The sequence below is a fragment of the Triticum dicoccoides genome, chromosome 2A, assembly GCF_002162155.2.
Source record: "Triticum dicoccoides isolate Atlit2015 ecotype Zavitan chromosome 2A, WEW_v2.0, whole genome shotgun sequence".
Lineage (NCBI taxonomy): Eukaryota > Viridiplantae > Streptophyta > Magnoliopsida > Poales > Poaceae > Triticum > Triticum dicoccoides.
Genome location: NC_041382.1, coordinates 99,452,059 through 99,515,950, shown reverse-complemented (window position 1 = coordinate 99,515,950; position 63,892 = coordinate 99,452,059). Strand labels below are relative to the sequence as shown.

The 63,892-nt window shown below is 48.2% G+C and overlaps 4 protein-coding genes across 4 annotated transcripts in view; 3 read left to right on the top strand and 1 right to left on the bottom strand.

The window, feature by feature from the left end:
* Positions 1-12,299: 12,299 nt before the first annotated feature.
* On the top strand, positions 12,300-15,239 carry LOC119353606 (probable 4-coumarate--CoA ligase 5). Its single transcript, XM_037620228.1, has 3 exons — positions 12,300-13,380; positions 13,482-13,894; positions 14,006-15,239. The coding sequence occupies exons 1-3, from the start codon at positions 12,388-12,390 to the stop codon at positions 14,226-14,228; spliced, it is 1,629 nt and encodes a 542-aa protein (XP_037476125.1). The 5' UTR covers positions 12,300-12,387; the 3' UTR covers positions 14,229-15,239.
* Positions 15,240-15,655: 416 nt separating this feature from the next.
* On the bottom strand, positions 15,656-20,120 carry LOC119353605. The gene is made up of 6 exons (XM_037620227.1): positions 19,921-20,120; positions 18,837-18,890; positions 18,729-18,762; positions 16,539-16,579; positions 16,041-16,100; positions 15,656-15,947 (listed from the first exon to the last, which is right to left on the bottom strand). The coding sequence occupies exons 1-6, from the start codon at positions 19,984-19,986 to the stop codon at positions 15,888-15,890; spliced, it is 315 nt and encodes a 104-aa protein (XP_037476124.1). The 5' UTR covers positions 19,987-20,120; the 3' UTR covers positions 15,656-15,887.
* Positions 20,121-21,982: 1,862 nt separating this feature from the next.
* Positions 21,983-33,345, top strand: LOC119357705 (pentatricopeptide repeat-containing protein At4g20740-like). Its single transcript, XM_037624567.1, has 3 exons — positions 21,983-23,032; positions 23,426-23,667; positions 31,392-33,345. Exons 1-3 carry the CDS (start codon positions 21,983-21,985, stop codon positions 33,325-33,327), a joined length of 3,228 nt encoding a protein of 1,075 aa, XP_037480464.1. The 3' UTR covers positions 33,328-33,345.
* A 27,842-nt stretch (positions 33,346-61,187) lies between these two features.
* Positions 61,188-63,892, top strand: part of LOC119357704 (trafficking protein particle complex subunit 3-like) — an 18,630-nt gene continuing 15,925 nt past the window's right edge. Inside the window, exon 1 of the mRNA XM_037624566.1 lies at positions 61,188-61,457. Coding sequence (XP_037480463.1) covers positions 61,188-61,457 — 270 coding nt within the window. The remainder of the gene's footprint in view (positions 61,458-63,892) is intronic.

The window sequence follows — 63,892 nt, the reverse complement described above, 5'->3', positions numbered from 1 at the left end:
TACAATACAGACGCTAAAGCCAGGCGCTAGGGTCAGGATCCTGGCCGTTTCCTCCTAATCCCGTCCAAATCCCGAAATTTGGTTAGCGTCGATGCCATAAGAGTCACCGGCGCTAAACGAGCTGCCCATTCAAAATTTTGCGCGTAGCGCCCGTATACTAGCTCTGAGCGTTGCATGCCTGGACTCCAAGCCGAGGCGCTAGGAGAAAAATCCTTTTTTACTCCTAGTCAAGCGCCTGATTAGGCGCCTTGCGATGGAGATGCCCTTAGTACAAAGTTGTACCAAGTGTGTACCGATTAATTTGGATCGGAAAGCACCTTTCTAAAAAAGAGACAGAAAGCAACATGTCTGTTTTCTACGGACAGGATTGGCGATGTTTGTAATCCGACAGCTACCATCGCCCCAAACGGAGGAGCTACCATGTAACCAAGTCCTAGCGTTGACGTCACTGGAGTGATCCGTTGCGGCACGCCGGTTCCACCACCTCTCAACGCACGCACGGTTGGTGAGCACTGACTTGGCTGACCAAATGTTTGGTCCTGCTGCTCCAGTCAAACTCACAACAACCATCTACCCAAAAAAGACTGCCACCAACCATCTCCAATAAGACGGCTCCGTTGCGTGTTAGGCCCACAAGGCAGTGGCACAGCAGGTGCACAGCAAAATTCAGAAACGGGCAACAAGGAACAACAAAGGGTTGCTTAAATTACCATGACTTTAGGTGATTGCTTAGCGCTATTGTAATCATTTTTAACCCTGGCATCTATAATATACTTACATATCTTAGCTTCGATGCTAGATAATCTTTCCTACCCGCAAAAACAAAGATAATCTTTCCTATCTTAACATCAAAGTATTCTCCTAGCACTTACTACAAATGTAGTTCCCCCATCTCATATTAAATGGCGCTCAAACGAATGTATCTAGTTTGTTTGGGCGAAGCTATTGTATCGAGGGGGCACAAAGCTATAATGATGTCAATTGACTAGAAAGAAGAGAAGGGAAGTGGCTCTTACATCGACAGTAAGAGCATCTCCAGCCGCGCCCCCAACAGGCCCTTTCTATGCGTTTTTGCCTCGCTGACACCGAAAAAACGGCTCAGTCGCGTCCTCAGAAGCCCGTTTTTCGCCGGCTCGGACCGAAACTGGTGCCGGCGGACCCAGACCGAACCCGGCGCCCTACGGGGCGTCTAGGGGCGCCGGCACAAGCGAAAAGGGTGCGTGGGTCCGCCCTGTCGGCGAGTCGAGCGCCTCTTCCCGCCGTTTCATCCCGCTTTCCCCCCACTTCCCTCCCATTCTCTCCATTCCTCCCGCCAATCTCCCGCTCGCCTCCGCCGCCATGCCACCGAAGAAGTACGTCGCCCCCCGCGCCGCGGCAACTGCGACCGCCTCTGTCGCCCAGCCGAAGCAGAGGAAGCCGAGGGCGCCGCCGTCCAAGCCACCGGGCATGACAAACACCGAGTGGAGGGCGGAAGTTCAGCGACGGGAGGCTGTCACCGCCGACCGGCGAAACAGGGCGATCGCCAAGAAGGCCCGTGACAACACGGCGCGTGCGGCTGCGGCTTCGGCGGACCAAGCCGAGGCCGAGGCGACTCGCGCGGGGATGATGAATCCACCCGGCAGCCACGCCCAGTACGCGCCCTGGGCCAGCAAGGCGTCGGTTCTCCGTCACCGCAGCCATGGGGATGCACGCCCTCACCGGGCTACGTCGACGGGGACGCGCACGGTGGGTTCAACCCCAACGTCACCTTCCCCATGGACACCCGGCCCAGCGGACGCCCTCGCCCGCCTTCACCGGCGTGCAGTACCCTCCATACAACTACTCGCTGCCCGCCTACGCGTCCTCCCCGACGCCCCCTCTCCGCCATGGCGCGTTGCCCTTCTCGCACCTCGGCGACACCGACGAGACCGAGACAGACATGGACGACATCATCGCGACAGGCTCGGCCGCGGCCGCCGCGTCTCCCGGGTTCGTCACCCCAGATGACACGGTGGATCTGAGCGGCGGCATGGACGGCGAGCTCGGCTACGTCTACGGCGAGGAGGAGCAGGAGGAGGAGGAGGAGCCGGCGACTGTTCCGGCGAGGAGGAGCAAGAAGAAGAAGCGGGCGGCCAGGTCCGGCGAACCGCGCATCAAGTGGGCGTCCAAGGAGGAGGAATGCATCGCCGGAGCATGAAAAGTCATCTGCCTCGACCCGACCACCAGCACGAACCAGAGCATCGAGACGTACTGGGAGCGGATCAAGGCCGAGTTCGACGAGCGGAAACTCGTCGACCCCTACTTTAAAGGCGTCTACATGCAGCGCGGGGCGAAGGCGATGCCGAACCATTGGGGGCGTATCTAGGGGGCGTGCAACAAATGGCATGGGATCGTCGAGGAGGTCGCGGCTCGCCCAGAGAGCGGCGCCAGTGTTGAGGATCAGGTATGGCACGCCGGTCTCCCGCCTCTCTTCGCCGTGTGCGCCCGCCAACTGTTTGTTCCTCCGCGAAGTTGTTGCGCATGTTCGCCATGTATCGGCAGGGCAACAACGACGCCGAATTCAAGTACCTCCATGTTTACAAGCGCATTGACAAATGCGATAAGTGGGTGGAAGTCTGGCGCACCCTCGACAAGGCCAAGGAGACCTACAAGCCGGACGCGCCGACTCCAGGCGCGTCAGAAGAGCGGCCAGACGGCAACAAATCTGCCAAGAAGGGGAAACACGCCGACGCGGCCACCGCTCGAGTGCAGGAGTCCATCGAGCACTGCATCACCGACGCACAGGCCCGGGCCGCCCTTCGTGAAGAGAAGACCGAGGCGCGGTGGTCGGCGTTGATGTCGAGCAGCGCCGTCAAGCTCGACCTACTCCGGACCAACGTTGTCGTGAAGAAGAGAAACACCGACCTGGCTTTCTGCTGGGCGGGGCGTGTTGGGGAACGTAGTAATTTCAAAAATTTCCTACGCACACGCAAGATCATGGTGATGCATAGCAACGAGAGGGGAGAGTGTTGTCCATGTACCCTCATAGACCGAAAGCGAAAGCGTTATGACAACGCGGTTGATGTAGTCGTACGTCTTCACGGCCCGACCGATCAAGCACCGAAACTACGGCACCTCTGAGTTCTAGCACACGTTCAGCTCGATGATGATCCCCGGACTCTGATCCAGCAGAATGTCGGGGAAGAGTTCCGTCAGCACGACGGCGTGGTGACAATCTTGATGTTCTACCGTCGCAGGGCTTCGCCTAAGCACTACTACAATATTATCGAGGATTATGGTGGAGGGAGGCACCGCACACGGCTAAGAGATCAATGATCAATTATTGTGTCTATGGGGTGCCCCCCTGCCCCCGTATATAAAGGAGCAAGGGGGGAGGTGGCCGGCCTAGGAGGAGGGCGCGCCAACGGGGAGTCCTACTCCCACCGGGAGTAGGACTCCTCCTTCCCTTGTTGGAGTAGGAGAGAAGGAAAGAGGGGGAGAGGAACAAGGAAAAGTGGGCTGCACCCCTTGTCCAATTCGGACTAGAGGGGGGGCGCACGCCTCCTTTCTTTTGGCCTCTCTCCTCTATTCCCGTATGGCCCAACAAGGCCCATATACTCCCCGACGAATTCCCGTAACTCTCCGGTACTCCGAAAAATACCCGAATCACTCGGAACCTTTCCGATATCCGAATATAGTCGTCCAATATATCGATCTTTACGTCTCGACCATTTAGAGACTCCTCGTCATGTCCTCGATCTCACCCGGGACTCCGAACTCCTTCGGTACATCAAAACTCATAAACTCATAATATAACTATCATCGAAACCTTAAGCGTGCAGACCCTACGGGTTCGAGAACAATGTAGACATGATCGAGACACGTCTCCGGTCAATAACCAATAGCGGAACCTGGATGCTCATATTGGCTCCCACATATTCTACGAAGATCTTTATCGGTCAGACCGCATAACAACATACGTTGTTCCCTTTGTCATCGGTATGTTACTTGCCCGAGATTCGATTGTCGGTATCTCAATACCTAGTTCAATCTCGTTATCGGCAAGTCTCTTTACTCGTTCCGTAATACATCATCCCGCAACTAACTCATTAGTTGCAATGCTTGCAAGGCTTAAGTGATGTGCATTACCGAGAGGGCCCAGAGATACCTCTCCGACAATCGGAGTGACAAATCCTAATCTCAAAATACGCCAACCCAACAAGTACCTTTGAAGACACCTGTAGAGCACCTTTATAATCACCCAGTTACGTTGTGATGTTTGGTAGCACACAAAGTGTTCCTCTGGTAAACGGGAGTTGCATAATCTCATAGTCATAGGAACATGTATAAGTCATGAAGAAAGCAATAGCAACAAACTAAACGATCAAGTGCTATGCTAACGGAATGGGTCAAGTCAATCACATCATTCTCCTAATGATGTGATCCCGTTAATCAAATGACAAGTCATGTCTATGGTTAGGAAACATAACCATCTTTGATCAACGAGCTAGTCAAGTAGAGGCATACTAGTGACACTCTGTTTGTCTATGTATTCACACATGTATTATGTTTCCGGTTAATACAATTCTAGCATGAATAATAAACATTTATCATGATATAAGGAAATAAATAATAACTTTATTATTGCCTCTAGGGCATATTTCCTTCAGTCTCTCACTTGCACTAGAGTCAATAATCTAGTTCACATCACCATGTGATTTAACACCAATAGTTCACATCACCATGTGATTAACACCCATAGTTCACATCGACATGTGACCAACACCCAAAGGGTTTACTAGAGTCAATAATCTAGTTCACATCGCTATGTAATTAACACCCAAAGAGTACTAAGGTGTGATCATGTTTTGCTTGTGAGAGAAGTTTAGTCGACGGGTCTGCCACATTCAGATCTGTACGTATTTTGCAAATTTCTATGTCAACAATGCTCTACATGGAGCTACTCTAGCTAATTCCTCACACTTTCAATATGTATCCAGATTGAGACTTAGAGTCATCTGGATCAGTGTCAAAACTTGCATCGACGTAACCCTTTACGACGAACCTTTTGTCACCTCCATAATCAAGGAACATATCCTTATTCCACTAAGGATAATTTTGACCAATGTCCAGTGATCTACTCCTAGATCACTATTGTACTCCCTTGCCAAACTCAGGGCAGGGTATACAATAGGTCTGGTACACAGCATGGCATACTTTATAGAACCTATGGCCGAGGCATAGGGAATGACTTTCATTCTCTCTCTATCTTCTGCCGTGGTCGGGTTTTGAGTCTTCTTTAATAAATCCATTAAGGAATGCAGTTTTGTTTATCCATTTGCCAGATTTCATAAAATGCGGCAATTGCTAACATGATTCGGATAGACTTAAGCATAGATACGAGTGAGAAACTCTCATCGTAGTCAACACCTTGAATTTGTCGAAAACCTTTTGCGACAATTCTAGCTTTGTAGATAGTAACACTACTATCAGCGTCCGTCTTCCTCTTGAAGATCCATTTAATCTCAATGACTCGCCGATTATTGGGTAAGTCAATCAAAGTCCATACTTTGCTATCATACATGGATCTCATCTCAGATTTCATGGCCTCAAGCCATTTCGTGGAATCTGGGATCATCATCGCTTCCTCATAGTTCATAGGCTCGTCATGGTCAAGTAACATGACCTCCAGAACAGGATTACCGTACCACTCTGGTGCGGATCTCACTCTGATTTACTTACGAGGTTCGGTAGTAACTTGATCGGAAGTTACATGATCATCATCATTAGCTTCCTCACTAATTGGTGTAGTAGTCATAGGAACATATTTCTGTGATGAACTACTTTCCAATAAGGGAGCAGGTACAATTACCTCATCAAGTTTTACTTTCCTCCCACTCACTTCTTTCGAGAGAAACTCCTTCTCTAGAAAGGATCCATTCTCAGCAATGAATAACTTGCCTTTGGATCTATGATAGAAGGTGTACCCAACATTTTCTTTTGGGTATCCTATGAAGACGCACTTCTCCGATTTGGGTTTTAGCTTATCAAGTTGAAACTTTTTCACATAAGCATTGCAACCTCAAACTTTAAGAAACGACAACTTTGGTTTCTTGCCAAACCACAGTTCATACGGTGTCGTCTCAACGGATTTAGATGGTGCCCTTTTTAACGTGAATGTAGTTGTCTCTAATGCATAACCCCAAAACGATAGCGGTAAATCTGTAAGAGACATTATAGATTGCACCATATCAAGTAAAGTACGATTATGACGTTCGGACACACCATTACACTGTGGTGTTCCAGGTGGCGTGAGTAGTGAAACTATTTCACATTGTTTTAACTGAAGGCCAAACTCGTAGCTCAAATATTTTACTTTTGTGATCATATCGTAGAAACTTTTATTTTTGTTACGATGATTCTCCACTTCACTCTGAAATTCTTTGAACTTTTCAAATATTTCAGACTTGTGTTTCATCAAGTAGATATACTCATATCTGCTCAAATCATCTGTGAAGATCAGAAAATAATGATACCTGCCGTGAGCTTCAATATTCATTGGACCATATACATCAGTATGCATGATTTCCAACATATCTGTTGCTTGCTGCATTGTTCCGAAGAACGGAGTCTTAGTCATCTTGCCCATGAGGCATGGTTCGCAAGCATCAACTGATTCATAATCAAGTGATTCCAAAAGTCCATCAGCATGGAGTTTCTTCATGCACTTTACACCAATATGACCTAAACGGCAGTGCCACAAATAAGTTGCACTATCATTATTAACTTTGCATCTTTTGGTTTCAATATTATGAATATGTGTATCACTATGATCGAGATCCAACGAACCATTTTCATTGGGTGTGTAACCATATATGTAAACAGAACAACAATTTATTCTCTTACTTAAATGAATAACTGTATTGCAATAAACATGATCAAATCATATTCATGCTCAACGCAAACACTAAATAACACTTATTTAGGTTCAACACTAATCCCGAAAGTATAGGGAGTGTGCGATGATGATCATATCAATCTTGGAACCACTTCCAACACACATCGTCACTTCACCCTTAACTAGTCTCTGTTCATTCTGCAACTCCCGCTTCGAGTTACTACCCTTAGCAACTGAACCAGTATCAAATACCGATGGGTTGCTTATGAACACCAGTAAAATACACATCAATAATCTGTATATCAAATATACCTTTGTTCACTTTGTCATCCTTCTTATCCGCACTTGGGGTAGTTCCGCTTCCAGTGACCAATCCCTTTGCAGTAGAAGCACTCAGTTTCAGGCTTAGGTACAGACTTGGGTTTTTCACTTGAGCAGCAACTTGCTTGCCGTTCTTCTTGAAGTTCCCCTTTCTTCCCTTTGTCCCTTTACTTGAAACTAGTGGTTTTGTTTACCATCAACACTTGATGCTTTTCTTGATTTCTACCTTCGTCGATTTTTCAGCATCACAAAGAGCTTGGGAATCATTTCTGTTATCCCTTGCATATTATAGTTCATCACAAAGTTCTACTAACTTGGTGATGGTGACTAGAGAATTCTGTCAATCACTATTTTATCTGGAAGATTAACTCCCACTTGATTCAAGCGATTGTAGTATCCAGACAATTTGAGCACATGCTCACTGCTTGAGCTATTCTCCTCCATCTTTTAGCTATAGAACTTGTCGGAGACTTCATATCTCTCAACTCGGGTATTTGCTTGAAATATTAACTTCAACTCCTGGAACATCTCATATGGTCCATGACGTTCAAAACATCTTTGAAGTCTCGATTCTAAGCCATTTAATCATTGTGCACTAAACTATCAATTAGTCATCATATTGAGCTAGCCAAACGTTCATAACATCTGCATCTGCTCCTGCAATAGGTTTGTCACCTAGCGGTGCATCAAGGACATAATTGTTCTGTGCAGCAATGAGGATAAACCTCAGATCACGGATCCAATCCGCGTCATTGCTACTAACACCTTTCAACTTAGTTTTCTCTAGGAACATATCAAAAATAAAACAGAGGAGATAAACGCGAGCTATTGATCTACAACATAGATATGCTAATACTACCAGGACTAAGTTCATGATAAATTTAAGTTCAATTAATCATATTACTTAAGAACTCCCACTTAGAAAGACATCCCTCTAATCTTCTAAGTGATCACGTAATCCAAATCAACTAAACCATAACTGATCATCACGTGAAATGGAGTAGCTTTCAATGGTGAACATCAATATGTTGATCATATCTACTATATGATTCACGCTCGACACCTTTCGGTCTTAGTGTTCCGAGGCCATATCTGCATATGCTAGGCTCGTCAAGTTTAACCTGAGTATTCTGCGTGTGCAAAACTGGTTTGCACCCGTTGTAGATGGACGTAGAGCTTATCACACCCGATCATCACGTGGTGTCTGGGCACGACGAACTTTGGCAACGGTGCATACTCAGGGAGAACACTTTTATCTTGAAATTTAGTGAGAGATCATCTTATAATGCTACCGTCAATCAAAGCAAGATAAGATGCATAAAAGATAAACATCACATGCAATCAATATAAGTGATATGATATGCCCATCATCATCTTGTGCTTGTGATCTCCATCTCCGAAGCACCGTCATGATCACCATCGTCACCGGCGCGACACCTTGATCACCATAGTAGCATCGTTGTCGTCTCGCCGAGCTTGTGCTTCCATGACTATCGCTACCGCTTAGTGATAAAGTAAAGCATTACAGCGCGATTGCATTGCATACAATAAAGCGACAACCATATGGCTCCTGCCAGTTGCCGATAACTCGGTTACAAAACATGATCATCTCATACAATAAAATTTAGCATCATGTCTTGACCATATCACATCACAACATGCCCTGCAAAAACAAGTTAGACGTCCTCTACTTTGTTGTTGCAAGTTTTACGTGGCTGCTACGGGCTTAAGCAAGAACCAATCTTACCTACGCATCAAAACCACAACGATAGTTTGTCAAGTTGGTGTTGTTTTAACCTTCGCAAGGACCGGGCGTAGCCACACTCGATACAACTAAAGTTGGAGAAACTGTCACCCGCAAGCCACCTATGTGGAAAGCACGTCGGGAGAACCAGTCTCGCGTAAGCGTACGCGTAATGTCGGTCCGGGCCGCTTCGTCCAACAATAACGCCGAACCAAAGTATGACATGCTGGTAAGCAGTATAACTTATATCGCCCACAACTCACTTGTGTTCTACTCGTGCATATAACATCAACACATAAAACCTAGGCTCAGATGCCACTGTTGGGGAACGTAGTAATTTCAAAAAATTTCCTACGCACACGCAAGATCATGGTGATGCATAGCAACGAGAGGGGAGAGTGTTGTCCACGTACCCTCGTAGACCGAAAGCGGAAGCGTTATGACAACGCGGTTGATGTAGTCGTACGTCTTCACGGTCCGACCGATCAAGCACCGAAACTACGACACCTCCGAGTTCTAGCACACGTTCAGCTCGATGATGATCCCCGAATTCCAATCCAGTAGAATGTCGGGGAAGAGTTCCGTCAGCACTACGGCGTGGTGACGATCTTGATGTTCTACCATCGCAGGGCTTCACCTAAGCACTACTACAATATTATCGAGGATTATGGTGGAGGGGGGCACCGCACACGGCTAAGAGATCAATAATCAATTTTTGTGTCTATGGGGTGCCCCCTGCCCCCGTATATAAAGGAGTAAGGGGGTGGCCGGCCTAGGAGGAGGGCGCGCCAAGGGGGAGTCCTACTCCCACCGGGAGTAGGACTCCTCCTTCCCTTGTTGGAGTAGGAGAGAAGGAAAGAGGGGGAGAGGAACAAGGAAAAGTGGGCTGCACCCCTTGTCCAATTTGGACCAGAGGGGGGGCGCGCGCCTCCTTCCTTTTGGCCTCTCTCCTCTATTCCCGTATGGCCCAATAAGGCCCATATACTCCCCGTCGAATTCCCGTAACTCTCTGGTACTCTGAAAAATACCCGAATCACTCGAAACCTTTCCGATGTCCGAATATAGTCGTCCAATATATCGATCTTTACGTCTCGACCATTTTGAGACTCCTCGTCATGTTCCCGATCTCATCCGGGACTCTGAACTCCTTCGGTACATCAAAACTCATAAACTCATAATATAACTGTCATCGAAACCTTAAGCGTGCGGACCCTATGGGTTCGAGAACAATGTAGACATGACCGAGACACGTCTCCGGTCAATAACCAATAGCGGAACCTGGATGCTCATATTGGCTCCCACATATTCTACGAAGATCTTTATCGGTCAGACCGCATAACAACATACGTTGTTCCCTTTGTCATCGATATGTTACTTGCCCGAGATTCGATCATCGGTATCTCAATACCTAGTTCAATCTCGTTACCGGCAAGTCTCTTTACTCGTTCTGTAATACATCATCCCGCAACTAACTCATTAGTTGCAATGCTTGCAAGGCTTAAGTGATGTGCATTACCGAGAGGGCCAGAGATACCTCTCCGACAATCGGAGTGACAAATTCTAATCTCAAAATACGCCAACCCAACAAGTACCTTCGAGGACACCTGTAGAGCACCTTTATAATGATCCAGTTACGTTGTGACGTTTGGTAGCACACAAAGTGTTCCTCCGGTAAACGGGAGTTGCATAATCTCATAGTCATAGGAACATGTATAAGTCATGAAGAAAGCAATAGCAACAAACTAAACGATCAAGTGCTATGCTAACAAAATGGGTCAAGTCAATCACATCATTCTCCTAATGATGTGATCCCGTTAATCAAATGACAACTCATGTCTATGGTTAGGAAACACAACCGTCTTTGATCAACGAGCTAGCCAAGTAGAGGCATACTAGTGACACTCTGTTTGTCTATGTATTCACACATGTATTATGTTTTCGGTTAATACAATTCTAGCATGAATAATAAACATTTACCATGATATAAGGAAATAAATAATAACTTTATTATTGTCTCTAGGGTATATTTCCTTCAGGGCGGACATGCTCCAGAGTAACGACGAGGCGGTCAAGGCGTGGTACTTGGCGGAGCGTGGCATCATCCTGAACCAGCTTCCATTGACGACGACGCCCACGCCGACACCCACGTCGCCGCCGCCGCCAAGCCCGACTAATGATGCCGCCGAGACTACCCGCAGCACAGAAGCCATGCCGACGCCGCCCAGCGCAGAGACCCTGCCAAGCCCGCGCACGCCGACTCCGCCGACGCCGGAGGCCGACCTCGCCGTCTGATGCGGACGTGTGTCCTTTCTGCTTTTTGTACGTCGAACTTGTGGCCGCTTGATCGCCGGATTTGTGGCGTCTATTTTGTGAGCGGGAATGAGACTATGTTTGAATTTGCCGCGGCTGGGGGGCGGCGTCTGGGAGCGTGGCTGGGAACTAGATCGCCCCCAAGAACCAATCTAGCGCCGATTCGCCCCCAGACCGCTCTTTTTTGGCACCTTGGGAGGCTAAACGGCTAGAGATGTTCTAAGACTCGAAGCTCCGGCCTTTAGTGAGTTCGTCTGATGATGTTTTTGTAGCTGTAATTTTTCCAAAGCAAAACGACTTAAGAGACAATGTATGGCACATGCATTGACTCTAAATGTCGTCGTAGAATTTAAGAACTAATACCTTACTCTTTCTCTGCACATGCCCGGAAAATAGGGATAAAGCTAGATGGTGACATTAATCAAGTTTTTATTTATATCTTATATTATTACTTTCATCGTAAAAAAATATAAGAACATTTAAATCATTACTAGTGATCTAAACGCTCTTACATTTTTTTACGGAGGAGTAGTACTCACTCCGCTTTTATTTAGTCGACATATTAGATTCTACTGAAGTCAAACTTTATAAAATTCGACTAAGTTTATAAACAATATAGTACAAACATTTACAATAACAAACTTGTAAAAAAATGTTTTCTTCTACAAACTTTTTGTTGCAACTAATTTTTCTACAAACTTGATTAAAATGTACAAAGTTTGACTCTAGACAAAGCTAGTCCGCGCAGTAAATAAAAATGAAGGGAATACCTTATATACATCCCACCCAAGGAGAAAAACATTTTATATCTATCAAGTTTATTCATGTGCCGACGTCGGAGGTGTGGTTCCTTCGCACGTGTGAAATGCATGTCCTATGCTGCTCGGCTAGAGTTTAGAAATTCGCACCGAGCTTTCTTCCACGAAGCTGGACCAGGTCCAGTCATCCTCTCCCGGACAACAACCGCTCCGGCGAGCTCCCCACCAAACGCCACTGCCTCCCTTCGCTATCTATAAGTACCACCCCGCGAGCTCCTTCCACTCCTCAGGACAACTCGGTCGATCTCGCAACCAGTGCCCCCACTGTTCCACTGATCCCACAGCTCCACCAACCAATCCAGCCGTAAACGATCCAGTACAGACAGACGCGGCGAGAAATGGGCTCGTTGCCGGAGCAGCAGCAGCAGCAGGTCGTCTTCCGGTCGACGCTGCCGGACATCGTCATCCCGGACCACCTCCCGCTCCACGACTACGTCTTCGAGCGCCTGGCGGAGCGCCGCGACCGCGCGTGCCTCATCGACGGCGCCACGGGCGAGACGCTCACGGTCGGCGACGTGCACCGCCTCTCCCGGCGCGTGGCGGCGGGGCTGTATTCCCTCGGCGTCCGCAATGGCAGCACTGTGATGCTGCTCCTCCCCAACTGCGTCGAGTTCGCGCTGGCCTTCCTCGCCGCGTCCCGCCTCGGCGCCGCCACCACCACGGCGAACCCGCTCCACACCCCGCCCGAGATCGCCAAGCAGGCCGCGGCGTCGCGCGCCACCCTCGTGGTCACCGAGCCGGCGTTCGTCGCCAAGGTGCGGGGCCTCGCGGGAGTGGTCATCGTCGCCACGGGCGACGGCGCCGAGGGCTGCGCCTCGTTCTCCGATCTCGCGGCCGCCGACGACTCGGCTCTGCACGAGGCGCCCATCGACGTGGCCAGCGACGTGGTGGCGCTGCCCTACTCGTCGGGCACCACGGGGCTCCCCAAGGGCGTCATGCTGTCGCACCGCGGGCTGGTCACCAGCGTGGCGCAGCTCGTCGACGGCGACAACCCCAACCTCCACCTCCGGGAGGACGACGTGGTGCTCTGCGTGCTCCCCATGTTCCACGTCTACTCGCTGCACTCCATCCTGCTCTGCGGGCTGCGCGCCGGCGCCGCCCTCGTCGTCATGAAGCGCTTCGACACGGTCAAGATGATGCAGCTGGTGGAGCGCCACGGCATCACCATCGCGCCGCTCGTGCCGCCCATCGTCGTCGAGATGGCCAAGGGCGACGCCATGGACCGCCACGACCTCTCCTCCGTGCGCATGGTCATCTCCGGTGCCGCGCCCATGGGCAAGGAGCTGCAGGACATCATCCACGCCAAGCTCCCCAATGCCGTGCTCGGACAGGTATACATACCTAACCTTTCCTTCCTCGTGCTTTGACCATGACTAGTCTAGACGACGACCATGCCAGTTAAACTTATCTGTTTGTCATTTCGTTTGAGCAGGGCTATGGGATGACGGAGGCAGGTCCGGTGCTGTCGATGTGCATGGCGTTCGCCAAGGAGCCGTCGCCGGTGAAGTCCGGCGCCTGCGGCACGGTGGTGAGGAACGCGGAGCTCAAGATCGTCGACCCGGAGACCGGGGTGTGCCTCGGGCGCAACCAGCCCGGGGAGATCTGCATCAGGGGGAGGCAGATCATGAAAGGGTACCTCGACAACCCGGAGGCGACGGCGGAGACCGTGGACAAGGAAGGGTGGCTGCACACCGGCGACGTCGGGTTCGTGGACGCCGACGACGAGATCTTCATCGTGGACCGGCTCAAGGAGCTCATCAAGTACAAGGGGTTCCAGGTGGCGCCCGCGGAGCTCGAGGCCATGCTCATCGCCCACCCCGGCATCGCCGACGCCGCCGTCGTCCCGTAAGCACCAACTTCTTACTCCGGCACGAACTTGAATTCATATTAATGCATGGGTCCTCATTGAGCTGTAAGAGTTATGGTTTCTTAACAACGGCCGGCTACCTTGATCAGGATGAAGGATGACGCCAGCGGCGAGGTCCCTGTGGCGTTCGTGGTGCCGTCGTCGGACAGCGCCGACATGACCGAGGACGAGATCAAGCAGTACGTGGCGAAGCAGGTGGTGTTCTACAAGAGGCTGCAGAAGGTCTTCTTCGTGAGCACCATCCCCAAGGCGCCGTCGGGCAAGATTCTGAGGAAGGACCTCCGAGCAAAGCTGGCCGTCGGATCGTGCTGATGATGCTTGATATATTTGTACACGAAATATATAATCGGTTCGGTTTTTGTTCTCGTCATCATGCTATTTTTTTAATGAAATCATGCTAATTTAAAGGGAGAAGTATATTTTTCGTCCCTTAACTCTTTCAAAAGTATAGAAATGGTCCCTCAACTAGAAAACCATCAAAATTTGGTCTCTTAACTATTCAAACCGGATAAGTTTAGTTCCTCATACCACTTTGACTGTTTTTTTCTGACGTGGAGTGGTTTTGACTAAAACTAGATACATCCTATAGGCTGGGCCGTGACATCAGCGTGTACAAATGTGCAGGGTCCCACATGTCAGCCTCAGGAAGAAAGAATAATAGCTTAAAATAAAATGTATGCCACATGTTTCGAACTTAATATCGGAAGTAGGCCAGATCAGTAGGTAACCACCATACCACGGATACTATGTAGTATTACACAGACAAGTATAAAATCTTTTGTAGTTTTGCATATATTAAGCATGTTCGCTGTACAATGATATTAACTCATTTAAAAGTGATTTATTTTTTTCAGTTTCAGTCCTCTGCACATATGTTTTTTTTCTGTACTCATGTGCACAATGAAGTAGCTATATTTTTTGCGTGTCTTTTATTTTTTTACACCACATACTGTTCAAATTTCGACCACTAACAGGCTGGTCCCACAGTTCCAAACAACAACCAGTCCACGTCAGCAAAAAATCAACCAAAGTGGTATGAGGGACTAAACTTATCCGGTTTTAAAAATTGAGGGACTACAGTTTGCTGGTTTTGGAGTTGAGGGACCATTTCTATATTTTCGAAGAAATTGAGAGACAAAAAATATACTTATCCCTAATTTAAAATACCACAAAGAGAGTGTGAGCAAGGATCGATCAGTCGCCAATGTGCATGGCATACTGTGTTTCTGGGGTTCTGGATATACTCCAGATAATGTATTCGCACTTTTGTGAAAAATATCAGTGAACTGGAAGAAACAGTATAATATTTTTTTGGAAGTACCATTGCAGCGTGGCAAGTTCGGTAAAAATATTTTGCATTGTTGAAGAAATCGCTAACTGGTAGCTGCTCGGTTGGCTGGCGAGTAGGGGATTAATAAGCTAATCGGCAAATTAATCAGCAATTTAATCAATTAATTGGACGATAAAGTTTATCTGCTACTCGGTGACCCTACAAGTAGGGATGAATCGGCAAGTTAACGGGTTAATCATCGGATGAATTCTTGAACAGGGATATTTTGTTCCAAGATGTTGTTCATCCGTATATGGTGGCATCGGGTTCAACGTTGCGGCAATTTGAAAAAATCCCTAGTTTCCCGCCAAAAAAATCCCTAGTTAAAATTGTACCATCTGCGGTATTTTCTTTTTTTTGCCGATTCAGACTTTTTGTCATTGGAAACAGAAGAAACATGCTAGTTCTATCTCTGAAGAACAGGGCGAACAGATCGCAGCTGGAAGAAAAATACATGTGGTCTATGTTAAGGATAACACAGTACATCTGAATAATGTAGCTGGTTGACCAGGGCTGTCTACATGGTTTTGCAGAAGATGGGAACCACAAAGGAAATATCAGAAATCTTAACATCATCACATCTTCAGCAGTTTCTGATGAATGAAAACCAAATCTTCTAGGCATCTAGCAACAGCTCATCATCAGCTCTTGTAGGCATTCAGGAACCTTTGAGCAGCATCCAGATCCAGTTCTTTGTAAACCTGGTCAAACAGAACAATCCCATAAGACCGCCAGGAAGAAAGATGGTAGAGACGTTATCACGAAGTAGGTTCCGGGAAAAGAGAAGTCAATACAAGTTTCTCGTGAGCTTCTTCGAATGTCTTGCAGAATAGTTCTGCCTTTGTTGCTCCAACCTGAGACAGCGAATAATAACATTATTTAGTAACCAATCAGAAAGTAAGCACTAGAGTAACCGAATCAGCCAATTACACCCCCTTGTCCGAATATTTATTCCATCCAGATCTGCGGGAAAACGATAACTGTATTTTATATATTCTAGATAGCTGCTGTAGGGCTATTACTCAATTGAAAAGGTAAACTAAAATATATCCAACAAAGGCCAAGCATGCTAACCAAGCTCACAAGCATTTTGCCAGATTATCATCTACCATCCCAGCCAGAGAGTGACATGTTTATGATATCTTTGTTTGCATCCGTAAGTATATACTTCATGTATACGAACAATCTGTTAATAAATATAAATGACACAAAATGCCACGTAATGCTTTTAAAATATTTCAACTTTCTGCTGAGTTGCTAGCTTCCTGATATAAAAGCAAAAGAAAGGTTACCTTTTTCTCAGCAGCCATCTTCAATTTCCGCAGGAATAGAGCTGTCGAACATGCCACAGAATTCATCATTAATATACTGGTGTGTTATGGCATGTTAGCAGAGATAACTGAGTCTATTTTCGGCTATTTCTTGTTGGTTGAGAAGCACACCCTCTGTTATTCCTTGTTTGGTTTGAGCCCAGGGTTGCCCCACCAAACATTTGGCAAGCCAAAATTTTGGTCAAGCACACTCTCTGCTATTCCTTGCCCTGGCTTCCCTAAATCTCGGTTAACCTCTATGACCACGTGCCGAAGTGTGCATAAGCTTGAAAACTAGGGAAAAACCAACTAATTTGATATGGTATAAAGGACTGCGTATTCGTAACATAGTTTGGCTGGCAGTTTAGGAAAATACAGGTTTGTGCATGCAACCTTAATTAAACATAGTTTTTCTAGAAGTAAATAAACTTAGTTTTGATTTTATCGGAAATGAAATTGAATCTTACATTCTTAAGAAGTTGATCCCCACTACAACCAATTTTCTCAACATGCAGCCCCTCCACATCATTATCTAGCCACGTCAGCAATTCTCGTCGTGTATACATGCATTTTGTACACAGACCTCCACGTCACCTGTTAAAACTGAGCCGTTTGGTTGTATTATCAATCAAATCCCCGCGTCCAATTCCTAAGACAGTTGCTCGATTCTAATTAGTTTGTTTCCCCTTCTGCCTCTTCGGTTTCCTTTTTAGTCTGTGGCAATTAGTAACCAATCGGCATTATGTCCTCGTGGCTCCAGCTCCACACAGGATCACAAACGACATCCCCATCTTCTAGGTGCAGAACTCCCATCCTCTTCTCCTATTAACTTTTGGGATTCAATCTGATGTTTACAACAGAAGCATGCGACCAGGTAGGCATCGGAGCATAGCTCATCTTTCTCTCTAATCCGGTTATGCTCGTCTCATGAAGTCAGAAACTCTGTACAGTTTTCGTTTGCAAAATTTGTTTATTATTAATTTTATTTTGGCGGGTGTTCTTTCCTTTTGCTTAGTGTTTTATGGAAATCTTATGTCAGTGTTGATTAACAGATTCTGCATTGCCAACGAAGTTTCATCTCAAGTGCAGCCTGTGAAGACAACTGAGAGGGATGCATGCAGCGAAACACAATGAACTACACATTTACTATCGTTTTTGCATGTGTGTGCGCGCGCACTAATTTACCTAAGGTGGTCTGCCATGCTTACACAGGCAATTTGTTTATACCTTCCAATTTCTGAATCTAGGTTTAACATCAGAGTTCATTCTGTTTTCTGACACAAAATCTTGATCCATGTTGTGAGACATTTGCAATATTTATTTTCAGGAATGATGCACAATATAGCTTAGCTTTACACCTCAGAACTGTTTATAAAATTCTTTAAATAGTTTGCAATTTATCTCATACATTCAGGATTTCTCGTGGTTGAATACACCGTTGCCATGCCTTGGAGTGCACCGTTTCACTTTGCTTTATGTATCAGCCAAATTTTTATAAAATTTATCAGAAAATCCCACAGCAACGTGCGGGGTGTTCTAGTTCTTAATGTTTGAAAGCCTTAATGAACATTATGTTGCTCGAGAACACAATTCATAACAAATCAGATGAGTTCACTATTAAGTGTAGAAGTTGATAGGACCGAGATGTTCCTCAGTTAGCTGGTTTCTGCAGGCAGCAGTCAGCCCACCCAGCTTTGAATCCCACATGTGCCATATGGGGCGAAAATGTGGTCAAAAGTGCAAACAGCCCTATGTGAGAAGTCTTGTTCTAAAAGATTTAAAGATAGAAGAAAATAAGAAATTGATATAAGATTAAGAGTTATTAACCCTAAGAAGGAACAAAATTCCATGACGTAGACTAGTGAGAGGAAGAATTGAGACTAAAGACGAAAGCCAACAGCAACAGGGCACAGGCTTAAGACCTAGGACCAATTAGAGATTAGGGATGTGTGGTCACGAACAAATTCCCAAGGGTTCGGGGATGCATGTTATAGATCTAAGGCTAATTAGGGATAGGGGTGTGGGGTAATGAATAACTGTCCATGTGATTCACATGAACAAAGTGAAAGGCCGCTACAATGATAATGGCAGATGATGTGGTTCCGGAATAGTTATGAGATGTAACTCTGGTAAAAATTTATCAGAGAAACATAAAAATGCTGATCCATATACCTTCTGCAGCATTCTTTTTGGTTCCTTTTATCTCCTGCAAGAAATAGCCCCGTCGGAATTATTTTCAAGTATAATCAGGCAGCACACAGCTGATCACATCAACCATACCTGAGCTCGTGTTTGCTGTGTGGTGCCTTCGCTTGATGATTCCACTTCATCCTTCTACATTTTGGCAAGAAAAGTTGGCATCAGTTCATAACCACAAGGTCTTGTAACAACATAACAAGCACTTACCATGTTTCCTTCGGTTACTTCTGCAATGAAGCATTGACCATGAATGTTTAGGATTACATGTCAAGTTACTTACTACTGCAATCCTTGTTACCGTTCGACCCACGTCTCTATTTATATACACTTTCTGTTTATATACGTGAGCGCATTTAACCGTCTCTTAACCACAGGGCTATAACTCGACTAACATCAAATATCCATGGCAAACACACTATTTGAAAGAGATGCGGCACCTTGACGATGCTGTACTAACATTCTTAACTAATATTAGCCAGATGCTAATATTAGCATGTTTACTTAAATGACACAGGACAGGAGACATAATCACATGGATCACATGCTTTGAGGGGCTAGAAGTAGGAGTAACTGATGGAATCTGGGAAATTCAGAAATACAGACAATAGACCAGACAAAGAGTTGCCATTTATGTCTTGCTAGGACACAAATACATACACACTTTTATCGCGCTCACAAACGCTCTCATTGTTAACAAGGCCTTTATATTCTTATTTCAATTGAAGACTTTTAACGGGATTTTTCCTTCTTTTATTTGCTTTATTACTACAGAAGAAATATCGATCTGATAATTACTTGTGGATCTGATGTTCGCCTTGTCGATGGAAGATTTACATCTCGTGAACTCCATGGGTTGCTACAAGACCAACACTTCCAAGATCAGCGTAGTGATACCATAGGCTTCGCGTGATCTAACGGGTCGCCAGAACCAACTCTAAGGTTACCCAAATCCAGAGCCATATTCCAAGCGCACAAACCTAGGATAAGTCCAATCAACAGCCACCCGCACCAAAATCCCCTACCCCGGCAAAATCGCGGTTTCTCTAGCCTCCGATTCAAGACCCGCAAGGGCGAGGGCCACCACTACCGCGCCGCAAACACACGAAAAATTCCCCATGCTCAGGAAACAGGAGAGAATTAGAGGAGCGGGGATGAGATGGATTACGCAGTAGTCGCGGGATCGGACGACGGGGAAGAGGTCGAGCATGCGCCGGAACTCCTGCTCGTCCATGGCGGCGAGCACGCTGCCGCCGCTCGCCGGCGTTGGGCCCCGCCTTCGCCTAGCCGCTCCGACGCCGGTGCGTTTCGGTCGGTCTCGAGCTCAGAGGAGACGACGAGTCCACCTGAGACGACTGCGCCGCGCTTGTGCTCTTAATCAAGGGCCCAAGACAGTTTCGGCCTTTTTTTTTTTGAGCCGCATGCAGGGTTTGTGCAGATTAGGGCCTCTCTCGGCCCAAAGCAAATAACAGAAAAAAAAATTGCGTGACAGCGTACAAGAGAAATGACAACTTTTCTTTTAACATGCGAACCAACATGTGGTTGTATGGTTAAAGGGACTGTGATATCCCCAGCCCATCAAGGTTCAATCCTGGTGCTCGAACCTCCAGACCTAAGTTCGGACTTCTCACACCATACTAAAGCCCGAACCGTTTTCTAGGGTTTAGTGGCAGGACAGGCGACGGCGGCGGCGATCGCGATCTCCCACGCGCGCGCACCCATCCTGGACGATCTCCATGCTATACCCAAGCCCTGATCGGCGCTTCCCCTGCGGCTGCTCTCAGGGTGATCAAGGGGGGGGGGGGTCCTGGTACCCCTACCCACCTTTGGAACACGAAGGGAGAGGTGGCATCTAGGGTTTTGTGGGGCGGCGACATGGCGTCAGAGGAATCGAGGAAGTCGAGGGAGAAGGTGGAGCATATGATGGAGAAGATGAAGCTGACAGACAAGGAAAACAAGAAGTTGGTCGTAGATGATCAGGAGGTGGAAGGAGAGGCACCTCCAGTGGCGCTGGTGGGCCGGGTACTGCACCGTAAGTTCATCCATGTAAACTCTATCGCATATGCCCTCCGACCGGCCTGGGGTAACCCGAGGGGATTGAGCTTTAACCCGGTAGGGGAGAACACCTTTGTTGCAAACCTGGAGAATCAACGGGATCGAGATCACATCTATGGAGGCGGGCCGTGGATGGTGGGGAAACACGCAGTAATCTTGGAACTATTTGATTTCAGGGCCCGGCCATCTGATTGGAAGTTTGAGAAGCTGCAGATTTGGGCGAGGGTAATCAATCTGCCCTTTAATCTCCAATACCCGCCATGGCCTGAGCGCATAGCAGGGATGTTGGGAGAAGTAATCAAGTTGGATGTGGACTCAAAGGGTTTTGCCTTTGGTGAGTGCCTTAGAGCACGAATATGGATAAGGGTACAGGAACCCCTTATGAGGTGGGTGCAGCTAGAATCGGCTAGGACAAAAGAATCTGTACTGTATGATATTCAGTATGAGGGACTGACGTATTTCTGCTTCTCGTGTGGCCGGCTTGGACACGCTGACGCTTTTTGCCCGGATCCAGGGGAAAGGGATGAGGAGGGGTGCCTACCGTACGGGGAGAAACTTAGGTGGGTTGGACCTCGCAAGAACTGGGCGAATGCACCCCCAATGAGCAGCAACGGGGGAAGGCAGGGCGCCAGGAGAGAAGAGGAGTGGGATGCTGAAGAAGAGGAAGTAGAGAAGGGAGAGGAGGTTACTTCACCACTGAAAAACAAGCAAGGAATGGTCAGGAACGCAGTGTATCAGTTTAATGCCCGGGGCGGCGAGGGTGGCCGCACTGGGCCTGGAAGAGGCTATGACAGAGGTAGAGGTAGAGGCCGTGAGAGAGTGTACCGTCAAGTGGATATGGGGCCTGAAGGCCGCACCAACACATCAAACCAGCTTATGATCCTGGATCAGGACACTTGGAATAAGAAGAGGGCCATGGAAGGCGATGAGCCGAGTACATCCAAGGAAGATAGCAGGGATTCAAAAAAGAAAAAGCTCGTCGAAGGAGGAACTACTAGCGAGAAGGCGGTGGCTGATGCACAGCCCCGCCTGGAGAAATGAATTGCATAACGTGGAACTGTCGCGGGCTTGGGAACCCGGAGACAGTTCGTGAACTTCACCATTTGGTGAGGGTTGAAGCGCCCACCTTAGTATTCTTATCGGAGACGAAGATTGAGGGAAATAAGGTAGCAGATATGAAAGCAAGACTTGGTTTCGAAGGATGTATCACTGTCAGCAGTAACGGGCTGAGCGGAGGACTTGCCCTTTTCTGGTCTAGAGAGGTGGATGTTAAGCTCAACAATTTGTCAAACCAGCATATAGATGCTATGGTAAGGAATGTGGGCAGCGACCAGAAGGAGTGGCGTTTTACAGGCTTTTATGCCAAAGCAAAGAGGAGTGAAAGAAGTGAGAGCTGGACACTTTTAAAGTGGTTACGGTGTCAAAGTGACGTCCCTTGGTTGTGTGGCGGGGACTTTAATGAGATCACAGACAACATGGAATATTTCGGGGCCAATGAAAGAGCGGAATGGCAAATGCAAGGTTTTCGGGAGACCATTGATGAATGCAAGTTTCAGGACATGGGGTTTAACGGAATCCCGTACACGTGGGATAACCGTCAAGAAGGCGTGGCGAATGTAAAGGTGCGCTTGGACAGATACCTAGCCGACCCGGGCTTCATCCAGATGCATGGAGACACGGGAGTGAGGCACGTTCCATCCCCACAGTCGGATCATTGCATGCTAGTCATTAAGATCAAGAAGCTGGTGGAGTGGGAGGACATCGGACCTCGCCGTTTTGTTTATGAGGAAGCATGGAGACGGGAGGAGTCATATGAGCCCACGGTGGTGGCTGCATGGGAGAAGGGAGCTCTTACACTTGAGGACCTCAACTCCTCTTTAAATAACATGCAGGGCCAACTCACCGATTGGAAACAAAAGAAGTTTGGGGACATAAAACAAAAACTGAAGAAAGTGAGAAAGGAGTTTGAGAGGGAGAAGGCGAACTCGCTATACCGTGGTTCATCCAGAAGGGAGAAGGAGTTAGCAAGGCAACTGAATGGTCTTTTGTTAAAGGAGGAAATTATGGCGAGAGCACGGTCGAGAGCTGACTGGCTTAAGGCCGGCGACCAGAATACTGGATTTTTCCATGCTCAAGCATCAAGGAGGAAGCATCAAAATAAAATCCTGGTGCTCGAGAAACAAGATGGAACGATTGTGGATAGTAGGGATGAGGTGAGAGCTGAGGTACAAAGTTTTTATACACAGCTATACACAACTCAAGATGAGGTGGTCATGGACGAAGTGTTGCACCATGTACCACGTATGGTGACGGATGAGATGAATGGCCGGCTGGATAGACCCTTTTGTGCCGATGAAGTAGAGAAAGCACTATTCGCAATGGCACCGGCGAAGGCGCCGGGAGCGGATGGATTTCATGCGGGTTTCTATCAGCATCACTGGTCACTTATAAAGGAGGATGTAACCCGCTCAGTTTTAAATTTTTTAAACGGCAGGCACATGCCGGAAGCTATTAATAAAACTGTAATAGTGCTTATACCAAAGGTCAAGAACCCAAGGAATATTACACAGTATAGACCAATCTCCCTCTGTAATGTCATTTACAAAATCTGTTCCAAGGTGCTGGCTAACAGGTTGAGGGAGATCCTAGATGAGATCATCGCGGAGGAGCAAAGCGCCTTTGTTCTAGGGCGGTTGATTACGGACAACGCCATCACAGCTTTTGAATGCATCCATGCAATGAAGAGGAAGAGAACTAAGCAAGGGTGGTGCGCGGTGAAGTTGGATATGATGAAGGCGTACGATCGCGTGGAGTGGCCGTATCTCCAAGGAATCATGCTGCAGCTGGGTTTCTCGGAGGAGTGGGTGTCTCTATTAATGAGATGTGTAAACTCTGATACTTTTCAAGTGAAGATGAATGGAGAATTGTTGCCCTCTTTTCGCCCATCCAAAGGTATCCGGCAAGGTGATCCCGTTTCCCCGTATTTGTTTCTTCTATGTGGGGAAGGACTCTCATGTTTGTTGAAAAACTATGATGTTGGATGGATCGATAGAGGGATACGGCCTGGGTTGAGAGCCCCTTGGATTTTGCACCTCTTATTTGCGGATGACTATTTAGTTTTTATGAAGGCAGATTCAAGGAGTGCACAAAGGTTGAATGAAATCCTTCAAGCCTATCACTTGGGGTCGGGACAATGTATAAACAAAGCCAAGAGCTCGGTTTTTTTCAGCCCAAACACAAGGGCATCGGCGAAGGCAAGGGTCAGGAGTAACTTGCAGATATACAGAGAAACTCTTGCCGAGAAGTACCTAGGCTTGCCCATGTTGGGGAACGTAGTAATTTCAAAAAAATTCCTACGCACACGCAAGATCATGGTGATGCATAGCAATGAGGGGAGAGTGTGATCTACGTACCCTTTGTAGATCGACAACGGAAGCGTTTGGTTGATGTAGTCGTACGTCTTCACGGCCCGACCGATCAAGCACCGAAACTATGGCACCTCCGAGTTTTAGCACACGTTCAGCTCGATGACGATCCCCGGACTCCGATCCAGCAAAGTGTCGGGGAAGAGTTCCGTCAGCACGATGGCGTGGTGACGATCTTGATGTACTACAGTCGCAGGGCTTCGCCTAAGCACCGCTACAATGTTATCGAGGACTATGGTGGCAGGGGGCGCCGCACACGGCTAAGAATAAGATCACGTGGATCAACTTCTGTCTCTCTGGGGTGCCCCTGCCTCTGTATATAAAGGACCAAGAGGGGGAGGCCGTCCGGCCACATATGGCGCGCCAGGAGGAGTCCTACTCCCTCTGGGAGTAGGACTTCTCCCCCAATCCTAGTTGGAATAGGACTCGCGAGGTGGGAAAAGAGAGAGAGAGAGAAGGAAGAGGGCGCCGGCCCCCTCTCTCCTTGTCCTATTCGGACTAGGGGGGAGGGGCGCGCGGCCCAGCCCTGGCTGCCTCTCCTCTTCTTCCACTAAGGCCCATTAAGGCCCATGTACCTCCCGGGGGTTCCGGTAACCTCCCAGTACTCCGGTAAAATCCCGATTTCACCCGGAACACTTCCGATATCCAAACATAGGCTTCCAATATATCAATCTTTATGTCTCGACCATTTCGAGACTCCTCGTCATGTCCATGATCACATCCGGGACTCCGAACAAACTTTGGTACATCAAAATGCATAAACTCATAATATAACTGTCATCGTAACCTTAAGCGTGCGGACCCTACGGGTTCGAGAACAATGTAGACATGACCGAGACATGTCTCCGGTCAATAACCAATAGCGGAACCTGGATGCTCATATTGGCTCCTACATATTCTACGAAGATCTTTATCGGTCAGACCGCATAACAACATACGTTGTTCCCTTTGTCATCGGTATGTTACTTGCCCGAGATTCGATCGTCGGTATCCCATACCTAGTTCAATATCGTTACCAGCAAGTCTCTTTACTCGTTCCGTAATACATCATCTCACAACTAACTCATTAGTTGCAATGCTTGCAAGGCTTATGTGATGTGTATTACCGAGAGGGCCCAGAGATACCTCTCCGACAATCGGAGTGACAAATCCTAATCTCGAAATACGCCAACCCAACATGTACCTTTGGAGACACCTGTAGAGCACCTTTATAATCACCCATTTACGTTGTGACGTTTGGTAGCACACAAAGTGTTCCTCCGGCAAACGGGAGTTGCATAATCTCATAGTCATAGAAACATGTATAGGTCATGAAGAAAGCAATAGCAACATACTAAACGATCGGGTGCTAAGCTAATGGAATGGGTCATGTCAATCACATCATTCTCCTAATGATGTGATCCCGTTAATAAAATAACAACTCTTTTGTTTATGGTTATGAAACATAACCATCTTCGATTAACGAGCTAGTCAAGTAGAGGCATACTAGTGACACTTTGTTTGTCTATGTATTCACACAAGTATTATGTTTCTGGTTAATACAATTCTAGCATGAATAATAAACATTTATCATGATATAAGGAAATAAATAATAACTTTATTATTGCCTCTAGGGCATATTTCCTTCAGCCCATGGCGGCAGGTCGGGTAACAGAGGGAAGTTTTGTGCATGTGAAAGAACAAGCAAGGTCAAGAGTGCAAGGATATTGCGAGAGGCTCATGTCAATCACGGCTAGGATGGTTCTCCTCAAAGTGGTGATTCAAGCCCTACCGGCCTATTCTATGAGTTGTTTCAAACTCAATAAAGGCTTATGCCAGAAAGTCACGACAGTGATGTCAAAGTTTTGGTGGGATGAATCTCTTGATAAGAGGAGAATGCACTGGCAATCATGGGAGAAGATGGCTGTATCTAAGTCCAAAGGAGGCTTGGGCTTTCGGGATTTGGAGATGTTCAATGATGCGATGCTCGCCAAACAGGCGTGGCGATTGCTGGATAGACCGGACAGTCTATGCACGCGTGTTCTGAAGGGTAGGTACTACCCAGATGGAGATTTCTTGCAGGCAGGATGCCCTGCTAGCGCCTCCACTACGTGAAAGGCGATAATCACCGGCAGAGAAGTACTCAAGAGGGGGTTGATACGTAGAATTGGTGACGGAACTACTACGAAGGTATGGCATGACAATTGGATACAAGGGAGCAATACTTTCAAACCTGTGTGTAATATGGGAAGCGAGCCCATACATCTTGTGTCCGATTTGATGACGGAGGATGGTGACTGGAATGAGGAAATTATCGAGAGAACCTTCATCGCCCTGGATGTGAAAGCTATCATTAACATGCCGAGGCCGCGGGTAGCTCTACCTGATTTTTGGGCATGGGGCTATGAGAGGTCCGGGATTTTCACGGTTCGTTCAGCGTACAGAATGTTGATGGAAGCCCGGGAAAATGAGTTGAACCAGGTTGGCAGCTCCTCCCAAGGGGAGGAGGTGTGGAAATCACTATGGAGGCTGAAGGTGCAGCCCAAGATTTGAATTTTCTGGTGGCGGGTCCTTAAAGGATTCCTACCAGCGAAGGAAGAGTTATGCCGACGACATATAGGGGAAGATCACACTTGCCCAATGTGCGGCAATCAGGAGGAGTCGCTGTTTCACTCTCTGGTTACATGCAATCATGCCAAACTGTTTTGGACAGAGGCAGAAGATTTCTTCGAGTTCAAAATACCACGGCTACACCCAGCGACGTGGTCGAGGGATTTGCTTGATTCCAGTTTTATCGGGAGAGACCGGGCGGGTATCATTATCTCAGTCATGTGGGCAATCTGGTCAAGTAGGAACAAATACACCCATGAGGAAATCAAATATCAGCCCGGGAGATCGATGGTCCTAGTGAGGGAACTCATCCAAGCTCTGTACATCCAGCCCGATACTGCCGAAGGGAGGTGTACCACGAAGGAGAGATGGAAGCCACCGGAAGAAGGATGGTGTAAAATCAATACGGACGCTGCGGTGGACGTGAGCGGGTCTTCCTCAGCGATCGGACTAGTGGCTCGGGGCCACGACAGAGAATTGAAGCTAGCGGGAGGCCGCAAGCTGCCCGGGGTAACTGATCCGTATTGTGCTGAACTGCTAGCTGTCAGGGAGGCTGTGCGTCTGGCTATGGAGAAGGGCTGGACGCGGGTGATCGTCGAGACAGACTGCAAAACTGTTAGAAGCGAGTATATGGCAACGGATTGCAGGTCGACAGGAAGCCCGATCATCAGCGAGATCAAATCCTATCTCCAACACTTTCAGGGGTTGCAATTAAACTTTGTTAGAAGAGATGCCAATGAGGTAGCTCACTGGTGCGCCAGAGAGAGTCTGGCTAGTACTTCGATTGTAAAATTTCTTGATATTTTCCCTGCTTCATTGATTGCCCTAGCGCAATTGGATGTAAACTGTCTTAATAATGAATAAAGGCCTTTGAGGGCGGTTCTAAAAAAAGGGTTCAATCCTGGTGCTCGCATTTATTTCTAGATTTATTTCAGTATTTTCGGTGATTTGCTTTCAGTGGGAGGATAAATGCGAGCATCGTGACTTTTTTTTCTTTGAGATTTTTTTTCATTCATATCACGAATCAGTACAAAAAAGTTGACCCTTACAAGCACACTGAAACGCAAACACAAAGGACCATGAACACCTGGAGTACCCTAAGACAACCATATGCTCGCATTTATTTCTAGATTTATTTCAGTATTTTCGGTGATTTGCTTTCAGTGGGAGGATAAATGCGAGCATCATGACTTTTTTTTTTCTTTGAGATTTTTTTTCGTTCATATCACGAATCAGTACAAAAAAGTTGACCCTTACAAGCACACTGAAACGCAAACACAAAGGACCATGAACACCTGGAGTACCCTAAGACAACCATAACACAAGAAGATCTCCAGAGCCCTGTGTCATCATTCCTGAATCTTGAGAGAAGACCCCTGCAGCAGAAGGATCTGCAACCAGTCGCAAGCAGGTCATCATCTTCGACCACGGTGTAATTGTCGCCACGCTGTTTCCTCCTTTCTTGACACCAGCAGTGAAAGGGCATGGACATTAATCCAACACACCTGCAACAGCCGTCGCCATCTTTGGCTTTGAGCGAGCATCAGGACTTGAACCATGGCGGGCTGAGGATACTACTGTCCACCTAACCATTCAGTCACAAGTTGGTTCGCAAATGATAACTTTTTCTTAACACGGTGCAATAAAAGTTGTACATGCGCATACACTCACTCCTATAAACACAAGCACACACATCCTATCTTTATGAGCATCTTTGAAAGGCTAAGACGACACATCATATTGAGATATATGAATTTGTAAAAGACACATTCGTAGTCAATAAAAACGTCTCCTCTCAGTAAACACACATACAATGTGTCACCGGGCTCACAGCTGCCACTGTGATGCTCCGGCGACGCGGCAGCGGGCGTAGGTCGCTGGGCCCCACAGCAAGCCATGGGCAACGAACTCGTACGAAGGTGGAACCCGTCCCGCGACAACACCCTGCATGGGGCGCGACACATTGTGGCCGCCGCAGCGCACCATCAGGTCGGTGTTGTACGGGCCCCGCCGCCGCAACACGACACTGGCGACTGCCCGCCAAACCCGTGTCTGCGTGGGTTTGCAGTGAAGTGTCCATGGCCACGGCCGCGCCAGGGTGACGCCAACAGAACGTGAGCAGTCCACCCTGATCGTGCGGTTGTGCAGCCCAACAAAGTCGTTGAGTCACCTAAGGCAACCGAGCACGTCATGTCGTTGGTCTGAAACTTGGTCAGCTCCCCCGGGTTGCATCCTAGCGGCAGGGTCTTGGGGACGACCACCGCCTTGGCGCCAACTCGATCAGCAAGGTGCCGAAGGCGCTGATGCCGGTGACGACGTTGGGGATGTCGTAGGAGCTCACCTCGCGGACCGGCCTGCCTTGGAACAGGGACTAGTTGTAGCGGCCCCGCCGATCTGTCCTGCCAGGAACAATGAACTCATGATTGTTTCTCTTTGGGTCGCGCTAACTGCCACACGTGTGGCATATACGACATACGCCCACACACCATGTGTGGTGTACGCAGGAGGCAGCCCACACGGGTTGTGTGTGGGCGGACATTAGAATTGCCCACACGTGTGGGCGCGGCTATTTCGTGCCACACGTCCAACAAGTACTACTTATCTTCACCCCATGTGTGTGGCACGAAGCAAAAATGCCAACACGTCCTAGCGCAGCTACATTAAGTACTCCGCGGGATGACGGTTTAGTTGCCATCCTGGTTGGCAGATGTAGTTATCCGGTATGGCAATTGTAGTTATAAAAGCATGGCAACTCTATCTGTTTTGGTTAAATATAGTTGCCATGTCTAATTTATGATAGTTGCCGCGTGTAATCAAACCGTAGTTGCCGTGTGTGATTAGCTACTTGCCATATATGGTCAAAACAGTAGTTGCCATGTGTGTTTACCTAGTTGCCGCGTGTGGTCCAACCATAGTTGCCATGTATTGTTAATCACAGTTGCCATGTGTGTTTATCTGGTTGCCATGTGCGCGCAACTGCAGTTGCCATGTAGCAAAGAATCACAGTTGCCATGCGTGTGTACCGAGTTGCCACGTTCGCGTAACTGCAGTTCAGTTGCCATATGTGTACCGAGTTGCCACGTTCGCATAACTGCAGTTGCCATCCACAAGGTAGGAGTGTCGTGTGGGTGAAAAGCAGTTCGCCCACACGCGCATGACCTAGGTGGTGGCTGTGTGGGTGAAAAGCAGTTTGCCCACATAACTCAGCTGGCAAACAGCGTGGTGCGGGTGTGTGGGCAAACTCTCCAACGCCCACACACCAGCCCCGTCCTACGTGGCACATCAAATCTACCTTTTCGTGTCAAGATTCGTGCAAAAGACAGTGAACGATGATTCAGGCGTGTGGGCGAGTTGGACAGCGCCCACACGTGTGGGCGTTAACATTTCCGAAAAAAAAATCATCCCCGATCCACGTGCGTGTGAAGATTATGTGCGAGCTTTGCTTTCCAAGCTTCCTGGATCTTCCAACCATGGCGTGAATTAGCTTGCTCTTTGATTTCCTCGGTCCATGTGCTAAGCCAAAGTAGTAGTACTACTCATTTGATTCCGTCTAACCGAGTCAGCTAGGACTAGTATATCTCCTCGATCAACGATTTTCAGCAGCGATTCTGGCTTTCCTGCAGCTTGTCTCCTTCCCAGCAAAAACTGATCTGCTAGACGCCTTGGAACTTGTTTCCTTTGATTTGATCGGTGGGAAAAATAACGCCATGGACGTGGGCCAAATCTGCACCAGACTATAAGTGCCTTGATCTGCTTCGGTGCTGCCGTCGCGCGTGACTGTTGCGATTGAGAAATCGATCGCTGACGCGCCGCAGTTACCTGATTGAAAAAACATGTCGATCACACCGGCCAGCAGAGTTGGCAGCGGATTCAATCACGAGTGGCGACAAAACGACGACGAGGGAGTTGTCCAGCGGACTAGGATCCGAGCGGCGGCTAACATGCGGCAAAGTACGCAGCGGATTCTGAGTTCCAGGGACGGGCGGTCGAACATGGCTCTGATATTAATGTAAGAAAATTTAGGGTTTACGGTCTACCTCTATTCCTTTGCGTTTATCCGTGATGCCGTTCACAATTCGCATATGTGAGGCTAGGGGTAGGGACTTTTTTATACTGTCTTTTCGAAGAATCCACCTCATATGCAGATATAAGATTCCTAGTCTTTTTCACTAGTTTCCGGAATAGAGTCCATATCAAATTATCAACCACGATCATATTTGTCTGTTTAACGGATTCTATCCGTTTCGTCCTCGGAGCACGCGCTTGTGAGCAACGCGCCATAATAGAGTGTAAATTCCTCTAATTATGTAGATCAACATTAGGGCTGTAATCTAATTATACAATCTAGCTCCTTCCAATCATCGGTGTACTCGGATAGTCTTTCCAGTATAAATAGTATATTGTATTCCACCGATAATCGACCAGCTTCCTTAAGTATATAAAACTTAAGTACGTTCCAGCAAGTAACAATTCAATGCTAAACATGTAAAACAATTCTATGTATAAATACATGTATAATTCTATAATGAGGTATTCTGAATTTTAACAATTCCAAATAATTTGAATATAGTTGCAGGACACATAATTCCAACATCTTCCCGCTCGCGCGATTCTTACTCGACGCCCTCCGCCGACACCGGCGCTGGGGCCCTCCCGTCGTCGCCGACCTGTCCAAGCTCCGCCGCGTACCACCCATCCTCGTGGCTGAGGTCCTCAGCGCGCACCCGCCACCACCTCCCCCGCTCGCCCTCCCCTTCTTCCACTGGGCCGGCCGCCAGAAGGGCTTCCGACACTGCTTCCCTGCGTTCCACGCTCTCGCCTCCCTCCTCTCCGCTGCAGGCCTCCCTGCTGCCGCCGATCAGCTTCCCGACCTCATTCGCTCCCACGGCAAGCCCGTCTCTCACCCTCAGCTCACACTCCTCGTCCGGCTTCACACCGCTGCACGCCGCCCCCTCCGTGCGCTCTACACGCTCCGCCGGTTTCGACATGAGTTCTCTGTTCAGCCGCAGGTCCACGTCTGCAACCGTGTCCTCGGCGCTTTGACTGCGGCAGGCCATGTTGAGGATGCGCTCAAGCTGTTCGATGAAATGGCAGAAAGTGGCATCAGGCCTATGCCGGTCACATTTGCAATCATCGTGCGTGCGCTGGGCCAGGAAGGGATGGCGGAGAGGATCCTAGAGATGATTGGGAGGATGCGTGATGAGGTGTGCCGGCCGGACGTGTTTGTGTACACCGCTCTGGTCAAGACGATGGTGCGCAGGGGGCACATGGAGGCTTGCATCAGAGTGTGGGAGGAGATGGGGAGAGATGGTGTGGAGCCAGACACAGTGGCATATGCTACAATGGTTGAGGGGCTATGCAACGCTGGGATTGTAGAGAAAGCAGCTAAATTGTTTGAGGGGATGAGGAAAAAGGGGTTGTTGGTTGACAGGATCGTGTATGCATCACTCGTCGATGCCTATGTTGCTGCTGGGAGGGTTGGGGATGGCTGTAGGATTTTGAAGGAGATGGTGGATGCTGGCTACTGCGCTGACCTCAAAACATACAACATACTCATTGCCGGTCTGTGTGGTATAGGTCGGGAGGATAAGGCACATAACATGTTTCAGATTGTCCTTCAGGAGGAGCTAGTGCCAAGCTCTGAGACTGTTTCACAGTTACTAGTTTGCTATGCTGATAAGGGTGAGATGGTTAACTTTTTTGGATTGGTTGACAAATTGGTTGAGCTGAGCTTGCCTGCCCTAGAATTTTTAGCGGACTTCTTGAGGCTCTTTGCATGCAAGGATGGTAGGGAATTGAAGACTCTGGAATTGTTTAAGACTTTGAGACAAAAAGGGTATTTCAGTGTTAACATTTATAACATTCTTATTGAGAATCTGCTCAAGATCAAGGAGAGGAAGAAAGCATTATTACTGTTTGAGGAAATGAAAGCTTCAGATGACTGCGAGCCAGAGTCATGTACATATAGTCTTATGATTCCATGTTTTGTGGATGAAGGAAATATTGAAGAGGCTTGCTCATGCTACAACTCCATGATGAAGGCTGAATGGATACCAAGTCTTTCAGCCTATCGTTCGCTCGTGAAAGGGCTATGCAAGATTGGAGAGATAAATGCAGCTGTTTCACTTGTACCAGATTGTCTTGGAAATGTAGAGAATGGGCCAATGGAATTCAAGTACACCTTAACTGTTATTGAAGCTTGCCGGTCAAAAGACCCGGAGAAGGTCATGAAAGTGGTGGTTGAGATGATTGAGTTAGGTTATTTAATAGACGAACTTATCTTCTCTGCTGTCATCTATGGATTCTGCAAGTACGCAACTTCAACTAGAGCTAGAGAGGTGTTCTCTGTTATGAGAGATAGGGATATTATTTCGGAGGCTAATTTTATTGTTTACGAGGACATGCTGAACGAGCACCTGAAGAAGGTCACTGCAGACTTGGTGATATCTGGATTGAAGTTCTTCAACCTTGAACCAAAATTGAAATGGAGAAGCAGAATTGATTGAAATATATTTGTACAGTTACTAGGGTAAAGAAGATCATTTATGAAGTGTAAATCTGATCAAATTTATCGATCTCTTTGCTGAACTAGTCCATCTATACAGTTGAATGGGGAAAAGATATAGGACGTGTTTATCTGGTGATCATTCGTTGGGGGAGAACTATCAGCGAGCACCTCAATTGCCATGCTACGTTTAAATTTTTTGCCGTGTATGTTTGAGGGACTTTCCATGCACTAAAGGAAGGAAATTGTCATGTTAAGAAAAGAATTGCCAGACGCAGTGTATTTTTTTTAAATGTCATGCATTTCAATCATGATCCAACTGCTTTAAATTCGTTTGCAAGGAGCTCTCACCAAACGAACCTTCGCCCATTAATATTTCCGAAGGTATAACTTCACATCGACGAAAGCATAAGCTAGTGATCGAAAATTGAGGGTACTAAAGGGTTTCGTATTTGTTGTGAATAGCTTAACCTTATGCATTAGTATATGCTGATACGAAAACGTATTTAGTATGAACAAACTTAATCATTCGCACAGTCTAAATGTGGTGCGGACGGACCAGGGGTTATGTCGGTTAGAATCTTTACTATGCACATTCATTTCGACAGCGGGCGCTGCGCTAGCTTTGCATGATTAGTGTTGAGTAAATAGGCAATTTCTCGATTAAATTAATCCATGAGTAAATCACTAGCATGGCATTGACTAAGTTGATGACGTACTGACTCTGATCTAAACATGCACGTACTAAGCAAACAGTAAGACAAATCTACACATACTGCTACTACTGCTAATATGAAAATAATCAGGAGCGGGATAAACGAGTTATACCCTCCAGTAGGCCACGCAGAGGCCGCGGCTTTGGTGGCAGCAACGGCGTCCTCGGCGGCCTTCTTGTCGGTTTCAGCTTTCTCGGCGGCGGCACGGTCGGAATCGGTGGACATGGTGATGATGAAGGCGACGCGGACGTAGAGGAAGTAGACGATCGGAAGCGAGCAGTCACGTAATCGCTGCCCAAAAACCTATTCGCCCCTCACCCCGTACAGGAACCAGAAGGGCGTGGTTTCGGAGACCTGCTCTCCCTTCAACCGTGTACGCGGCGGACGGGATGGAGTCACCGGCGGCAGCAGCAACAAAGGAACGACGGTGGGCGTGCGCGTGAGCAGATGTGATCTGTTCGTGGTGGCTAGGGTTAGGAGACACCGCATACTTATAGGCGCAGCCGCGTGGAGAGACGTGGGCTCGACCCACGTCCGAGTCCGTGACAGCCCATGATCCGACGTCTCAGATCGTGGCCCAGCTGTCAGAAAACTCTCCGTTAGTGACTGGCAAAAATAAGCGCGTAGGTGTGAGCTCGGCTCGGCTCAATCCCGCAACCCGCGACGCGTCGTGACGAGGCGTGGCGTGGCGAGGCGGGCGGCGGAGGAGGAGTGCGCGAGGGCCTCTTCTCTTCTCAAGCTCCAATAGCATGTAGAAGAGAAACCCTTATAAACCACTCCAACTCTCCTTCCACTTCCGGGGTGGGACTAAACTTTCCACCACACCTAGTGTCATATAACCCACACGGGCCCTTAGAGATTTTTCAGAAATTGCAATATGGGCCTAGAGCCCATCTCAGATTTCAGCAATCCCCCACCAGATCTCGAGGGCCCATTGTGTCCTCTGTTCCAATTGTTGTTTCGATATACCAGTGTTTCAGTGAAGACCTGTTAAGGTTGAACTTCACCTAGAACAAGTGGCTACACTCCTTCACAACTGAACAATGGACTATGCCTTGAATTGTCAGTTTGGCGTAAAGAAGTTTCACTACATGTCTTACTAGTACTAGGCTGCCGAAGGCTGACCCCTCGGGTGGAGCATATAAGTCACACTCCTAGCCTATTCATGAGCTTACTAGAGATCACCCCAATCTCATAGACTGTAACCAGCAGTCAGGCTCATATAGGTGTGTTCCTCCAAAGATCGCTCTGTAGGATAGCATCTTGCTTTTATAAGCTTTGGAACACATTGAGACCGTAGTCATCCTACCATACAGTATCGAGAGTATTGCATCTCCAACGGAGTGGATTAGTATAGTTACTCTCCTCAGTTCACCACTGGCTTGTTTTCCCAGGTCCTAGTTCACGGGATCTCCGATCACATAGGTTGGGTTACCACCATGGCAACTCATGTGGGTCTCATACCCATCTCCCTCGATGCATTATCTATCACAACACGTGATAGCCCTTTTGTAAAGGGATCTGCCAGATTCTTAGCCGTATGGACATAGTCCAACGCTATCACTCCAGAGTTTCTTAATTTTTTGACAGCTTTTAATCTCATTCTTATGTGCTTGGTGGACTTCATGTTGTCCTTTGAACTCTTCACCTTGGTGATGACAGTCTGATTGTCACAGTTCATACGGATAGCCGGAACCGGTTTATCAACCAATGGCAAGTCCATCAAAAGATCTCGAAGCCATCTCGCTTCTACACCAGATGTGTCTAATGCCGTTAATTCTGCTTCCATTGTCGATCTCGTTAAGATCGTTTGCTTGGAAGACTTCCAGGAAACAGCGCCACCTCCAAGAGTAAACATATACCCAATTGTGGCCTTCATCTCATCAGCATCAGAAATCCAATTCGCATCACTAAACCCTTCAAGTACCGACGGGTATCCGGTATAGTGAAGTCCATAGTTCATAGTACCTTTCAAATAGCGCATAACTCTCTCAACAGCATGCTAATGTACATCACCCGGTTTGTAAACAAACCGGCTCAGTTTGCCCACAGCAAACGCGATGTCAGGCCTCGTTGCGCTCGCTAGGTACATCAGTGAACCAATGATTTGAGAGTATCTCAATTGATCTTTAGCCATGCCTTTGGACTTTCGAATCAATACGCTAGGATCATATGGTGTTTGAGATGGTGTGCAGTCCGAATATCCAAAACGACTCAACACCTTCTCAACGTAATGGGATTGCAGAAGTGTGATCCCACCCTCATTATCTCTCAGTAGCTTGATGTTCAAGATAACATCAGCCACACCAAGGTCTTTCATCTCAAAGTTCTGAGATAGAAACGATTTGACCTCCTCAATGAGTTTGAGGTTTGTTCCGAATATCAGTATGTCATCAACATACAAGCACAGTATAACTCCTTCGCCCCCACCATGGCGATAGCATACACATTTGTCAGCCTCATTAACAACAAAACCAACAGATGTCAGAGTTGTATTAAACTTATCATGCCATTGCTTAGGTGCTCGTTTCAGGCCATATAAAGATTTTATCAACCTACACACCTTTCTTTCCTGACCATCTATCACAAAGCCATCAGGCTGTTGCATGTAGATTTCCTCCTTTAGCTCTCCATTTAGAAAAGCTGTCTTAACATCCATCTGATGGACGAGAAGACCATGTGAGGCCGCCAACGAGAGTAATACTCGAATGGTGGTCAGTCTAGCCACAAGTGAATAAGTATCAAAGAAATCTTCCTCTTCTTGCTGGTCATAGCCCTTGGCCACAAGCCTAGCATTGTATTTTTCAATCGTACCATCAGGCCTAAGCTTCTTTTTGAACACCCACTTACATCCCAGTGGTTTGCAACCATAGGGACGGTCAGTGATCTCCCATGTCCCGTTAGCCATGATGGAATCCATCTCGCTACGGACCGCATCCTTCCAGTAGTCAGCTTCTAGAGAGGCATACGCTTCTGAAATAGAAGTGGGAGTATCATCCACGAGGTACACGAAGAAATCATCACCAAAGGTCTTTGCAGTCCTTTGTCTCTTGCCCCTACCAAGGGTTTTCTCGTCATCCTCCTCAGGATTTTCATCATGTGTTTGTTCATAATATTCCATAGGGATGGCAGGTTCAGGAGTCTCCTCAGATTCCTGTCTAGAAGTGCTTTGCATATCTCTCATAGGAAAAATATCCTCAAAGAATGTAGCATCCTTAGACTCCATAATTGTACCAACCTTCTGGTCAGGTACCTCAGATTTCACTACTAGAAATCTATAGCCAACGCTGTTCTTAGCGTAGCCCAAATTAACGCAATCCACGGTCTTGGGTCCAAGCTTACGCTTTTTGGGGATCGGCACGTTGACTTTCGCCAAACAGCCCCAAGTGCGCAAGTACGAGAGTGTCGTCCTTCTCTTTGCCCATTTCTCATAGGGAGTGATCTCATTATCCTTTGTCGGAACTTTATTCAGGACATGACATGCCGTAAATATAGCCTCCCCACCATGCCTTGGATAAACCCGATGTATCTAACATGGCGTTAACCAAATCAGTTAGAGTACGGTTTTTCCGCTCAGCAACCCCGTTTGACTAGGGTGAATAGGGAGGCGTCCACTCATGAATAATGCCGTGTTCCGCACAGAAGGAATCAAACTCACTCGAGAAGTACTCTCCACCACGATCTGACCGAACTCGTTTAATTTTCTTTTCAAGTTGATTTTCAACTTCTGCCTTATAGATTTTAAAGTAGTGTAGAGCCTCATCTTTAGTATGTAACAGATACACATAGCAATATCTAGTGGAATCATATATCAATGTCATGAAGTATCTCTTTCCACCTTTAGTCAACACACCATTCATCTCGCAAAGATCAGAATGTATGAGTTCTAATGGTGCCAGGTGTCTCTCCTCCGCGGCCTTATGAGGCTTGTGAGGTTGCTTAGCTTGCACACATGAAAGGCACTTAGAACCTTTGGCTAAAGTGAAACTCGGGATTAAATCCAACTTGGCTAGCCGCGTCATAACACCAAAACTAATATGACAAAGACGTGAATGCCAAACTTCAGATTCTTTAACATTCGAATGAATATGGTTCATGACTTTATTACAAAAATCTGCGAGGGAAAGGCGGAACATCCCTCCGCTCTCATAACCTTTTTTAACAAAGAGTCCATATTTTGTAACAACTAATTTATTAGACTCGAAAACCAACTTAAACCCTTCTCTACATAGAAGGGAGCCACTAACGAGGTTCTTCTTGATGGCGGGGACATGCTGCACGTTCTTCAGCTGCACGATCCTTCCCGAAGTAAACTTCAGATCGACCGTGCCAACACCATGAACAGAAGCACTCACGCCATTCCCCATCAATACGGATCCGTGACCTGTGACCTGGTAAGAAGTGAACAATGAAATGTCAGCACACACATGAACACCTGCACCTGTGTCCACCCACCAATCGTTGGGTTGAAACACTGAAAAAACAGTAAATAAATTACTGTACCCAGATGCACCATTCTCATTGTTGCCCACAATCATGTTGATAGACTTGGATTCCTGTCCTGACTTCTTGTACTTGTTTGGGCACTTGTTGGCCCAATGTTCAACCGAACCACAAGTAAAGCAGCCCTCGTCCTTCTTGTTCTTCTTGAAGGTCTTCTTACCCTTCTTCTTAAAGTCGGTATTGTGTTGGACACCGTTCTTTCCCTTGGGCTTGTGGGAGTTGAAGTTCTTCTGGTTCACCATGTTGGCAACAAAAGTCCCTTTGGCCCCTTTTCCGTGCGAGTCTTTTGCCCTCGAATTCTGCTCAACACTCAGATGACCAATGACATCCTCCACAGAAAATTCACGCCTCTGATGTTTCAGAGTGGTGGCAAAGTTCCTCCAGGAATTAGGGAGCTTAGCGATTATGCAGCCCGCGACAAACTTGCCCGGTAACTCGCACTTGAGAAGCTCAAGTTCCTTAACAATGCATATTATCTCATGAGCCTGCTCCAATACAGGACGGTTTTCAACCATCTTGTAATCGTGGAACTGCTCTATAATATACATCTTGCTCCCTGCATCGGCGGCCCCGAATTTAGATTCGAGCGCCTCCCACAAGTCCTTGGCGACATGCACCTGTAAATATGCGTCGACCAGTTTATCTCCGATCACGCTAAGAACTGCTCCAAGAAACACAACGGTAGCCTCCTTGAACGCCTTCTCCTGTTCAGGAGCAATCGTTTCCGTGGAGACACCGGTGACCCAGAACACGTTCATAGCCGTGAGCCATAACGTGGTCTTAGTCTGCCAACGCTTGAAGTATGTACCGGTAAACTTATCCGGTTTCAGTGCAGCGGCAAAGCCACTTGCCGAGAAATTCCTACACATAATAGGTTTTTGGATTGTTGAGTAAATAGGCAATTTCTTGATTAAATTAATCCATGAGTAAATCACTAGCATGGCATTGACTAAGTTGATGACATACTGACTCTGATCTAAACATGCACATACTAAGCAAACAGTAGACAAATCTACACATACTGCTAGTACTGCTAATATGAAAATAATCAGGAGCGGGATAAACGAGTTATACCTCTAGTAGGCCACGCAGAGGCCGCGGCTTTGGTGGCAGCAGCGGCGTCCTCGGCGGCCTTCTTGTCGGCTTCAGCTTTCTCGGTGGCGGCACGGTCGGCATCGGTGGACATGGTGATGATGAAGGCGACGCGGACGTAGAGGAAGTAGACGATCGGAAGCGAGCAATCGCGTAATCGCTGCCCAAAAACCTATTCGCCCCTCACCCCGTACAGGAACCAGAAGGGCGTGGTTTCGGAGACCTGCTCTGCCGTCGACCGTGTACGCGGCGAACGGGATGGAGTCACCGGCGGTAGCAGCAGCAAAGGAACGACGGTGGGCGTGCGCGTGAGCAGATGTGATCTGTTCGTGGCGGCTAGGGTTAGGAGACACCACATACTTATAGGCGCAGCCACGTGGAGAGACATGGGCTCGACCCACGTTCGAGTCTGTGACAGCCCATGATCCGACGTCTCAGATCGTGGCCCAGCTGTCAAAAAACTCTCCGTTAGTGACTGGCAAAAATAAGCGCGTAGGTGTGAGCTCGGCTCGGCTCAATCCCGCAACCCGCGGCGCGTCATGACGAGGCGTGGCGTGGCGAGGCGGGCGGCGGAGGAGGAGTGCGCGAGGGCCTCTTCTCTTCTCAAGCTCCAATAGCATGTAGAAGAGAAACCCTTATAAACCACTCCAACTCTCCTTCCACTTCCGGGGTGGGACTAAACTTTCCACTACACCTAGTGCCATATAACCCACATGGGCCCTTAGAGATTTTTTAGAAATTGCAATATGGGCCTAGAGCCCATCTCAGATTTCAGCAATCCCTCACCAAATCTCGAGGGCCCATTGTGTCCTCTGTTCCAATTGTTGTTTCGATATACCAGTGTTTCAGTGAAGACCTGTTAAGGTTGAACTTCACCTAGAACAAGTGGCTACACTCCTTCACAACTAAACAATGGACTATGCCTTGAATTGTCAGTTTGGCGTAAAGAAGTTTCACTACATGTCTTATTAGTACTAGGCTGCCGAAGGCTGACCCCTCGGGTGGAGCATATAAGTCACACTCCTGGCCTATTCATGAGCTTACTAGAGATCACCCCAATCTTATAGACTGTGACCAGCAGTCAGGCTCATATAGGTGTGTTCCTCCAAAGATCGCTCTGTAGGATAGCATCTTGCTTTTGTAAGCTTTGGAACACATTGAGACCGTAGTCATCCTACCATACAGTATTGAGAGTATTGCATCTCCAACGGAGTGGGTTAGTATAGTTACTCTCCTCAGTTCACTACTGGCTTATTTTCCCAGGTCCTAGTTCACGGGATCTCCGATCACATAGGTTGGGTTACCACCATGGCAACTCATGTGGGTCTCATACCCATCTCCCTCGATGCATTATCTATCACAACACGTGATAGCCCTTTTGTAAAGGGATCTGCCAGATTCTTAGCCGTATGGACATAGTCCAACGCTATCACTCCGGAGTTTCTTAATTTTTTGACAGCTTTTAATCTCATTCTTATGTGTTTGGTGGACTTCATGTTGTCCTTTGAACTCTTCACCTTGGTGATGACAGTCTGATTGTCACAGTTCATAAGGATAGCCGGAACCGGTTTATCAACCAATGGCAGGTCCATCAAAAGATCTTGAAGCCATCTCGCTTCAACACCAGATGTGTCTAATACCGTTAATTCTGCTTCCATTGTCGATCTCGTTAAGATCGTTTGCTTGGAAGACTTCCAGGAAACAGCGCCACCTCCAAGAGTAAACATATACCCAGTTGTGGCCTTCATCTCATCAGCATCAGAGATCCAATTCGCATCACTATACCCTTCAAGTACCGACGGGTATCCGGTATAGTGAAGTCCATAGTTCATAGTACCTTTCAGATAGCGCATAACTCTCTCAACAGCATGCCAATGTACATCACCCGGTTTGGAAACAAACCGGCTCAGTTTGCTCACAGCAAACGCGATGTCAGGCCTCGTTGCGCTCGCTAGGTACATCAGTGAACCAATTATTTGAGAGTATCTCAATTGATCTTTAGCCATGCCTTTGGACTTTCAAATCAATACGCTAGGATCATATGGTGTTTGAGATGGTGTGCAGTCCGAATATCCAAAACGACTCAACACCTTCTCAACGTAATGGGATTGCAGAAGTGTGATCCCACCCTCATTATCTCTCAGTAGCTTGATGTTCAAGATAACATCAGCCACACCAAGGTCTTTCATCTCAAAGTTCTGAGATAGAAACGATTTGACCTCCTCAATGACTTTGAGGTTTGTTCCGAATATCAGTATGTCATCAACATACAAGCACAGTATAACTCCTTCGCCCCCACCGTGGCGATAGTATACACATTTGTCAGCCTCATTAACAACGAAACCAACAGATGTTAGAGTTGTATTAAACTTATCATGCCATTGCTTAGGTGCTTGTTTCAGGCCATATAAAGATTTTATCAACCTACACACCTTTCTTTCCTGACCATCTATCACAAAGCCATCAGGCTGTTGCATGTAGATTTCCTTCTTTAGCTCTCCATTTAGAAAAGCCGTCTTAACATCCATCTGATGGACGAGAAGACCATGTGAGGCCGCCAACGAGAGTAATACTCGAATGGTGGTCAGTCTAGCCACAGGTGAATAAGTATCAAAGAAATCTTCCTCTTCTTGCTGGTCATAGCCCTTGGCCACAAGCCTAGCATTGTACTTTTCAATCGTACCATCAGGCCTAAGCTTCTTTTTGAACACCCACTTACATCCCAGTGGTTTGCAACCATAGGGACGGTCAGTGATCTCCCATGTCCCGTTAGCCATGATGGAATCCATCTCGCTACGGACCGCATCCTTCCAGTAGTCAGCTTCTGGAGAGGCATACGCTTCTGAAATAGAAGTGGGATTGTATCATCCACGAGGTACACGAAGAAATCATCACCAAAGGTCTTTGCAGTCCTTTGTCTCTTGCCCCTACCAAGGGTTTCCTCGTCATCCTCCTCAGGATTTTCATCATGTGTTTGTTCATAATATTCCATAGGGATGGCAGGTTCAGGAGTCTCCTCAGATTCCTGTCTAGAAGTGCTTTGCATATCTCTCATAGGAAAAATATCCTCAAAGAATGTAGCATCCTTAGACTCCATAATTGTACCGACTTCTGGTCAGGTACCTCAGATTTCACTACTAGAAATCTATAGCCAACGCTGTTCTTAGCGTAGCCCAAATTAACGCAGTCCACGGTCTTGGGTCCAAGCTTACGCTTTTTGGGGATCGGCACGTTGACTTTCGCCAAACAGCCCCAAGTGCGCAAGTACGAGAATGTCGTCCTTCTCTTTGCCCATTTCTCATAGGGAGTGATCTCATTATCCTTTGTCGGAACTTTATTCAGGACATGACATGCCGTCAATATAGCCTCCCCCACCATGCCTTGGATAAACCCGATGTATCTAACATGGCGTTAACCAAATCAGTTAGAGTACGGTTTTTCCGCTCGGCAACCCCGTTTGACTGGGGTGAATAGGGAGGCGTCCTCTCATGAATAATGCCGTGTTCCGCACAGAAGGAATCAAACTCACTCGAGAAGTACTCTCCACCATGATCTGACCGGACTCGTTTAATTTTTTTTCAAGTTGATTTTCAACTTCTGCCTTATAGATTTTAAAGTAGTGTAGAGCCTCATCTTTAGTATGTAACAGATACACATAGCAATATCTAGTGGAATCATCTATCAATGTCATGAAGTATCTCTTTCCACCTTTAGTCAACACACCATTCATCTCGCAAAGATCAGAATGTATGAGTTCTAATGGTGTCAGGTGTCTCTCCTCCGCGGCCTTATGAGGCTTGTGAGGTTGCTTAGCTTGCACACATGAAAGGCACTTAGAACCTTTGGCTAAAGTGAAACTCGGGATTAAATCCAACTTGGCTAGCCGCGTCATAACACCAAAACTAATGTGACAAAGACGTGAATGCCAAACTTTAGATTCATTAACATTCGAATGAATATGGTTCACGACTTTATTACAAAAATCTGCGAGGGAAAGGCGGAACATCCCTCCGCTCTCATAACCTTTTCCAACAAAGAGTCCATATTTTGTAACAACTAATTTATTAGACTCGAAAACCAACTTAAACCCTTCTCTACATAGAAGGGAGCCACTAACGAGGTTCTTCTTGATGGCGGGGACATGCTGCACGTTCTTCAGTTGCACGATCCTTCCCGAAGTAAACTTCAGATCGACCGTGCCAACACCATGAACAGAAGCACTCGCGCCATTCCCCATCAATACGGACCCGTGACCTGTGACCTGGTAAGAAGTGAACAATAAAATGTCATCACACACATGAACACCTGCACCTGTGTCCACCCACCAATCGTTGGGTTGAAACACTGAAAAAACAGTAAATAAATTACTGTACCCAGATGCACCATTCTCATTGTTGCCCACAATCATGTTGATAGACTTGGAGTCTTGTCCTGACTACTTGTACTTGTTTGGGCACTTGTTGGCCCAATGTTCAACCGAACCACAAGTAAAGCAGCCCTCGTCCTTCTTGTTCTTCTTGAAGGTCTTCTTACCCTTCTTCTTAAAGTCGGTATTGTGTTGGACACCGTTCTTTCCCTTGGGCTTGTGGGAGTTGAAGTTCTTCGGGTTCACCATGTTGGCAACAAAAATCCCTTCGACCCCTTTTTCGTGCGAGTCTTTTGCCCTCGAATTCTGCTCAACACTCAGATGGCCAATGACATCCTCCATAGAGAATTCACGCCTCTGATGTTTCAGAGTGGTGGCAAAGTTCCTCCAGGAATTAGGGAGCTTAGCGATTATGCAGCCCGCGACAAACTTGCCCGGTAACTCGCACTTGAGAAGCTCAAGTTCCTTAACAATGCATATTATCTCATGAGCCTGCTCCAACACAGGACGGTGTTTTCAACCATCTTGTAATCGTGGAACTGCTCTATAATATACATCTCGCTCCCTGCATCGGCGGCCCCGAATTTAGATTCGAGCACCTCCCACAAGTCCTTGGCGACATGCACATGTAAATATGCGTCGACCAGTTTATCTCCGATCACGCTAAGAACTGCTCCGAGAAACACGACGGTAGCCTCCTTGAACGCCTTCTCCTGTTCAGGAACAATCGTTCTCGTGGAGACACCGGTGACCCAGAACACGTTCATAGCCGTGAGCCATAACGTGGTCTTAGTCTGCCAACGCTTGAAGTATGTACCGGTAAACTTATCCGGTTTTAGTGCAGCGGCAAAGCCACTTGCCGAGAAATTCCTACACATAATAGGTTTTTGGATTGTTGAGTAAATAGGCAATTTCTCGATTAAATTAATCCATGAGTAAATCACTAGCATGGCATTGACTAAGTTGATGATGTACTGACTCTGATCTAAACATGCACATACTAAGCAAACAGTAGACAAATCTACACATACTGCTAGTACTGCTAATATGAAAATAATCAGGAGCGGGATAAACGAGTTATACCCTCCAGTAGGCCACGCAGAGGCCGCGGCTTTGGTGGCAGCAGCGGCGTCCTCGGTGGCCTTCTTGTCGGCTTCAGCTTTCTCGGCGGCGGCACGGTCGGCATGGTGATGATGAAGGCGACGCGGATGTAGAGGAAGTAGACGATCCGAAGCGAGCAGTCGCGTAATCGCTGCCCAAAAACCTATTCGCCCCTCACCCCGTACAGGAACCAGAAGGGCGTGGTTTCGGAGACCTGCTCTCCCGTCGACCGTGTACGCGGCGGACGGGATGGAGTCACCGGCGGCAGCAGCAGCAAAGGAACGACGGTGGACGTGCGCGTGAGCAGATGTGATCTGTTCGTGGCGGCTAGGGTTAGGAGACACCGCATACTTATAGGCGCAGCCGCGTGGAGAGACGTGGGCTCGACCCACGTCCGTGACAGCCCATGATACGTTAGTGACTGGCAAAAATAAGCGCGTAGGTGTGAGCTCGGCTCGGCTCAATCCTGCAACCCGCGGCGCGGCGCGCCGAGACGGGCGGCGAAGGAGGAGTGCGCGAGGGCCTCTTCTTTTCTCAAGCTCCAATAGCATGTAGAAGAGAAACCCTTATAAACCACTCCAACTCTCCTTCCACTTCCGGAATGGGACTAAATTTCCCACTACACCTAGTGCCATATAACTCGCATGAGCCCTTAAAGATTTTTCAAAAATTGCAATATGGGCCTAGAGCCCATCTTAGATTTCAGCAATTAGCTCCGATAGAATATACGGCAGTTCCTTAGTTGGGTCGGCATCGCTTTCTATGGTTGGTTTCTGACATCGATCATAATTCAAATTCAGTAGATGCAAGTAGGCGTGGTGGACAACATGAACTCTGAATCAAGAAAAGTGCCAAATCAATTGAAAAGTATACGCTCCCGTGAACAGCGGCAACAAAGAAAACATCGTGAGACTTGGGGGCGTGAGGCCGACATCGCTAGGTTCAGAACCGACGGTACTAGCTTGCAGTGGCAGTGATGTAGGGTGGGACACTTCGGAGGGAGCCACATGAGGAGTCATTGTCCTTAAAGAGATAGGCTATAGGCCAGATAACAACAGATCCTATTCCGCACGTACCACCCCGATTGTTTCTTTAGTTGCTTTGGGTCGGCCCATTTATGTATTTTGACATTTTTCATCGCTTGTGGGAAGGATCTAGAACCTTCCCCGAACAATTTTTTTTCATGTGTTTCTTTTATAACGATTTTCTTTTTTTTCATTTTTAAAATTCAGGAATATTTATAAAGTTAATAAATTTTTAAAATTTTATTTAATGATCCACACTTGTTGAAATTCAGAACATTTTGTGAAATCCAAGAATTTTTTTAAATAAATGAACATTCCTTGAAATCCAGGAATATTTTCAATCCTGAACCTTTTTTTGAAAAATGTGATCTTTCCCAAAATTATAAAAAAATATGAAAATCAATAATTTTTAAAAAATTTAAACAATATTCAAATTCTTCAACATTTATAAAATGCATGAACATTTTTTTTGCAATTCTTGAGCATTTCTCAAATTCATAACATTGTTCAGATTGGAGAACTTTTTTTTTGAATTATTTATGGTTATGCCCTTTTTATGATTCCCAAATATTTAACATATGAAGTTGTTTTTTCTAAAGATAGCATCAATTAGGAGCGGAACAGCTAGAAGAAAGGACAGTGGGGAAAGTAGAAGAAATGGATCAACCCAACAACCTCAGTGTTTCCAGTTTTCCTTTTCTCTATCTTTTTTTTCTTTTTTCTCTTTTGTTTCCATTCTCTTTTCTTAACAAACTTTTTCAAATCCGTGATCTCTTTTCAAAATTGATGGACTTTTTATTTCAAAATAGATGAACTTGTTTTCCAAATTGGTGATCTTTTTTGCAAATTTTGTGAACTTTTCTCAAAGTTGATGATTTTTTTCAAGTTCAATGAATTTTTTTCAAAATCAATGCATTTTCATAAAATCTATGAACTTTTTTTCAACATTGATGATTTTATTTCAAAATTGATGAATTTTTTCCAAGCTGGCAAACTTTTTGAAATGGACATTTTAAAAAATAGATTTTTTTTAGTTTCAAAACTTTTCAAATTCATGGTCTATTTTTCGAATCTGTGAACTTTTCCTAGTTTCCCTGAACATTTTTTAAGCAGTCAACTGGTCATATGGTCCATGACATGTGGTCAACATGTACACAACATGGGCGGAAAGCAGACAGCAGATTGGGTCGTCGAGCAGCTGCAAGGCACAGTCAGCTTCGTCAGATAATACTTCTGCATGATCCCCCACTTCAATTATTAGCAGTTGTGTTGATCTCTTTGCATTGATGATCGCACGAGTACTTGTCTCCACATCTGAAGCAGAGGCCATTCTGACACTTGTAATCCCGTAGCTCGCGCTCGCGCCCAAAGTCATCAGCAACTGGTTTGGGTATTGGAGCCGCGCGTTGGCCCGGAGCTGGCACAAGCGGCAGTACTGGTGCTAGAGGCGGACGAGCCATTGATGGAAACGCTCCTGACAGGGGCGGTGGTCGTCCCGCGGAAGCTGATCGAAGATGAGGACGCTGCATGTCCAGCTCCTCTTTCTGAATGCGAGCAAAAACCGTTTCCCGTGTGATGCTGTTGGGTGCCTGTAAACGTACTACCGCGCACAACTGATCCTTCAGGCCCAATAGAAATTGAGTGAAAAAAATTGGTGCTCAAAGAGGGATCCAGAGCCAACAGATTGTACATATGAACCTCAAATTGTTGCCGGTACTCTGCTACCATGTCGGTGTGATGAAGTTGCAGGAGGTTGTGCATAGTGGGCTCAAATTCGTCCAGGCCAAATTCTTCCACCACGGCACGATGAAATACTTAACAGGTGATGTCAGTATGTGTCTGATGGAAGGCCCGAAGCCAGAGCAAGGCGTGGCCATCGACGTAGAGAGCCGCCGTCGCCACCAAGTTGTGCAGCGGCACCTAGTACAGCTCAAATACACGAGATAACGATCCAACCAGACCCGTGGAGCCTCGCCCTCGAAATGGGGAAACTGGTGCTTTGGGAGGCGGGGGCGTACTCCTCGTGTTGTGTCGGTGGAGGTGCATGCCTCTGCAGTGCGGGCTACGCCCTCGGCATGGGCAGCGGTGACGGTCCTTCGTTGACGAGACGGGTGGCTTAAACCGCGCCCGGAGGACTTGCAAAATTGGGAGAGCGCTTGGAGGCGGTAGGGAACGGGGATCTGGCGGTGGCGGCTGGATCGGCGCCTCGCGCGTTGGTGCAGGGCGGTGCATGGTCGTCGACCTATGAACCGGTGGACAGAGCCGAAGACGCGGATGGGGAAGCCACCTTGCGCACATCATCAACCTCCGCCTGCATGAGACCGATCTACTTCACCAAGCTCTACAACTCGAGTGAGACATGTGTGTTGAATGCGGTCTGCGTCTCCGGCCTCTTGTCCGCCAGGACCTTCTCCTCGTCGAATTTGGAGAGCAGTGTCTCCATCAGGGCCGTGAGATTTGATTCTTTTAACAAATTTTGGTGTTCTTTGGATATGAAGCTTAAAATGCCGGTGGCGGCTGCTTTTCTGTTTTCTGGTGCAATTTTAAAGTTGTACCCTTCAGAGTGATGATGGGAGGAAGCACAAGATTTGGATCTGTCTATGTTATTATTATTCAGCACTTATGGAAGCTATTAAAAAATTACGCCCTGCATTTTAGTTTGGATTAGATTACGTATCACTTTTACTTTGTGAATTGTGATTCGGTTCGTTCCATACGTGTTAAAAAGATCAGGCATGATGCTTCTGATAGATATATGAATATGATGTTTTTGTTTTGATCTTCAGATGTGTGTTCAAGCCAAGGACCGTGTTTGCGAGGCGGTGGAGCTGCTGGTGGTCGAAGGAGCTGGATCCCATATATTTCACGGATACATAGAACGATTGTGATATAAATTTGCTGCGGTAGTTGATGAATATCAACATATTTGCTAGAACGATACTGGCCGCATGAAAGTTTTTGTTTTGTGCTACTCCCCTGTTCATAAATATAAGATGTTTTACATATTTTATTATTATGGACTACATACGGACTGAAATAAATGTACAAATACACTAAAACATATCTATAAATACATCTGATTCAGAAAAAAGTTAGATCATCTTGTATTTACGAACACAGGGAGTACTATCTTTGAAATGTCCAGTGTTGCTAACTTGTCTGAGCTGAGCTGTTTGCCCCATATGCTTTGTATAAACAACTACAAACCAAGCAACTAACACGAACCAGCAGAGTTATTTCGTCCAACAAAGAAACCCATGCCATGTGTCGCTCCATCATGGGTGACTCGAACGTGAACCCTAGCCGTTGGGACCTACCTTCCACCACACCTCCTCCTCCTACCGTCGGCGATGCACCGCCAGGCGTCTTTATTCTCCTCTCGCATGGTGTGGAAAAGAGTGATTGCTTTGTTGTGCAGATGCACGGGTCGTGCGCGGCGTGGGGGTGCTGGGACCTGTTGGCTGGTGCAGAGGTGCGGGTGCGCCGCCGACGTGAAGTGTTGTTGGGCATTGATGCCAGATCTGGCCATTAGTGGACCGGCGGTCGGACCTTGTTGCCCCGGGGCTAGTGTCGCTAGCTTGGCACATTGGTGAAGCTCAGGAGGGCGCACCATTGATGCTGGCAGACGTCGGGTGTTGTAGATTTGGCAAGGAGCGGGTTGTTGACCTAGCAGTGGTGGGCACACCGGTGTCGGGGCGCGCGACAGGCCGGCTGCAACACAGTGGTATGTGTGGATCTGGGCGCGGCATAATGAAGTGGGCATTTCTTCGGCTAGATCTATTGCTATGGTGGTCGGAGGCTCGACCAGCGATTGGGCTGCAAGCTAGATGTGTGTGGACTCCTGGAAGGGTGATAGTCTGCGATGGTGCTACTATGGAGCTTGCTCCTGGGTTTGCATCATCAGTGGTGCTCCTGCCCAGTGCTACGTGGTGTTGTGCATACCTTGTGTTGTCTTTGGTTTGGTGGTGGTGTGTTTGGGACGTCGTCTTCGACATAGATGCTTGGTTCTTCGGACTAAAGTCTTGCCCAACTTTGGTCGAGGATATAGTGGCAAAGGACGCCTTCGGGTGTGGTTTTCCTTGCTGGAGGCACCATCTGAAGGAAATATGCCTTAGAGGCAATAATAAAGTTATTATTTATTTCCTTATTTCATGATAAATGTTTATTATTCATGCTAGAATTGTATTAACCGGAAACATAATACATGTGTGAATACATAGACAAACAGAGTGTCACTAGTATGCCTCTACTTGACTAGCTCGTTGATCAAAGATGGTTATGTTTCCTAACCATAGACATGTGTCAGTGTCAAAACCGGCAGATCTCGGGTAGGGGGTCCCGAACTGTGCGTCTAAGGCGGATGGTAACAGGAGGCAGGGGACACGATGTTTTACCCAGGTTCGGGCCCCTCTTGATAGAGGTAAAACCCTATGTCATGCTTGATTGTTCTTGATGATATGAGTACTACAAGAGTAGATCTACCAGGAGATCAGAAAGGCTAAACCCTAGAAGCTAGCCTATGGTATGATTGTATGTTGTCCTACGGACTAAAACCCTCCGGTTTATATAGACACCGGAGGGGGCTAGGGTTACACAAGGTCGGTTACAAAGGAGGAGATATGCATATCCGTATTTCCTAGCTTGCCTTCCACGCCAAGTAGAGTCCTACCCGGATACGAGACGAAGTCTTCAATCTTGTATCTTCATAGTCCAACAGTCCGGCCAAAGGATATAGTCCGGCTGTCCGGAGACCCCCTAATCGGGGACTCCCTCAGTAGCCCCTGAACCAGGCTTCAATGATGATGAGTCCGGCGCGCAGTGTTGTCTTCGGCATTGCAAGGCGGGTTTCTCCTCCGAATACACCATGGAAGAGTTTGAATGCAAGGATAGTGTCCTACCCTGTAAAATAAGTTCCACATACCACCGTAGAGAGAATAATACTTCCATAAATCCAATCTGCTGACATGTTTTGATAGTATGACATCACTTCATGGCCCGGTTTTTATTTGAACCGCTTTTCTCAACCAGCTCCGCACACATCGCGAGGCGGTTTTCTCGATACGTCTTGTCAAAGCAGAGATCGTGTTCCTCTTATCATGGGATTCTCATCAATACGGACATGGGTAACCCAACCGCGCCATCAATTACGGCGCTTGGGGAATAAGCGGTTTTTCTAGGCAAGTGGGGAGACTCATCGCCTCCTCCGCCCTTATAAAAGGGAAAAAGATCTACTTTTTTCACCCACGCCTTCTTCCTTCTCGCTTTCCCATTCCCGCACACTCGGGCTCTAGCGCCCAAGCTCGCGTTCTTCTTCTCAAACCACTCCAGCATGTCGGGAGCAGGAGGCAAGTGGATGGTCTCTTCCGTCACAGAGGAGAACGTCAAAAAATTACGGGAAGCCGGATATCTGACCGCGGACATCGCACACCGGCTGCCCGATGCGGGGCAGATAATACCAACGCCCGAACCCCATGAGAGGGTAGTTTTTCTTACCCATTTCGTCTGCAGACTGGGATTTCCCCTCCACCCGTTTGTCCGTGGGCTCATGTTCTACTATGGGCTGGATTTTCATGATCTGGCCCCCAACTTCATCCTCAACATCTCGGCGTTTATCGTCGTGTGCGAGGCCTTCCTCCGCATCAGGCCCCACTTCGGCCTATGGCTGAAAACCTTCAATGTCAAACCGAAGGTGGTGAGCGGCCAGCAAGCAGAGTGCGGAGGCGCCATGGTGGGCAAGGTGCCTAATGTCACCTGGCTCGAGGGCACCTATGTGGATACCATAAAGGGGTGGCAATCGGGGTGGTTCTACATCACCGAGCCGTGCGACTCCAACTGGGTGGCGGCCCCCAAATTCCGATCCGGAATCCCCACACGGCTCACCTCCTGGAAAAAGAAGGGCCTGTCCTGGGGCTCTCCGGCAGAGTTGACCGGACTCCAGTCCTGCATCCAAAACATGACGAGCAAGAAAATCAAGCTCGTCAACGTGGTCCAGGTTATGCTCTTCCGCCGGATCCTTCCATGTCAACGGCGGGCATTTGTTTTGTGGGAGTTCGACTCGGCCAAGCACCAGACGCCGCGAGAGCTCTATGACACGACACACGAGGACGTCTGGAGGGTGCTGTTCAAAAGCGCCGAGATCCCTCCCCCCTCAACGAGGACCGCGGACTCAGCGCAAAGCACCGCGCCAATCCGGTAAGATTTTTATATTTCTCAGGGTATTTATTAGCCCCCCTTTAGTTGTGTGCAGGATCTAAACTTCCATGTCATTAACAGGATTGGATAGAGACGGCGGAGCAGCTCGATAGCCCAGCCCCGCTGCCCGAAGATCCTGCCGACGCTCTTCTGACGAAGATGCTGACTCCGGCACCCTACGAGGTGCCAGAAAAGACCAAGAAGAAGGCCGCGGGGACCCGAAAGGGTCTCCGGCGTAAGGTTGTATCGGGGTCATCGGACGATGACTCCGACGCGCATTCCTCCCACGGAAAGGAGGAGGAGGAGAAAAGTTCTCCCCCCAGCCGGGGGAGACAAGAAAAGGAAGGCTGACCCATCCGAGGAGGCCAAAGGGTCCAAGAAGGGAAGGACCCTCCTTTCAGACTATGCCACGACGGCCGCCGAAAGCGGCGACGAGTGGCTACCCAGGGACAAGCCCCTGGCGAAGTCATAAGTGTCCGGACACCGTAGTACTTCATGATATGTTTTATTATACTGCCTTTCCTCATGCTGAACATGATTGTGCAGTCCGTCCCGAGCTCATCTCGACGTACCCTCGTCGAGCGGCTCTTTGGACTCGTCGGATATGAACAACGGTTCTCTTTCGACCGCCTCCACCCCTCGCCCTACGGACAACGCCGAGGTATTGTCTAAACAGGCACCGAGCCAAGGGGAGGTGGTCCTGGGGGCGCCTCGCGGCGACTTCCCAGACCCTGGGTACCAAGGGAGCGAGGCTCCTGCGGGCTTCGAGTTTGGGCCCCAGCCGGACACTGCGCTGGAACCCTCGATGGTTCCGGACTCCGACAGGCGATCCCCCGTCAAGGGGGGCCAACCATCCGTGCTAGTGTCCTCTGTCCAACCAGAGGCATCGGACAACCTGCTGGAAGCGCTTCGCAACGCTTCCATCGAAGAAGAGCACCGCACTATCATGAGTGCGGTGGTCGAGAAGGTTCAGTCCACCAAAAACGGACTGACCGAAGCCTGCGCCAGCCTTCTAACAGGCTTTGAGGTGAGCAATTAAAGTATAAGAAAATATACCACATAGATAGTAGCCCCTGATGCTCTGTTCGGCATTCGCGAAGAAAAGCCGAATAGAGGATCAAATGATAACTCAGGAGTCTAATTAGAGTATGTCTATGTGTATGTGCAGGCTTCACTGCTGGCCGCTGCCGCACGTACTGCGGAGGTCACTGCGCTAAAGCAGGACCTGAAGCGGTCCGAGGACGAGCTAGGCCTTACCAAGAGGCAGCTCGGAGAGAGCAAAGGTAAGAAATACCCCTGTCTATGTAGTTAAAAAGAAGTTTGGTGTAAAGTAATAGGATCATCATGGATTTGTCAGGGGCCACGACCGAGGTGGCGACCCTGAGGAAGGTGTTGTCTAAGGCGGAAGACAAAGCGGCCAAAGAACGCATTGAACGGGAGAAACAAGAAGCCCGAGTGGGCGAGGTGCAGCAAGAGCTCGAGGCTCTTGCCAAGAAGCACGAGTCCTTGGAGCTTGACTCCAAGACGCGGGAGTCCGAGCTCGCGCAGGCGCTTGAAAGCGTCCGGAGTGCCAAGGCCGAAGCCCACAAGGCCCTCCAGGAGATTGATGTGGCAAAGAAGATAGCAGCGGGTAAGGCATTCAATATGCAAAGCAAGCATGTGAAGGAGACTTTCCTTTTTCTTACCCGAGTTCGGAGCTCTCCAGGAGCATTTCCAGATCTTCCCCATAGTGTGCTGGATGCCACGGAGTTTTACCGGGCTAAGGAGGGGAGCTCAACGGAGAAGTTGTTCTGGTCTCAGTATACTGGGACCGAACACCCCGCGTCCTTGAGCGACCAGCTGAAGCAGTTGGTTGAACTTCACAAGGTGGCCGAACAGGCCATGAAGGGCCTTATAGTCTGGATGTGGCCTGGCGATCCCCTGTCAGGCAGCTACTTCGGCCTGGTAAGGCGGCTCGTGGAAGCCTGCCCGCGGCTTGAAGTCATCAAGCGGTCCGTCTGCATCGAGGGTGCACGCAGGGCTTTTTCCCGGGTGAAGGTGCACTGGGCGAAGCTGGACGCCGTGAAGCTGGTGAAGGAAGGGCCGCTGGAGGGCAAGGAGCATCGCCGCCCCGAGAATATTACGAGGGTGTCCTGGAGGGTTCCCGCCTAGTGGAAGATGAGTGTGCCAAGGATGTAATTTTTGAATGAACATGCTCATGTGATCCTGTAATATGAAACGAGTTCATTTGCGCCATGCGACGCTTTCTTAATTTAAAATATTACCTTCTGTGTGGCCGTTTATAAAATCTGAGAGTTGGCCAGTCGTCGACTTCTGCCCCCATGTAACTAGTACCGGGGTGTTCGGGATAAACCTGAACACTCTTTACCCCCAATTTTGGGTCCTCCAAGGGAGGTGTTCAACGCAACGAACCAGGCAATCGGACTATAATGCTTTATCACTCTCACTTAGCCATAGAAGTCTATGATTTTAAATTTTGGTGAAGCCCCTGGTATTCGGAGGGCCGAATTTGGGGCGCTATACACGCCTAAGCCGGACAAGGATGAATCCTTGCCCAAAGCAGAAAAAGTATTTAAGGACTTAAGACCTCTCGAACAGCGACCAGTCTCTCGCCTTATCATGGCAGTCAATTTTTGGCTTTCTCTACTGAGGTGCTTGTCCGGAAGAACCGGGACACAATCGCAGTAGTTCTCCCACCGCTACCTTAGCCGATGTAGCGGAACGTAAGGTACCAAAGCATGGGAGCCGGGCAACCCAATATTTGACCCAAGACATGATTCAGAGCTGATGCATATAATGCTATAAGTTCGGGGTGCCGCACTGTCAAAAGTGTTCGGACTTCTTGCGCCGTATTGCGGGGTGAATGAGAGCCCCTGGCGTACTGACTGTACCCGAGCATGCAGGTGTGGAATGTCGTAAATGGACATATAAGAGAAAGAAAAAAACTTGGCTAATGCAATAACAGATTAATAATATGCATTGTTATTTGAATAATACATCGAAGCACACTGGTACAAGTAGTGCAATAAGCGTAAAGTAGGACAATTCGAAATGTCCTATCCAAGGCAAGCTACGCAATAATAGTGAAAAGCGGGTATATCAAGTATTACTAGAGACCACCTGGCGGTTCCCGTGTTCATCTTAGCTTCTTGCCGCCTTGGTTGTTGCTTCCGGAATGTGTCCGGCTGTCGAACTGCCGGAAAGGCCTTCTGAAGAATTAGGCCCTGAAAGACAGAGGGAATGTCAAAGGTATACAACCCCTGGTGTGGTTAAGCCACAATGTGGGGTGTGTCCTGATTGTGCCCCCACCTATGTCCATGGTATTTTCAATGCGTAGTTATGTACGCGCGGCATGAATTTCGTTGCTGCACTGGGACTGGGACGGGGGCTGAATTGCTAGGCGAGCGTAGATCGTGCCAGGTGATCCTGTTGTAGATTATTCCGGACGCGCTTGAAGGTGTCCGGGGGCTGTAACGCCGAATGAGTGGTCTGTCTGAACATGCTGCTTTGTGCCTCTGCTGCAAGGGCCGCAGTGTGCTCTTCCGTATGGAGCGAGCGTTCTGTGTTTTCATTTACTGTTATGACCCCGCGAGGTCCTGACATCTTGAGCTTGAGGTATGCGTAATGTGGCATTGCATTGAATTTTGCAAATGTCGTCCGTCCGAGCAGTGCATGATAGCCACTGCAAAACGGGACGATGTCAAAGATTAACTCTTCACTTCGGAAGTTATCCGGTGATTCGAAGACCACTTCCAGTGTGATTGAGCCTGTGAAATGGGCCTCTACACCTGGGATGACGCCTTTAAAGGTGGTTTTGCTGGGTTTGATCCTTGAGGGATCGATACCCATTTCCCGCACTGTATCCTGATAAAGCAGGTTCAGGCTGCTGTCGCCGTCCATAAGGACTCGAGTGAGGTGAAATCCGTCAATGATGGGGTCTAGGACCAGTGCGGCGGATCCGCCATGACGGATGCTAGTGGGGTAGTCCCTGCGATCGAAGGTGATCGGACAAGCAGACCATGGGTTGAACTTCGGGGCGACGGGCTCCATCGCGTAGACATCCCTTAGTGCACGCTTCCGCTCCCTCTTGGGAATGTGGGTTGCGTATATCATGTTTACTGTCTTCACTTGTGGGGGAAACCCCTTCTGCCCTCCTGGGTTCGGCGGCCGTGGCTCCTCCTCATCATCGCTATGTAGCCCCTTGTCCTTGTTTTCGGCATTTAACTTGCAGGCCTGCTTGAACACCCAACACTCTCTGTTGGTGTGATTGGCTGGCTTGTCGGGGGTGCCGTAGATTTGACACGAGCGATCCAGTATGCGATCCAGACTGGACGGAGCTAGAGTATTTCTTTTGAATGGCTTTTTCTGCTGACCGGATCTAGAGCCTTTGAATCCGGCGTTGACTGTCGTATCTTCGGAGTTATCGCCGTTATTGCGGCGCTTTGGTCTATTATGACGCTACCTACCATTAACGTCTTTGGTATCCGAGGTATCCGGATTCCTTGATGTGTTGTTGCTGCGAGCCAGCCAGCTTTCCTCGCCCGCGCAAAAGCGGGTCATGAGTGTTGTGAGGGCTGTCATAGATTTCGGCTTCTCCTGGCCGAGGTGGAGGGCGAGCCACTCGTCACGGATGTTATGCTTAAATGCCGCTATGGCTTCTGCATCCAAACAGTCTACAATTTGATTTTTCTTAGTCAGGAACCGTGTCCAGAATTGTCTGGCCGATTCCCCTGGCTGCTGGGTTATGTGGCTCAAGTCATCAGCATCCGGTGGCTGCACATAGCCCTGGAAGTTGTCAAGAAATGCATCTTCCAAATTCTCCCAACTGTCGATGGAATCTGCTGGCAAGCTATTCAGCCAATGCCGAGCTGGTCCTTTGAGTTTTAGTGGGAGATACTTGATGGCATGTAGATCATCACCGCGGGCCATGTGGATGTGAAGGAGGGAATCCTCAATCCATACAGCGGGATCTGTTGTGCCATCGTATGATTCGATGTTTACGGGTTTGAAACCCTCCGGGAATTCATGATCCATAACTTCATCAGTGAAGCATAGGGGGTGTGCGGCGCCTCTGTGCCGGGCTATGTCCCGACATAGTTCGTATGAGTCTTGTCTGCTGTATTCGGCCGGCCGGATTTACTCTTGGTGTTTCCGATGCGACAATCATCGTCCCGTGTGGGCGCACGTGTTCGTGTCCCATATATTGACCTTGCGATTTTTGCCTTACTGTCCAAGATGTCTCGCAGGTCCTCTGTGTTGCCCTAGGCCTTAGTATCTTTGACTGAGTGGCGACGGGGTGCAGACTAAACTTTAGGCTGAAACGCCTCTCTGGCTCGACCGCGTAGTGGCCGGTCAGCCGCATTGTACACTGGTGAATGAGGCTTCAATGCTTCCTCCTCGAGGTGAGGTAGCAACCTACGTTTGGGGTAACTCTTGGACGGGCGCTCGAATTCATGCTCCTGGGCCGCAAGGACTTCGGTCCATCTGTCTGCTAGCAAGTCTTGATCAGCTTGAAGTTGTTGCTGTTTCTTCTTTAGGCTACTTGCCGTGGCCATAAGCCGGCGCTTGAAGCGCTCTTGCTCGACGGGGTCCTCAGGCACGATAAACTCGTCGTCGTCGAGGCTCGCTTCGTCTTCGGAGAGAGGCATGTAATTGTCCTCCTCCGGTTCTCCATCTGCTGCCCGCTCTGGGGGGGGGGGTAGTGTAACGCCCTCGATGCGGCTATATCTCCCACGTGTCGAAGCACGACTTAGAGGCATAATCGCATTGAAAGCAATGTCGCAAGTGAGGTAATCTTCACACAACCCATGTAATACATAAGGGAAAGAGATACATAGTTGGCTTACAATCGCCACTTCACACAATTACATGAATAAAGCATTACATCATCCAGATACAATCAAGGTCCGACTACGGAACCAAAATAAAAGAAGAACCCCAAATGCGACAAAGGTCCCCGATCGACCCCAACTAGGCTCCACTACTGATCAACTAGAACGAAACAACACAAAGGGCAAGATCTTCATCGAGCTCCTCCTTGAGCTTGGTTGCGTCACCTGCTCGGTAACATAGGCACCTGCAAACTGGTTTTGGAAGCATCTGTGAGCCACGGGGACTCAGCAATCGCGCACCCGCGAGATCAAGACTATTTAAGCTTACAGGAAGGATGGAGTAATGAGGTGGAGCTGCAGCAAGCGACTAGCATATATGGTGGCTAACATACGCAAATGAGAGCGAGAAGAGAAGGCAAAGCACGGTCGATAAAAGTATGATCAAGAAGTGATCCTATAGCAACCTACGTCAAGCATAACTCCAACACCGTGTTCACTTCCCGGACTCCGCCGGAAAGAGACCATCACGGTTACACACGCGGTTGATGTATTTTAAATAAGGTCAACTTCGGGTTTTCTACAACCGGACGTTAACAAATTCCCATCTGCCCATAACCGCGGGCACGGCTTTCGAAAGATAATACCCTGCAGGGGTGTCCCAACTTAGCCCATCACAAGCTCTCATGGTCAACGAAGGAATAGACCTCCACCCGAGACGTTCCGATCAGACTCGGTATCCCGGTACAACAAGACATTTCGACAGGGTAAAACTAAACCAGCAACACCGCCCGAATGTGCCGACAAATCCCGATAGGAGCTGCACATATCTCTTTCTCAGGGCACACTCAGATGAGCAATCCGTACAACTAAAACCAAACCTCGAGTTTCCCCGAGGGGGCGCTGCACAGGGCTCTAGTTCGGACCAACACTCAGAGGAGCACTGGCCCGGGGGGGTTAGAATAAAGATGACCCTTGAGTCTGCAGAACCCAAGGGAAGGTGGTAGGTTGTTAGTGCAAATGGTAAAACCAATGTTGGGCATTGCTGGAGAAGCTTTACTTAAGGCGAACTGTCAAGGGGTTCCCATTATAGCCCAACCGTGTAAGTAACGCAAAATCCGGGAACATAACACCGATATGACGGAAACTAGGGCGGCAAGAGTGGAACAAAACACCAGGCATAAGGCCGAGCCTTCCACCCTTTACCAAGTATATAGATGCATTAATTAAATAAGATATATTGTGATATCCCAACCAGTAAACATGTTCCAACAAGGAACAACATCTCCATGTTCCAACAAGGAACAAACTTCAATCTTCACCTGCAACTAACAATGCTATAAGAGGGGCTGAGCAAAGCGGTAACATAGCCAATCAACGGTTTGCTAGGACATTGGTGGGTTAGAGGCTGAACATGGCAATTTGGGTGGCTGACAAGCAAGTGGTAGGCATCGTAGCAATGGCATAGCAAAAGAGCGAGCAAACTAGCATAGCAAAGATAGTAGTGATTTCGAGGGTATGATCATCTTGCCTGAGATCCCGCAAGGAAGAAGAACGAGTCCAAGAAGAAGACAAACGGTCGTAGACGAACAAATCCTCACAACTCCGGAACGAAACCGAAGCTAACGAGAGAAGCAACCCGGAAAGAAACAAACAACATAGTAAACACACAAGCATAAACAAGTCATGATGCACAAACAAGTATGATGCATGTCCGGTTTAATGAGGCATGGCATGGCAAAGTGCAACAAACAATACTACAAGTTAAGTGGAGCTCAATATGCAACGAGGTGCATGTTGACGAAACACCACATCAATTATTTAGTTATCTCTCGTTTAAGCTACCCAACAATATTAACTGTTGTTAAACATGGCAAGAGGTGAAGCATAATATAAACTATACCATCTAAACAATTTAAATGGGGCCGGATATAAAAACAACAAATCCGGTAAATCCCCATATGCATTTAGCAATTTAATGCAACAACAAGTTTAAACATTTTAAATGTTGTTATCATGATGCGGATGACATATACAAGTTTTATGCAATTTTATGAAAATGTTGACATGAGCATGTTATGAAGCATTTGGTCACCATGGCGGAACAAAAAGGGTGCCACGGCGGCGAAACAAAAATGGTGCCACGGCAACATTCCGGTCCCGGTAACTCATGGAGATACCGGTGCAAAAGGAGGCGTGCGGATGTGCGGAACATGCTAGAGATGGTGGGGTGATCCCGGTTACCGGGTTCCCACGGTTCATCGGCATGGCGAACGAGGAGGAACGTGCATGAAGCAAACGGGCACGGTGCAAACATAGGGTGCATCTCATACAACACATGCATTCGGTCCACGGACGGCGTCTCGGGGTTATACCTTCGAAGCGTGCGTTTCGGGCGGATCGAGTTCGTAGAGGGAAGTATACGTTCACGGGTCGACGGTAGTGGTACATCTCGTAGACGTTCACGGGTCGTCGTGGAGGTAGTTGTACACGGCGTCGGTAGAGGAAGTAGTTGTTCTCGCGATGGTAGTGGTTCGAGGTCTTGGCGGGTCATCATGTAGCCGAACTTGGCATATCCGAAGGGGTACTTGACGAAATCCACATCGAATGTAGTCGTTCGGGCTCCCGTAGATGAACTTGACGGGTCCCATGAGTAGTCGTACTCGGCGAATCCACGTAGTCGAACTTGGTGGTCTTGGCGTTTCGGGTCTCGCAGTGTAGTCAAACTTGGTGGCCTTGACGAACCGAAGTGGTAGTAGGCGAGATACACGATCACGGTAGTCCCCGGAGATGGAGTTTCGTGTCCAAAATTTGACGGGTGCAGGAGATCTCAGGGAGGAAGGGGCTCGGTTCATGCAAAGGTTGCGGCGGGGCTGGCCATGGCGTCGGGCAGGGCTTCCCGAGGTGGTGCAGGTGGCCCATGGAGAGGTGCAGCAGGACAGAGCTCGACGGAGCAAGGTGGACGCCATGGTGCGAGATGGCGCTGGAGGTGGCCAGAGGAAGCGAGGAGGAGGCGGACTTGACGCGAGCTCCCGGCGATGGGGCGTGATGTAGGGGAGGCAGACGAGGTCCCGGACGGCAGCCTGGGGGTGGATCCGGGCGGCGGCTGCGCGACGAGCTTGAAGATGACGACGGGAGGCAGCAGCAGTGGATGTGGACGGGGAGGTCGCGGCTACAGGCGTGATGCAGGAGGCGTCGGCAGCAGGACTTGGCAGCAGCTTGGCCAGGGGAACGACGGAGGCAGCGGTGGAGGAGCTACCGAGGGACGAGGCGGCCGGGATGGACGGGACCGGGCACGGGGCTTCAAGGCGAGGAGGGCACGACGGCGGGTCGGGATGAGGCCGGACGCGAGGACGAGGCGAAGAAGGAGCTGCAGGGGAGCGGCTAGAGATGGTGGTGGCGGCGCCATGGCTGCGAAGCTCGAGCGAGGGCGAAGCGGAGGTGCGGGTCCACGAGGACGAGGTGTAGGTGCGGGATGAGGGAGCGAGCGAGAGGAGGGAGGAGCGTGGGGATCCTCTCCCTGGTGCGATGCGTGTGGGTGGCGGCGGAGGGGGAACGAGATGAGGGAACGAGGGGAGAGATGGGGTGCGTGGGGGCTGGGCTAGGGTTAGAGGCGGCCGGGCCTTGGAGGTTTAGTGGGCCGGCCTGGTTAGACAGGCCCAAGAGGCCGGCTGGGCTTCTCTTCTCTCTCTCCTATTTCCTTTTAACAGAAAAATATTAGAGAGAAGAAAAAGAAAGAGAGGGTTAGGAAAAGAAAATGCGCAAGGGGTTAATTTTTCCGGACTCGCAAAAATGAGTTTGTTCCGAGAAAAATAGAAAGGCCATGATTGAAAGATTAAATTCAAACTCATTTGATTTAAATTCAAATGATTTGAATAGGAAGTGAGGTTTGGGAAGGTCCAAAAATGTTTGGATTTTTGGTGGAGCTCCGGAAAATGATGAAATAAATTATTGGACAACGTTTGAGGTCAAAGGCATGGGGAATTATTTTGCAAGTGTGTTTTGGTGATTCCGAAATAGTGGAATATTTAATATAGCTCCCTAATATTGGAGGATATGTTATAAAGAGAAGTCACCATGTGAGTTCCCTCGATTTAAATGGATCGAAAAATCCATACAATTTATTTAGTTGAGGTTTTAAAAATTAATGATATGATGGCATGATGCAATGCAAATGATGCAACAAACAAAACAAATCACACGACGAAACTCGGAATAGCTGGAAGTCTTCTGGAGCGTCGGTCTCGGGGCGTTACAGGTAGCTTCCTGTTTGTCCTCTAGCTCTGCAGCATGCTGGAGGGGATTGTTATTGTCTTCGGCACTATCCGGAGTGTTATTATCTCCTATGCCGGTATCACTGCTCTTGCTATGGCGGGACTTAGAGTGGCGCCGCTGACGTTGGTGCTTGGGTTGCTTTTTGGAGGGGTCATCCTCCGCTTTCTCCTCGCCATTGGCTTGTTTGGGGGTGTCCACCATGTATATATCATATGAGGAGGTGGCGGTCCAGTGCTTTGAGGGCGGTGGATCCTATTCGTCTCCGGCTTCGTCGTCCATACCGTTGAAGTCTTCGGAGCCGAAGTCGAGCATGTCGGTTAAGTCGTCGACAGTGGCTACTGAAAGATCGTGGATGTCGCCTAGAGGGGGGTGAATAGGCGTTTTAAAATAATTACGGTTTAGGCTTGAACAAATGCGGAATAAACCTAGCGGTTAATTTGTCAAGCACAAAACCTACAACAACTAGGCTCACCTATGTGCACCAACAACTTATGCTAAGCAAGATAGACTACTAGGTGATAGCAAGATATATGATAAGAAACAATATGGCTATCACAAAGTAAAGTGCATAAGTAAAGAGCTCGAGTAAGAGATAACCGAGGCACACGGAGACGACGATGTATCCCGAAGTTCACACCCTTGCGGATGCTAATCTCTGTTTGGAGCGGTGTGGAGGCACAATGCTCCCCAAGAAGCCACTAGGGCCACCGTAATCTCCTCACGCCCTCGCACAATGCAAGATGTCGTGATTCCACTAAGGGACCCTTGAGGGCGGTCACCGTACCCGTACAAATGGCAACCCTTGGGGGCGGTCACCGAACCCGTACACTTTGGCAACCCTTGGGGGCGGTCACCGGTACCCGTCAAATTGCTCGGGGCAATCTCCACAACCTAATTGGAGACCCCGACGCTTGCCCGGAGCTTTACACCACAATGATTGAGCTCCGAACACCACCAACCGTCTAGGGCGCCAAGGCACCCAAGAGGAACAAGCTCTAGGGTGCCCAAACACCCAAGAGTAATAAGCTTCTCAAACTTCACTTCCATGTATCACTGTGGAGAACTCAAACCGATGCACCAAATGTAATGGCAAGGGCACACGGAGTGCCCAAATCCTTCTCTCCCAATCCCACTAAAGCAACTAATGCTAGGGAAGAAAATGAGAGGAAGAATGAAAGAAGAACACGAAGAACTTCAAGATCTAGATCCAAGGGGTTCCCCTCACTTAGAGGAGAAAGTGATTGGTGGAAACATGGATCTAGATCTCCTCTCTCTTTTCCCTCAAGAACTAACAAGAATCATTGGAGGGATTGAGAGTTAGCAAGCTCGAAGAAGGTCAACAATGGGGGAAGAACACGAGCTAAAAGGATAAGGTTCAATGGGGAAGAAGACCCCCTTTTATAGGAGGGGGAAAATCCAACCGTTATGCTCATAGCCCGCACAGAGCGGTACTACCGCTCCAAGGAGC

Excerpts from the sequence above, each read along its gene's own strand:
- LOC119353606 (XM_037620228.1), top strand. The coding sequence starts at position 12,388 with ATGGGCTCGTTGCCGGAGCAGCAGCAGCAGCAGGTCGTCTTCCGGTCG. Across the intron at positions 13,381-13,481 it reads CCAATGCCGTGCTCGGACAG|GGCTATGGGATGACGGAGGC; the intron begins GTATACATACCT and ends TCGTTTGAGCAG. Across the intron at positions 13,895-14,005 it reads GCCGACGCCGCCGTCGTCCC|GATGAAGGATGACGCCAGCG; the intron begins GTAAGCACCAAC and ends TACCTTGATCAG.
- LOC119353605 (XM_037620227.1), bottom strand. The coding sequence starts at position 19,986 with ATGGACGAGCAGGAGTTCCGGCGCATGCTCGACCTCTTCCCCGTCGTC. Across the intron at positions 18,891-19,920 it reads TCCGATCCCGCGACTACTGC|AAGGATGAAGTGGAATCATC; the intron begins GTAATCCATCTC and ends GCCAAAATGTAG. Across the intron at positions 18,763-18,836 it reads CACAGCAAACACGAGCTCAG|GAGATAAAAGGAACCAAAAA; the intron begins GTATGGTTGATG and ends TATTTCTTGCAG.
- LOC119357705 (XM_037624567.1), top strand. The coding sequence starts at position 21,983 with ATGAAAGCAAGACTTGGTTTCGAAGGATGTATCACTGTCAGCAGTAAC. Across the intron at positions 23,033-23,425 it reads GGGATGAGGTGAGAGCTGAG|GTGCTGGCTAACAGGTTGAG; the intron begins GTACAAAGTTTT and ends ATCTGTTCCAAG. Across the intron at positions 23,668-31,391 it reads CAGCTGGGTTTCTCGGAGGA|TTGCAGGACACATAATTCCA; the intron begins GTGGGTGTCTCT and ends ATTTGAATATAG.